A 72,089-nucleotide genomic window follows, 5' to 3' on the forward strand; every position below is an offset into this window, starting at 1 on the left:
GCAGAGTAGAGTCTCTAATGAAAATCACCACTGAAGACTTGACAATTTCAGGTATCCACTTCAGGTCTTTTAAACTACTGCAAGTCAGCAGTGACTTAGAGATTTAGCAGGAGGAAGAAAGTGACAGCTCAAAGGCCAGTCCTAAACATAAACATCATCAATTCATAAACTATATCTCTATGTTTCTCTTCTTTAACTACTTCCCACTTTTTCTTTCCATCAGTAAAACAGAACCTATTCCCATCAGTCAGGGTCCAACCAAGAAAACAGGGATGTGGGAATGTAATAGAGGGAATTTTGTTACACGGGTTGAAAGAAGGACTGAGAAGCAAAACTGGGGACTATAACCCAAGGGTTAACATAAGCAAGCAGCTGCCACCACCATAAACTAGAGAATCAAATATACAACTATAACTAAATAACTAGATTGATTAATTAATACCCATTCTCAATTGCATAATGGAATGCATGTAGCCATATTTGTTCATTTCATACATCATTCTTCCACATCACTCTCTGGTGAATAATATTTCACCATTTATAAAGGAAGATGAATTTGGATAGTGAATGATTTATGAAATGATAATACTCTGGCCTCAATGAACTAAAAAACTCTAGTCCATAAAACATAATTCCCCCAGAAGGGTGATGTGGCTATCATCTATGGTCTCTTTCTGAAGACTTAATAAGTCAAGCTGAGGAAATATGAAAAGTAACATGTACTTTCATTCACTTCCACTCAGTCAAGATACATAGGAATGGTTTATACATCTTCAATTTTTCTTAATATAGCTTCAGAAGTTTAGACCATCACCACAAGACTCTTTGACCTTGGGAAGAAATAATTTCAATCTCTAAATTAACTATGTTGGGTCCTTCTTCCAAGCTAGAGCTTATTATTCAGTTTGTTCTAATTCCATACCAAGAGCAATTACCTTGTCTCATTAATAGCACAATAGGGCCTATTAATCTTATAAATGTTACCACTCAACACTAAAAAGTATCAACACTCAGGACTGCTGAAGGAGAAGTTGGACAACCAAGACTAAAATTTTAGCATCCATTTTTAGTGTATAAATTAGAACTGTAATAGATTACTCCATTACAATGCAGTTGAATAGCATGATGTTTACAACTGGATTCTAGTGAACCCAACTGGGATTTCTGCATGGTCTCTGCCCTGGAAAACCAGCTTGAATTCCTACACTCAGGCCAGATTCCAAGAGACATCATAATTAGGTCCCAGAATACTGCAGCTGAAGAGGATATCCCCTGCAGAATTATATGGGAGAAAGGCTGGCTAAAGCAATGTTCACATTCATGTAATTATTCAGTTAATTGCACAAGGTGAATGGAGTGAGTAATTATGTCTAAGTTCATGTTAGGATTAGTCTAGTCCTAAAAGAAATAATGTATTTTGAGAAAGAAAGCATAATATTTGGGCAGGTTCTCCATCAACATAACATGTTTTATTTCCTTTTGCAACACTTCAGTGAAAGTTCATTGAAACAAAGGTTTTAGCAGATCTCAAAGCAAAATGGGAAACATGACCAAGTGTTGGATATGACATGGTTTGACCAACTGCACTATACTTCCTATTGGCCCTTATTTGAAAGACCGTTCATGGACATTCAATTACAACTACTTGTAATTAAGTCAGAGAACCAGGCCCTCTGTTGTCATGTTTACCAACAAACCTGAGGTTTTAAATAAAGGAACTCAACAGGTAATTCCTACAGCAAAATTATGAAGTGCAGAACACATGTGAGGCGGGGGGGAAGTGAACAAGAAACTCGCTTTTATTGTGTTTTCCCTTCATTGGGATTTGTGCCAGATGTTGTTGTTGTTGGTGGTGGTGGTGGTGGTGTGTATGTATGTGTGTGGTCTCATCTGTTACTTTCTTAATTTAAATTTTTAGCTCAACTAATAAAAACATTTGCTGACTGACTGTTGGAGTGCCAGACTTTGGGACACAGCAAACATTTAACTTAATAGAGATTATCAGTTAAAATTAAAAAGAGTAATAAATTTTAAATACCAGAAAGAAGCAAGTCCATATTCTTGTATACTTATTCACTCTTTCAACATCTTCTACAATAAACAGGATTTCAGCTACTAGGGTGAAAGGAAAATCTAATACTATTTTAATAGACTTGAAAATAATGCAGATTTCATTTTGTGAAGTAATAATTTGAAATTCCTCACTTCAAATGGACATCATAACCTTCATACTCAAACTTCAGTTTTTTCTTTGTATAATTAAACAATGTTGTATTTCATGCAACTATTGTTAAATTTATATAAGTATATAACAATTCCTAATAAGATCTTCAGCTTTTAAGGAAAAAAAATAGTATCATTTTATGCACAAGATACAATGTTTGGGGTATACAAGAAAGTAAAACACATAGGTCTTCCCTCCAGGAGATTACAATCATGAAGTTAAAAAGCTTAAACTACTGTATTTAACCTTAAAATTAAATTCAGCAAAATTTAATCATACTTTGATGATGGAGAAAGCACCTCAACATTTTATAGTGTCCCATAGTAAGTATTAGAAACAACTATTTTAAATGCAAAACAAAGAAGTACCAATCAACAGAAATTATTGGCTGATAAAAAGTCAGAAATCTAAGGGGCTATCATTGGTATTGGTGAATATCCTTACAGGGAAACCAAGTCAAAGGAATTTTAATAGGCTAGATCCCTTAGGCTTTGTAAAACAATTTTAGGGAGTATGAGAACTATCTCCAAAACCTGTTCAATAAAAATGCCAAACATATAACTTATTTTATTTTATAAGGTTGTAAACTCTTTCAACACAAGTAGCATGTTTCTTAATTTTTCTATATTTCCCCACAAAATTCAGCACACATATGGCAAAACAATAACTGAACAATAAATGCCAAGGAACAGTAGCTGAAAGAGATGATTAAAAAAGAAAGTGCTAAACTGATTTTAATCAGAATTTATTGGTTACATACCCAAAAAATACATTCTTATTTTTAGGGAAAAATACATTTTCCACAGTACAAATGAATCACTTTCTACATTTCTTCCAGAAATAGTTGCTTTTGAAAAATATGATTCTGAGAAATAGCTATAATTTGTCAATATTTTTACATCTCTGCCTCTATAATCCTAACAAAAATGACTAGGGCTGAAAATATAAATGATCTTGTTCTTGCAAATTATTATCAGCATTAGCCAAACAAATGTAATAGCACCATTTTAGATTTGTATAATGTTTTAATTTTTTAAAGAGTACAGATTTTACTTCACCCTTACTTTCAGTATTACCTTATAAAATAGGGAAGGCAGCATTATTCCCATTGTATAATCCTACTTGACTAGAGCACAAAGAGATTAAATAAAATCTCATGGTATCAGAGTAATTTGAAAAAGCCTGGATTTCAGTCCTAGATTTAGTTCTTATTTTTTAGTCAAAGCCAAAACTCATTCTAATGCCACAATAACAACAAAATTGATGCTTCCATCTCCCAAGAATATAGCTGTGCTGTGCTGTGCTCAATACTTGACATAAATATAGATAAGCTACAGGATTGGATTTCCTTACCTACAAATGATGTAACAATCAAATAAAAAGGGTAACATTTAGTGTGCACCTAATGAAACTCTTATTTTATAGTAATTTTATAGTAATATCAAAAATATGTACATGAGTTACAACATAGACAAGAGTATTTTCTTCAACTCACCCAACCTTTGAATACTGAGTGCTGTCGTAACACCATTACAGTCTAATTCAAGAATTGGTGGTTGATGAGTGACTGTGACAAGAAGCACCAAAGGATTTCTTATTCCTGATTCTCAGAAATAAGCTTTTTAAAAAAACTACATTTACTTCTTTTTTTTTAATTTTTATTTTTTTATTCTTATGTTAATCCCCATACATTATATCATTAGTTTTAGATGTAGTGTTCCATGATTCATTGTTTGTGCATAACACCCAGTGCTCCATGCAGAACGTGCCCTCCTCAATACCCATCACCAGGCTAATCCATCCTCCCACCCCCTCCCCTCTAGAACCCTCAGTTTGTTTTTCAGAGTCCATCGTCCCTCATGGTTCCTATACCCCTCCGATTTCCCCCCCTTCATTCTTCCCCTCCTGCTACCTTCTTCTTCTTCTTCTTCTTCTTTTTTTTTCTTAACATATATTGCATTATTTGTTTCAGAGGTACAGATCTGAGATTCAACAGTCTTGCACAATTCACAGCGCTTACCAGAGCACATACCCTCCCCAGTGTCTATCACCCAGTCACCCCATCCATCCCACCCCACCCCCCACTCCAGCAACCCTCAGTTTGTTTCCTGCAATTAAGAATTCCTCGTATCAGTGAGGTCATAAAACTACATTTACTTCTAAGCATATAATACAACAAAGAGGTCACAACTGTTCAAATCTGGCTCTAGATATTTCTTTTTTTTTTTTTTTGAAGATTTTATTTTATTTATTTATTTGAGAGAGAGAGTGAGCACAAGAGGGGGTAGGGTGAGAGGGAGAAGCAGACCCCCTGCCGAGCAGGGAGCCCAATGCGGGACTCGATCCCGGGACTCCGAGATTATGACCTGAGCCGAAGGCAGCTGCCCAACCAACTGAGCCACCCAGGTGCCCTGGCTCTAGATATTTCTTAATGAAAAAGAATTAACAAGCTATTGTGAGAACTTGCACACTATTAGGGGTTATGTAGGAATGGGATTTTTTTTTTTTTAAGAAACTTTAATCTCCTTCCCCATATTCATTTCCAGTTTCTTCTCTCTATAACCACCCAGATTTAATAAGAGGCCCATTTTAACTAAAAATGGTTAGATCTAGAACATAAATCCTTAGTCTCTCAATAAAACTTTAAAAACTGTTTCTCAAGCTCTTGTTCATGCCTATCAAAACCCATAGAAAATCACTGCAATATATCTAGTAAAACTATTATAGGATTAGTACTTGAATTATTTGATCCTAAACTTAAGTCTATGCTCTTCTCCTTAGTTAACCTTGGGTCCTACTTTTTTAACTGATTCAACCAGACAACTGCTTTGAATCTCCCCAAACCTCAGCTTTATACAATTCTAAGAAGAGACTGAAAAAATAGCAAAATATGACAACATGCATTAAAAAACTGAGTGGCACTTTAGTAAAAGATTTAGTATAAAAGCAATAATCAATGAAAGAAACATTCTTTTCAGCGGGTTGCATTATCTGATCTCTAGACATTTCCAGCTCTAGAGAACCATTAAATTAATCTCCAGGGTTACTGGGTAGCTCAGTCGGTTGAGAATCCAACTTTTGATTTCAGCCTAGCTCATGATCTCAGGGTCCTAGGATGGAACCCTGTGTCAGCCTCCCTACTCAGCAGGGAGTCTGCTTGAGGATTCTCTCTCTCTCCCTCTCTCCCCATCTCTCTCTCTCTCTCAAATATATAAATAAATCGGGGTACCTGGGTGGCTCAGTCGGTTAAGCAGATTAAGCATCTGCCTTCAACTCAGGTCGTGGCCCCGGGGTCTTGGGATGGAGCCCCATGTTGGGCTCCCTGCTCAGCGGGGAGTCTGCTTCTCCCTCTTCCTCTGCCCCCTCCTCCACTCATGCTCTCTCTCTCGCTTACTCTCTCTCTCTCAGGTAAATAAATAAAATCTTTAAAAAACACAATAAGATAAATAAATAAATCTTTTTAAAAAATTAATTAATCTCCAGAACATAATCCAGGAGAATGGGTTGTAATAATGCATAAGTCTGGAACAGCTGAGGATGAGGGATGAATTAAAATGCCCCTTCCACTAACTTCTGCATTCTGGACATAAATAAGGAACCATAACCTGAGCCCAGGGAGTCAAGAAGGAAGGTGCATCATTGGATATCTGTTTTAAGAAAGATCACAGTGTGGAGAATGGTTTAGTTATTGCACAATTTGGAGGACTATAGGCAAAGGAAAGAGATAATTTCAGAAATTTGGGCCCATCCAGAACGAATGTTATGCATCTAAATAGCCTGTAGCAGGAGACATGGAAATGAAAGGATTAACTAGAAAAATGTTAAAGAGGTAAAATTACAGGATACATTGACAATTGGAGCTAGGAGGGGAGTGACTGCTGTGTCCTGACTTGAACAATGATGGTACCTTGCATTGAGACAAGGCATGCTTTTCATTATTTGGAAGAATGATGTTGAATTCAATTTTAGACATGGCAAATTCCAAATGCCTACTGAACAAATTAAGATGTCTGAAAGCATTTAGATAATAATAATTAAAACATTGAGTAGCTACTGTATGCCTGCAGTTCCTTCTAAAGAATCACACAATATAAATCAAGCAGGGATTTGAATTTAGTAATTTTGTGTTGGGACCCACAAAGAGGCATTTTTAACAACCCTGTGGGGACTTTGATGTAGGGAGACCACACTTTAAGAAAGGCTACCATACCTGAATATCGCAAGAATAAGGATAGGAATGTGGAAGTTTTTTCCAGTTTTATGAAGTCCTTTTGAAAATAAAGGTCTGGAATTCATTTGCATTTGGCAAAGTGTAATTTTCTATTTTTAAGAACCACATGCTAGTAGGAAAGGTCTTTCTGGAGACTGAGTAGTTCTTAGACTTCAGCTTAATGAGATGTCTAAATGAATATGAAACACATAGAATAAAATATGTGGGCATTTTAAGTGAGGAAAGGAGCACTTTGCAAAACTGTATGGGAGATTTTAATGAAACTCAGGGCACTACAAGAAGTTTGATAAATCCAAACTGTGAAAGTCTTCCCTGTTTTCTAAAGGATATGTTTTCCCTCAAACCATATGGGTGTTACACTAAGAGAAGCAAGCATAAGTCAAGAAGCTTAATTTGATAGGCAGGGTGTTGGCCTTTCAAATTTGTTTGGACAGACATATTGTTCTTTAATGTACCTAGTGTTCTTTTCAAGGGTACAAAGAACAGTCACAAAACTCAAAAAAGTAAAAGGTATATATGCCAGTCAGATGTAAAATCCTAACTAGTGTGTTGTTTCTAGATGGTTCAGTGCAGAATAAATTACATATGTTGACCACCTATTACTACTTTGTCTCAGTGCCCTCTATAAGCTTTATGTCTTAAAGTTCAAGAACAATCTAGTTGCCCTTACCCAAAATTTCCCTAATAAAAACGCATTCTTTCTGCAACATCAGCTTCTCTGTAAAAAAAAAAATTTTTTTAAGATTTTACTTATTTATTTGAGAAAGAGACAGAGAGAGCACAAGCAGGAGGAGGAGCCGAGGAAGAGGGACAAGCAGACTTCCTGATGAGTGGGGAGACTGATGTGGGTTAGATCCCAGGAGTTCAAGTTCATGACCTGACCTGGTCAGACATTTAACCGACTGAGCCACCCAGAAGCCCCTCTGTAAAAATTAAAGACAGAAATTGACTTCTAAATGAGGGTGACCTGTAGGAAATGTTAACAGATGAGAAGCCGTCTGGTTTGCCATTCACTGTTTTTCAATTATATCCAGAAAAAAAAAACAACAAATAACAGAAAAAAAGGGGACAACAGATACCCTGTTGGTGTGAAAAGACTGTTTTATAATGATAAGTGATAATTGTAGCTTTCTCAAAAATAGAGATTATGACTTTTGTGTCCCATAAACATCCTTAACAGTATTTTATACATACTTCATTTTATGTAATTTATTTTTCCTAATGAATTCAGTATAAAAATTTACTTTTTAAAATGCACAAGAGGAGTTCCCTACTGAAGCAGAAGTTTGCTTTCTAAAGGGGAAAAAAAAAAACAAAAAGTACTATCAATACTTCTCTCCTAATTTATCTGATTTGCAAATTTGCCTTAATGTAGATCAGATTTTCTTAAAGTAGAACATCCCATTATTGTTACTTAATGCACATTAAACACCAAACATTTATTAATAATAAAAGGAAATTGTGAAACGGGTTAATTTCATTATCTTTATGGGCTATAAATTATAAATTAGCACCCCTCCTTTATGAATTCATAAACCGTGACTTTAGTCACACTTGAGGATCAGATAAATCAAAGTGGTTGAATCAAATGGAATTCATTGCTCTTGAAAAACATTCTGGTTGTGTTACCAGTGTCATCATCAGTGATTTCCTCTCATCCACAATATTAAGTTCAAGCTACTTTATATGAAATGAGATCACAGAGGGGTGATCTCACACAGGGAACTGTTTAACTTTAGGCCATAGCTCCCACACCACTGTCTCTTGGCCTTGTGCCATTGCAACCTTGTTCTGCCTGTAATGTATACACTTTCCGCTTTTATTACAGTGACTCATTCTTGCCTGGCTAGTCCCAAACCATTTATCACCACACTGGGGATGCATTTCCTAATCCTAAACCCTATCTAACCCTACCAGAGTGCATTGATGCTTTTGATACTGATATACTTACCAATTTATTTCACAATTAGTATCCATTTTTTAAAGGTGTCTGCCCTACTAGACTAAGCTCCTTGAGGACAAGGGCTAATTAAAGGCTTGAATGCTAAGTACTGAGCACGGTGCCTGGCAATGAGTTCTTACTAAACTTGTTGTGGAGAAAGGAAGGAAGGAAAGAACAAAGGAATTAAGGGAGGAAGGGCGGGAGGAAGAAAAGAAGGAGGGAGAGAATAAAGGAGTGAAGAGGAAAAGAGAGGAGGGGGAAAGGAAGGAAGGCAGAAGGAGGGTTTGAAGGGAAAGGGAAGAGTGAGGAGAAAGGATTAGGGAAGAAAGGAGAGAGGTATACAGTTCATAGCTTGGATCCTAATGAATCTGTCTATATTATGTTTAAGGTGAAGCACATGGACAAAGTTGATCAAGGCACTTCAGATAATTAATATTAAAATCAATAGTTCGTTAAAATTCACACCAGTTCACCTAACTGGTCCCCAAAGCAGCAGATTCAGAATATTGACATTGTTACCCCAAAACCAATAGGCAGGACTCAAACCATCAAAAACTAATATCCATCAAATTTGTTAATCTTAAAGTAAACAGCCTTGGTTGGTATGGAAATAAACTACTTCATATTATAAAGTTCTCTTCTTTTTTTTTTTTTTAAGATTTTATTTATTTATTTGCCAGAGAGAGAGAGAGGGAGACAGAGTGAGCACAAGCAGGGGGAGTGGCAGGCAGAGGGAGAAGCAGGCTCCCTGCTGAGCAAGGAGCCCTATGTGGGACTCGATCCCAGAATGAACCCTGGGATCATGACCTGAGCTGAAAGCAGACCCTTAACCAACTGAGCCACCCAGGCATCCCTAAAGTTGTGTTCTTATAAAGAGCAATAACTTATAGTCATATTTTAGACAGCCATCTAATCTGACCTCTTTATGTTGCTGATAAGATAAGTGAAGTCCAAAGAAATGACAGGATATCATCTAAATGGTAATAAATTTATAGAAAAATAAGGATATAAATATATAAATATAATATAAAATAAGAATATAAATATATAAATATAATGCTTAAAATTAGTTAAATCAAAAGATCTAATTATGAATCAGGAAATAACCACCAGACCCAGCCACACTAATTAACATTTTAAAAATAATCTATTTAAAGGCAAAGAACAGGTTTGTTTCACACAAAACTATAGTGGAATCAAAGAACCATTAAATTTCATTGTTGGAGAAAGCAAAAGTTCAACTGGCCAATTTCCGGTGAAAAGCTTAAAACTCAATCTGCTGCATCCTTCCTTACTAAATATTGGAATAGAGATATGTAAAACCAAAATATAAGCACCAACCAACTTTTGAAAATCAACAGTACTTTTGTTTAGGAATTTTTGGGACAAATAATCACTGAACAACTGCTATTTTCAAGGCACTAAACTAGGTATTGCATGGGACACAAATATGAATAAGAAATAGAATGCATTCTTAACGATATGTAATCTGATCGGAAACAATGTGCACAGATGCTCATATCTGTAGCATATAGCGGAGAAATATATTGGAACTCACCTACTCATGAGTCCACAATGGTGGAATGAAACTGGGCTTGAAGTTTGAATTCTAGCTCTCCTACTTAGTAACTAGATGATCTAGATTATTTCAGGTTAAAAATTACTTAACCTGCATCTTCATTTTTATAAAATCTGTGAAATAATAATGATGTAGGTTAAAACATATGAGTCTAGTACAGAATGTAGATACCTAGTAATAATGAGAATAATAACATCCAATAGTTATTAAGCACTTTCGTGCCAGGCATTCTACACATTTTAACTCAGTTAATCTTCAGATTAACTTCTATAGATTAACAATCTTCAGAACAACTCTATAACATAGGGTACTATTATTATCTTTTATATATATATATATATATATGGAAACTGAGACACAGAGCAGTTAAGTAATTTTCTAAAGGACATGCAGCTATGTGTTAAACTGGAATTCATATCCAGGCAGATTGACTCCAGAGCCTATGCTCAAAATTGTTAGTTGAATGCATTCAATCCCTAAAAGAGAAGAGTCACCAAACCTTTCATAAGAAAATAACTGTTCTTAGTACCCTTTTCAATTTAACATTAAGAACAAATTGGGAAGACATGACCATCATCAAACCTAAAACCAGGGGTGTTTCGGATACATTTCAGTCTGGTGAGATAGACTCTAGATACAAGACAACAAAGAAATGCTGTTTATTTTAAAAACTACTTCAACACCATGGCCCCTTTCCTTCACAAGCTCCAAGAGGGGCAGGGTGAGCCTGCCACCTGAGCCCTCTCCATCATTCTACCTCTGATGTTCTGGTGGAGGTGGGTGTCCTCTGCCAGGTTCAGCATATGATGTGAAGAAGGAATTAAATGCCCCAGTTTTTTGTTTGTTTGTTTGTTTTTTAAATTTTGTTTTATTATGTTATGTTAGTCACCATACATAACATCATTAGCTTTTGATGTAGTGTTCCATGATTCACTGTTTGCATATAACACCCAGTGCTCCATTCAATATGTGCCCTCCTTAATACCCATCACCCCGAGACACTTATTATGAAATAAGTATCTCAAAGAAGATTTCACAATTTAAAGCTATAAATTTACCTGTACCTGCCATATTCCTTTAGCTTTTAATAAACACAGAGATATTATTTGCTTCTCTTGAAGCAATTTTCAAGAAAGTATTGACAGTATGCATCTACCACAACAGAATTTTATAAACTGAAAGACCTAATAACTTTATCTTAAATTTACACAATTTATTTTTAGCTTCTCTGTTTTTCCACAAATGTGAAATGATTGATCTTTAACAGAGAAACTTGTGTACTGTTGATTAACAAAATGGAAAAAAAGAATAGTTTTATTTATGAATCCCAATTTGGTATCATAATTCCTCAAGCCAACTTAATTAAATAATATGATTCACCAAAGTTTGGAAACTCATGTGGAAAAAAAAGCATGTAGGAAGTATGCTGTGGTTCTATGCAATCAAGAGTCCAAGCAACTGCATCATAAGTTATCTGATCATGTCACAGAATCCCATCATGTTAGAGCGGAAATGAATTCTGAAGATGACTTTGTCTTATAGTCCCCTGGTTTGGTGGTATATTGGAATCACAGAGGAATTTCATTTTTTAAACTTTGAGGGTTTTTTTTGTTTTAGAGTTGGGGGGTAGAGAGACAGACAGACAGACAGAGAAAATCTCAAGCAGGTTCCATGCCCAGTGCAAAGCCCAACTTGGGGCTTGATCTCACAACCCTGAGATCATGACCTGAGCTGAAATCAAGAGACAGACATTAACCAACTGAGCCACCCAGGTGCCCCTAAACTTTTGAGTTTTTTATTTATTTTTATTTATTTTTGTTTTATTTATTTATTTATTTGAGAGAGCAAGAATGAGAGAGAGTACATGAGAGGGGAGAGGGTCAGAGGGAGAAGCAGGCTCCTCGCTGAGCAGGGAGCCCGATGCGGGACTCGATCCCGGGACTCCAGGATCATGACCCGAGCCGAAGGCGGTTGCTTAACCAACTGAGCCACCCAGGCGCCCAACTTTTGAGTTTTTTAAATAAAAAATTCAAACCTACAGAAAAATTGAGAACAGTATACCCTTCACCTGGTTTTACCAGTTATTTAGTATTTTGCCAATTTGAACTTTTTCTTTCCTGCTTTTCCACATTCTTGTTTTTATTTTTATTCTTACATCATATTTATTTGCTGAGTCATTTTAGAGTAAATTGCATATATTATGGCTGGAGTGGACACTGTGGTCTGACAACAAGGAAAATTTTGGTAACGAACAGCTTGCAACTGAGTCCCTTTCTGAAACTGTTCTTGGTTAAAGAGATCTGCCTTGACAAAGTTCACACTCTTTTCCCTGGGGCATCTTCTACCCAATAACTGGCTGATGCAAGGGTATAAAGTTCTGCCCTGCTTGCCTCAAATTCAAGACAGCCCCTTAAGGCCAGCCCAGCTTCAGAGCAACTTGTGTCACCAGCTGAGTTCTTTGTTATGACAGCATTGCAGTGCGTCTCCACCTAATTCTACTTTCTCACTTCCCACAAGTGGTAGCCTCTCATAAACTTTTTGGGGAACTCAACTGTACCTGTGATAACTCTTAAATAATTCAGTATAACTAGATTAGTTACAATATTCAAAAATATTATATAAATCGAATAAGCATAAGAGTAAGAAAATTTGGCAAATTTAACATTGATACCATATTATTATCAAAAAGTCCATACCAAATTTTCACCAATTATCCCAGTGCTATCCTTTATAGTAATTTTATTTTAATTTTTTCTAATTCAGGATTCAATCCAGAATCATACATTCTATTTAGTTGTCATGCCAGTTCAGTCTCCTTTAATCCTAAACAGTTTCTCAACTTTCCTTGCTTTTCCTCACACTGGTATATTTTAAGAGCAGTTATTTTGCAGAATGTCCCTCAATTAGGGTTGATTGTTTCCATAGAATTAGCTTTAGTGTTTGTTCTTCATTATTCATGAATTGGTACTAGAACTCTTCCTAATTCTGAAAATTATACAACTAATTTCAAAAGATCTGAAATTTTCTATTGTCTTTAAATGAATTACTTGGCATATGATAGGTGATCTTGTATTCCACAGTAACTATTTATGTCAAAGCTATGTCAAAGGATCATAATATAATCCTTTTGAAGACATTTAAAGCAATAATCAGATATCCAAATTTAAGTTTATGCTACTAGTACAAAGCATTTAACTGAAGCAACAAGTGGGTGAGTAGTTATATTCTCTGCATGACTAAGTCCACTCACATAGACATAAGGACTATGTTACACCTGACTTTCCTGTCTGAAGGATGACAGATTTTCTTTGACACTAAATATATGATACATCCTGAATTCAGAAATGTTAAAGTGTGAATATAACAATATGCATTTTATGGCTGCATCACATATGTTGGACATTATGCCAAATACTGCATGCATCCTATTTAATATTGTGTGTTATTTAATCTTCATAGCAACTTTATGAGCTAGTTATTAATAATAACCCCATTTTACTGATGAGAAAACTGAGGTTCAGAGAGGGTAAGTGACTTTTCTAAAATCACAAAGTGGGCAAACAGCAGAGTCAAGATTCAAACACAAATATTTTGTTCATTTTCCATCACATTATGCAATTTCCCCAGTGTAGCCTTTTCCTACTACAAGCTTCATAATTCAGATTCCACAGCTTTCATTCAAAAACTTGGGATAACTACACTACAGTGTGCCCATAAACAAATTTCTCAAGTACCAACTGGGGATCTGGAACTATGTTAAATATTCTGAAGAACAGAGAAAAACAAATGCCAGAAGCATACCAGCTTTCAAGAAATGCAATCTTTTTTTTTTTTAGAAAAGCAAAATCTTGAAAAGACATTTGTGAATGTGCAATGAAGAAAAAAAACCCACTCTAACTCATGACTAAAGTACTAAATTATACATCGCTGTCCTGAGGAAATCAGGGAAGGAAACATGACTGTAAGCTAAAATAATTAGTGAAGACTATAAGCAAATTATCCCAAACAAATTTTTAGTAATGTGCAGGCAGATATTTAATGACCTTGCTAATGAGGACAAGTGATGATGAGAGCAAGAAACCAGAAGTTCCTGTGAAAGGAGTCAGGTCTATTAAACTAAAATTGTCACCTTAGGGAAATTGGAGATATGGTGAGAAAGGGAAAAACATTTAGACTTTGCTATGGTTGAATTGTGTCCCCCCACTCCCCAAACTTTGTATGTTGAAACTCTAACCCCCAATACCTCAGAATGTGACCATATTTGGACATAGGGTCTCTAAGAAAGGTAATCAATTAATATGGGGTCATTAGAAGGAGCCCTAATCCAGTATGACTGGTGTCACTCTAAGAAGAGGAAGTTCAGACATACACACATACAGAGGTAAGACCTGCGAAGACACATGGAGAAGACAGTCATCTGCAAGCCAAGAGGAGAGGCTTGGACAGATTTTTTCCTCACTGCCCTCAGAAGGAACCAACCCTGCCTATACCCTGATCTAAAACATTTAGCTTCCAGAACTGTGAAACAAACGAAAAAAATCTGTTGTTTTAGCCACCCAGTCTGTGGCACTTTGTTAGGAAAGCCCTAGGAAACTAATATAAATTCCTCATCAAATTGAGTTTTTGCTGACTAAATTGTGTTTAGTTATATATAAGCAATGCTTATATAGTTATATATGTAAGCAATGCTGATATATTTAAGGATTTCCCCCCCAAGTAAATTCCAACTAGACAACAATGTCTAATATACTGTCTGGTGAATTGGAAAATCTCCTGAATGAAATCAGAGCATCTAATACCCAAAAGGGATAAAGTGAGTCACCACTACTGCCTGTGAATGAAAAATAACTTCTCTCAGAAAACACATGTGAAAAATGACACCATGTGGATTAAAAAGGGAAACACAAGTGTAAATAGAAAATTGGGTGCATAAATTACAATTATTCTATAATTACAAGATTATAAATCTTTACTCTTACCTTTTTCTTGATTGGAGTATCTCAGCTAGAATTTTTACCATCAAACATGATTTACTTTTTTCTTATGACTTCATATAGTGATCCAATTCTACCATTAAAAATAACCTTGGAAGGGGCACCTGAATGGTACAGTCAGTTAAGTATCCAACTCTTGGTTTTGCTCAGGTCGTGATCTCAGGGTTGTCAGATGGAGCCCCACGCCAGGCTTTGCATAGGTGTGGAGCCTGCTTAAGACTCTCTCTCCCTCTCCCTCTGCCCCTTCCTGACTCTCTCTCTCTAAAAATAAATAAATAAACCTTTAAAAATAACCTTGGGAAGCCCCCCTTTTTGCCAGAAAAAAGGGCTTAGCCCAACTGGATGATCTGTTATTTCAAGTATTATTTGATTATACATTCTGTTAAAACATCAGCTCACCCAATCTCATTCCCTCTAATCGTCCTCCATTGAGCTACCAAAGATATTTTTCTAGAATACAAATCTGATAGTTCCCTTTTCAGGTCTAAAAACCCACTATTGGTTTCCCACCGCCTACTGGCTGAAGCTCAAAATCCTTAATCTGGAAGAATCTTCAAAGCCTAGACTCAGTTCTGTATTTTCAGCCTGTTTATACTTGTCCCCCACCCCAGCACCATATACTTTATTTGCTAAAAATATCTGGTTATACTCCATTCTCCAAGTATTGTTTCCATAGCACTCTATGCATGCCACTATCTTTGTACATTATGTATACAATATGTAATATGTCTGACTCTGTCTTAGATTATAAACACCTTATGGTCAAAAACCAGGTTGTTCATATTTTCTTTCTATTTCCTGTGGCAGTGGCACAAGGATAGTAACATTCACTCATTACTCACCTTTTCAGAGAGGCCTTCACCAAATTCTCTAGCTAAGACAGCAATTCTCTCTCCCCAGCCTACACTCTATCCCTTGCCCTGCTTTATTTTTCTTCTTAGCACTTATTAACACAAGACATATTACATATTTAATTGTTTGTTATTATCTATCTCTTCCCACTTGAAAGTAAACTCCAAAAACCCAGAACTTTGGCTTATTCACTACTTTATCCCCAGTGCCTAGATATTTGGCACATTACTGACCCTCAATAAACATTTTTTAATACGTGAATTCATTCAGCAAATATATAGAGATAGCTTACTAAGTGCCATGAAATATTCTAGAAGCTAGGAATCCAGCAGTTGAAAAAAATGAAAATAGAACTTTCCCACTCTCATGGAACTCAGTACTCTCCAGAAGGAGGCAATAAAAAAGAAAAGAAAGATTTTGTTTTATATAATTTCAGACAGTGATAGTAGGTATTCAATTGCTATTTCTGAAATTGAATCAAACCTATACTGATTTCAAGATTCATAAATATCTTGTAAGAATCTTAAATTTGTACTGGGATAGCTAGCTATACTTTACCAAAATGTAATATATGAATTGGTTTATTTTGCAGATACTAAAGTCAATAAAAGAATGAACCATGTAAAAGAAAGTCATAATGGAATATCACTGTAGTAATGAAAAATTATGTTTTTAAAATTAAATTTTCAAATATGTTAGATAAAACAAGAGAAGCAAAGTAAAGTTTTATTGTAACCATAACATAAGGGGTGCTTTTATAAACCATATTACATCATAAACATTTATTAGAAAGCAGTTTTGACTAATACTTTTAACAGGACATTTATATAAAGGGACAAAAGTGGGAAAGAATTTTCATAATATGTACTCATTGCTTAATAAGAATGATAATTGGTTTATATGCTACTTGGCAACGCATTAATGTGAGTGATATTAAGGATTTGCATAATTATTTCTCTCTTAGAAAATCGAAGCTTACATGTGGCACTAATTTGGTACCTGATACGTCAACCCTTTTATTTGTTGTTGAATTGGAAATCTGGTCTTATATATGGCCAAAGGAGATTAAATTGTATTTTTAGATTAAAAAAAGAGTCATAACTATAGTTGGGAGAATTTTCAAACATGACCTATTCACTTGAAGGATTCCACTTCTGATCATCTTGGTCCAGAGGTAAAGCGGTATGGAAGAGCCACCTGAAAGCATGGCTTCTGGGAATGTGGATTAGTGACTCAGATCTGGACCTCATTAATAAGGGCCTGGGTTTCCTAGGAGGAAAAGAACTATTATCAGGGACTACTAGGGACGAGAAAGTCAGAGTATCTTTTTAATGAAATATGAAAGGTGAAGAAATTTAAGTAAATCCAAAATCAAACTGTAAGTATAGTAGCATAAACATTGAATTCGGATCATGTATAACTGAAATGCAGAGCATCTATAAATACTACGTTTCCAAAATTTTTGATGTTTCATATATTGATGTTAAGTTGATGTTATTTTTCATATTCTAAAATGCCAGGATTTTTAAATCTTAATTTTATTTCTATAGAAAAGAGGAAAGGAGATCTATGAAAAAATTGTTTTTAGTAAGTACCACCCCAATTATTAAAATTTGGCAGAGGGATACTACTACTACTTCCCTCAAGTTTTGTCATGAGAAAATCACAGAAGCAAGAAAGTAATTTTTTAAAGCAATTCAAGGCAATTAATCATTTGAAATACCAGAAGTCCATCTTAGCTCATGAAAAAACAAACCTCTATTGTTTACAAATGTCTTCCAAGTCAAAGATCTACGTTTTTCCCCTATAAGTGTACAAATAAATCTTTTAAAGTCAAATGAATATTTTGAAAATTTGAATGTAATACTTAGGATACCATTTTGATGTACCCATCATTTATCCCTTTTTTTCACCTCTCCCTACTTCCTTTCTGACAAATCAAAACATCTCATATTTCGCTAGTTTCACATGGAAGCTAAAAGACCAAATTCAGGACTATGTGTATAAAAAAGAATCACCTGGGATGAGAAAGTGAAACCCATGATTACTCCACTGGTCTCCCACATCTGGTTGCTGTCCATTATTTATTAATGTTATTTCTGCCACAAAAGTGCTCTGATCTAGTGTACCATACTGGCTCAACACTCTTCAACAGCCCCCACCACCACCACAAGCACCATAGGGGTCCAAAGAGTCTTACCCTTTCCAACCACCATAACCAAAAGAAAGATTCACAAACAGGAAATGACAAGAGCTTCATACCCTCTTTTTTTCTAGTCCTCCCCCAACATCTCCCACTGCCTCCATACATTCACACATCCCTAGCTAGAATTACAGTTGTTGCTATTTCAATGGGAAGAAATGATTCTGGGCAGGAAATGAGAATTCTGTTAGATGAGAAGAGCAGTAATTTCATCCCAATATTCAAGACATTCTTTTCTCATTTTCCTATGAATCATACTTCTTCCTTCCTGGCATCTTGTGTATGCATGGTGGTGGGCGTTGGAGGTGGGGCGGGGCACTCAGTGTTTTGACCAAAAAAAAGACTAATACAAAAAGCAACTGAAAATCTATGGGAAATGCAGGAAGGATAACAGGGCTGATGGTCCAAAAATCTAGAATTAGTTCAAACTGACACTTGGTAACTGAGCATCTTATGTAGCCTCAGTTAACAGAATTCACGTTTGTATTCTTTTTTTTTTTTTCAAAATTAATTCACGTTTGTATTCTGAAAATGAAGGATCCAGGAAATTTAACTTAAACTTACTAAACAACAGACTTCAAAAGTAAAGGCAAAATTGGCTGTTTCTGAACTAGTACTGTGGAGAATAATGTCTTAACATGAGTTTGTAATGGAAAAACAAGAACTAAACTATAAAAATTCGCTGACCTGACAAGATACTCTAATGAATAGATGATAGCCATGTATAGCCATGGTTGAAAAAAAAATTTTGACCAAAAAGAACATTTGTAGCAGGGAGCAGAGAATGGAATTTAATTTTGGAAAAGGGGAATTTATGATTTGGGAATCATCTAGTCATTCAAAAAATAGTTAACAAGCCCCTACCATGTACTAGATACCAACCCCCACACAAACTCTTACACAAACCCTTCATAAAGTCAAAAATCTTGTTCTCTTCTAAACCCATACTACTCTTTTCCTCCTCTGGGTTTCTACTAGTATTAGATTGCCTTCTTTATACAATACTAAATCCTATCCAAGTCTCAGAATCTACCTCAAATTCCACTTCCTCCCCAAAACATTTCCTGATAATTAGAAAGTACATTGCCCCTTCTTTTTACTTCTATACACTTAGTGTAATCAATCAATTGTGGGTCGGTCATATCTCCATCAAAGAACTTGGTATTTTGTTGGTTGTAGAAGTAAGGGCTAAGCATCCAATCCTGGTATAAATCCACAGAAAGGAAGATCTGTTTCCTATAGTTGCATGTCAACATTTCTTTAAGTTTTATTCTCTGGTTTATTCTTGCATTCCATATGTTAGCATATAAATATATTCCCTCATCGAACTTCCTGGAGAGAAAGTAGTATTTGTGAAATTAAAAGAGTTTAATTTATTAACATTTGTGCTACTCTTAAGAAGAAATTTATAAGGCAGTTTTTATTTTTAAAAAAATGAATAAGTATTACGAAGGAAATGCCATTCAAAGAGAGTGTGTGTGTAACAATGGAATCTGACTTAAATTTTATGGTCCAGGAAAATATTTCAAAAGTGGTTATATACAGTTACCTTCAGCAGCTAGGGTTCTCCACTCAAATCTTCAGAGAACTGGCATGTGTTACTGATAAGTAAATATTTGTTTCTCAAAATATATGAAAAATAGACAAAAGAAATATATACAAGTAAATATGAGATTATTTCATACTCCAAATGGATAATCACAATTTTCATGATGCCAATACCCAGATTTGTTTTAAGAAAGTCTAAGTGAATTCTTATTTTTGTTTAGTTTCAGATCTCTTCCAGAAATTTTCTGAACCACAGCAGACTAACTGGCTTTAACACAGCAAGGATGGGCCCATTGTTCCCATTATTTCAAAAGTCTCCTTGTGCAGAGTGCTGAAAAGTTAATACCTCTAGAGAAAACTAATCAGAAGCACAGCTGTTCAATAGGAATGAGAAGTTATGGAAAGCAGAGACCCAGGAATGACAGCAGCCAGAAAATTATAGATGATTTTGAGCACTGCTCAAAAATGAGGCCAAGAACATTTGGTATACTGGTCAAGTGAATGTCTCATGTCACTTATGACACTGGATCCCCATGATGATGTAACCACAGTGGTGAGGACTTAGGACTGGGTCTTTGAGGTACGAGTTTGTCACTGTGGAAATAAGTGTTGATAAAAAGTAGAGCTAGATGCCCTTATGTTTGATATCTATTATCTGTAAGGAACAAGTGACAGGGATCCTGGAGGCTTAACTAAGAGCAAAAATATAACACTAAAACATGAATCTTTAAGCTAACTAACAACATTTTCTGTTTTCTTCTCCCAGTCCAAATCACAGGTCTGTGGCCTGCACATAATCAGACATGATGGGGATGAGCCTACAAGAAAGACCCCATGGGACCATCTGGCCCAACACAGCTGCAAAAAAACAAGCCTCTCTGTCTGGAAAAAGTTGTGATGGACACAGAATTGGAAGGGCTTCCAAGAGAAATGGTGGATTCCTCCTAGGAACATTTGATATGGGCAGAGCACACAGCAGGGGCCTCTCCAACACAGGGCAGGGTATAACAGGCTTTTCCAGTGATGACTAATGCAGCTTATCCTTTAGGACTGCTCTCCCACAGTATAGTGAGGAAGGTGAGCCATCAGTCATATAATTATTTCCATAGATGTATCTCCATACATTTTTTTAATTAAGAAAATTAAGATTTTCTGACACAAAATTGGCCCCACACAGCTCTTGTGAATGTCAACACAATTCAAAGGCTGGAAAGTGAAGAGTAATCAGTGTAAGCCAGTTCTGCTGCTTAAATTCAGCCCTGTCCTCAGTTAACATCAGGTCAGCATCAAATGATCTCTAATTTTCTTTCCAGATCAACCATATAGTTTCCTTTTTTGCCAACTTCAAGTAGAGGTAAAAAATAAAGACCACTGGAGAAAAAAATGTCATCATCTCCCTAGCCGAGAGCAAGTGTGAGAAAGAGGATATAGTCACTCCAAAGTCTTCACAGGAAGACCCAAGTGTCTATTCCTTGTATTGGTGTTTCAAGAAATGAAGCCTGATAACAAAGACCATTTGCCAAGACAAGGCACAATTTTCTTTGTCTAGATTTTGTTTGGAGTGGAGAATACGGAGAGAGGAAAAAAAAAAAAAAAAACAGATGTGTGGGATAAGTTCTACATAAATGCATTTGAGAAGGAATCCTCTACTATGTGCAAAGGAGAGTCTTATTAGAGAGCAGGAGAGCTGAAGTTTAGGATCTGGGAGTGAAATTCTAACACAGAGTAACACTTGTAAAGGTACAATAGACTGGAATGAACTGAAATGCAGATTACAAAAGCAGAAAGTCCTAGCTAAGACTTTCATTCAAGAGAAGTTAAGAATACTTATATATAAATTCAATTCAATTCAATGATTGGCCATCTACTGTAAGTTTAGCATTATGCTAAAAACTGTTGAGAATACAAAGTTAATACATAGTACATCTCAAAATATTTGTAGTTCTCAGAAAGAAAAATTGTACAGTTTATCAGGTAAGAGGTCCTACTCACTTTTCACTTTAGTAGGGCCTTGGCCAAAATGGCATATTGAAAAGACAGAATTTGGAGTTACCAGACCTGGATTCAAATCCTGACTAAACAATTTATAAGTATAAATAGAGATGGTACTTTGCTTTGCCTACAGAGTGGGTTGAATGAGGGTGATGAGAACTGTAAAGCTTATACACACTGTTGTTCATAATTGTATCTCAATCTAACTACCTAACCATTCTAATTCTATTATGCCACTCCTCACAACCCCATAAACTAGAAAACATCGAAAGCTGCACCAGCCACTGCACAGATGAAAACTATGAGACTTTATTCTTACTACTGCTTAATGAGAAAGGCAATAAATTCAATGCAAAAACCAAACCGGTTTTCTCTTGTCAAAATCTCCTCAAAAATATGTGCAGAAAATATAGCTAAAATGCTTGTAGGCTGGCCTGGGGAGAAAAAATATATATATGTATTTGGATAATGTTCAAATATAGCACTGAACACACTTTTCTGAACACCTGGAGAGGCGAACCTGAGGAAACTGCCATGGTGGTGGCATCTCACTGGCCTTAAACATCAAGGAGAACTAAGAAAGGAAATAAAGTCTAAATACATGGCTGAAATACTATCTGGGTGTAAGGTCTGCAGTGGCCTCAGGAGACCTTGGCTGATATCAACTGATCTCCAGGGTTGAAAACTCAGGTGCTAATTATGAATTCACATGGGAGAGACCCTGGAGATCTAACCATGTCAAATATTTTCAAATTCCAACATATGGTAAGAAAATGAGGGGAGATGAATGAACTCCCAGCCAAATAAGACAAGTTATGTAGCTGCCTATCAGGTCAAAATGATTCCCCAAATGGAAAGGATTCCCCAAATCTCGTCAGACTTATACACTGGAGCCAGAAATTCTCCAATCTCATATTTTAGGCAGACAAGACATGGTCTTAAAAAGAAACAGCCAAAATCTCACTGCCACTTTCACCCGCTCTTGATTCTTCTTTGCCCACCAGATGACTGGTTTTGTGTTGTGTGCTACTCTTTTTGCTCAGTATATAGGTACAGTGCACAGCTATACAATCTGTGAAAACAAAAGACTCATGCTGGTGCCTCTCAGCAACAACTTTTCCCCCAAGAGGGACAGGGCTTGAGAAGAAAAATAAGTGTACACTTACTTTTCTATTTCTAAATCTGTTACTTTGATGAAGTAAAGTTTGATGAAAATGGACATACACACAGTGATGAATTTTAAAATGATGTAATAAAAGGGCAGTTTAAGAGTGAAATGAGAGAAATTCTGTCCCTTTTGGCATGAAACAATGAACCTGTGGATTATTTATGTTCACACAACTGTAGGTCTTTTGTGCATCTGCAGGCAGGATGACATCCCTATCACCTACCTCCTTGAGTCATTACCCTCCCACCAGTGCACAAAGAATAGAGAGGGAAATTTAGGGAAAATCTCTTCAATATCTAGAGATGGCTCTGATTATAGGACCCACAGACACTAATATGCTTCAATAAGAAACACGAATCTTGAAGCAAATACTAATGAAAACAATCTAGGATTCCAAGTTACAAATAAACATGTTTAAGCTTCAGTTATAATCACCATGGAGATTTTAATTCTCTATTGTAAATTAGCTTAGTTAGTGAGGTCCAGTGGGAATGAAAGTCATGCTTTTCAGCACTTTCTAAACCAAATTTGGATTTAATTAATTTCTTGACTGCAGATTATACTAGCAATTTCACAAATTGTACCAAGACAAAGGGCAAACTCATGTAGTTAATTCCCCATTATAGAAAACTGTCCAAAAAGCCTAGACATGTGGTCAGAAGCCTTAGGTTGAGATGCAGGTTTCTGGACCTTAGCTATGTGGCCTTGGACAAGTCACTTAATTTTTCTGAGGCTCAGCTGCCTCACCTGTGAAATGAATATTTAAAATATGTTTTGCAGTATTGTTATAAAGATCAAGGTGAGTCACATATATGAAAACACTTGGTAAAGTCTACTCTGCTATCCAATAACTGATATGTAAAAAGAACTGTTATTGAGGAACCAGCTCAATATTAATATTGATATTAATAATTAATATTAATTATCCCAAGATTGAAAAATATCACATCATAAATTGGTATAAAATACCACTCTATGTAAATATTTTTTTTAAAGATTTTATTTATTTATTTGAGAGAGAGAATGAGAGACAGCACAAGAGAGAAGAGGGTCAGAGGGAGAAGCAGGCCCCCCGCTGAGCAGGGAGCCTGATGCGGTACTCAATCCAGGGACTCCAGGATCATGACCTGAGCCGAAGGCAGTCGCTCAACCAACTGAGCCACCCAGGTGCCCCTGTAAATATTTGTTGAGTTAAAGAAAGAATATAGGAATAAAGTGATATTTCTGTACTTTTAAGCAGATTTCTTTGAAAGTCAACTTACTAGCCCAGTGGTTTCCAAGTGGTGTTTTTATAGAAGCCCAGAGATCTCTGAAGGGGAAGCTACACAGAGCAAATGAGAAGACATGCAGTTAGAGCTCCAAAATTCTCACCTAACTTCAAACAGAGCATCTTCTGGTATAAATAGAGTTTTTAAGGTTGTAAATGTCAAAGCAAACAAATTCAGCTCATTCAGAGTTGCTTTGTTTGTCTCTATACTTGGATCCTAACCAGTGGATTTCTGCCACATCCCAGCATTTCTTTGACATATCTCTTTTAAAATATAAGGGGAAATATCATTGATGTTATAATTCACCAAACATCCTAAATCTCAGACAAGTCTAAATCTGGTCATTGGTGTAAAGAATAAATACCCTGATGTTTCTAAAGACTTTACTTTGATTCAATGGTTGGAGTCAAATACTCTCCGACAGGCTCTGGAAAGACAAGTGAAAGGTCTTTAACTATTATTTCCTGCTTTTCTGGTACCTCCTGTGTGTGTGCACACATGGCCAGTGGGCTGTCTCAGGAGGCCAACTGGAATAGCGGGAAGAGTACTGAATTGGGAGTCAGGAGATTTAAGCTCAGTCATAGCTCTGGAACAAACTCATGATGCAGTCTTTGACAAATCTTTAGATCTCTAAATCTTTTTGAAAAATAGACTAAAGATCTCCTCAGGTCCTATAAATGCAGAAGTTCTATGATCTATGTATAAATGACATGCTTTAAGGGGGTTACTCTGGAATAAGCCCGTAGAGGAACATACCTGTTGTAAGATTTAATTTTGATTTATCTCATACACTGTACAGGATATAAAATATACTAAGACTTCATGAGCAATATAGAAATACTCTGATGACCGGCTCACAGGTTTATCATGATGGCTACAGCTTACTGTGCTGGAAGAACTTTCCTTGGAATATAAAACACAACAGCTTAACATCTTCTTATAGACTTGTTCAGAATGGTTTTGTTTCTTTAACAAAATCCTGGCTCCATTAAAAGAAATTATAGGGTAGTGGCTTGTTAACTACAGAAGTGGGGAGCTATAGAGACTCAAGAATACTATTTCTTTTTAAACTGATGTACAGGCTTTCATTAAAAATAAAACAGCATGGAAGATTTATGAAAATACACAGATTTACTTATTCTTCTCAAGGGCAATGAACCCAAACCAAATGCTATAATCATAAATGAAGATCCTGCTTTGCTCTGTGCTTTATCTTAGCCCTAAAGAAAACTTTCATCTATTTATATTCAGTCTGCTCCTATCATTTTGTTTATTTAGACTTACATGCAACAGTATTTTGCCTACTTATCACTACCAATGCTTACAACTCCTTTTTAAAAGCCAAATTGATGTCAGAAACCCAAATTTCATCCATTTGTTAATCTTTTGGTACCACATTCTGGGAGGTCAGTATCTGGTCATGGTCTTCAGTTTCATATGATATGCAATATTTGTATCTCGTGAATCTGATCTAAATAACCCAGTCTTGGAAATCAATCTAAAGAGGCCATTTGGCTTACAAAAATACTACTTGGCCTACAGAATATGCACTGGTCCAGCACACAGAACTACATTGCCCCTTATCCTCCCCGGTCTCACAGAGCTGCCCATGGAAGAAAGAAATAAGTAGCATTATCTATGAAATATGTTTGAGGGAGTGACATTTTACTACAAAAGAACTGCCTGTCACTATTCTCTATCTTGCATTCTTTGTGTCTTGAAGGTTTTAGGCTCTCCAAGAATTTCCCCTTAAAATTCAGTTGCGTGGAGACAGGGTTAAGGGTTGGGGGTGGGTGGATCATTGTAGCAACTCAAGAGTTGAACTGAAGAATCTGAGAAAAGAAAAACATATGCTGAAGGAAGATGTGTGAAATCACCAAAAATCAACATTGCCTATCTCATAATCTTGCCACCTCATATTATTTATCCCTGCAAAAAATGCAAACCCTTTTGCCTTCAGCAAACACTAGATTTCTAGTTTCAAAAAATAAGCAAAACATCTCCAAATGACAATAGTTGAAGACATGTCTTATTTTCTCCTACTGACTTAGCAATTTTCTGAGATATCAATGAAAAACCATTGTATTTGGCCATTTTGGGAGCTTTCCTCTACACTGGGACAATTAACAATAATTAAGAAAATGTGAATGGTGGCAGATTGTGATCATCCTTTTCCTGATTGTGTTTATCAGAGTGTTTCATTCAGCTCCCACAGTTGGTCCATTAATCCAGTCGTGTTCAAATGGCTTTACAGATAATTACATTCCCAAACTCTCAATTTCCATACATTCTGTTTAGTAAAACTGATCTGCCTGAGAATATGCCTGTAGTGCTCTGTCACAATCTCCTGCCTCTTTACAAACGACAGACAGAAGTTTTTATCCAGCCAGAATCTTTTACCAGCTCATGGTTCATGACCCACAAATGTCAAAACTTCTGGGACACCAAATGAAGAAACTTTTTCAAATATCTGCATCAGTACTAAGAAAATGAATTATTCTAATGACAGTGTAGCAAAACCTTTCGTAAATCGTGTAGTTGTAAATTCTTTGCTTTTGGCAAAATTGGAAGACCAAAATCAACTTGTCAGCTGATAGATCATTAAAATTAATCTTGATGAAAGTTCATCATGTGAATTTTGGCATTTACTACAGAAAAAAAAAATCAAAGAACTGAGTGAATATTTCTATAATTTCACACTAATACTGCTACAACAAACTTCTTCCATTCTCATATATTTATTTGTATGAACAAGATTTATCAGTATTTATGTATTTAAAAATAGAAATAGGGGCATCTGGGTGGCTCAGTGGGTTAAGCATCTGCCTTCAGCTCAGGTCATGATCCCAGGGTCCTGGGATCTAGCCCTGCATCAGGTTCCCTACTCAGCGGGGAGTTTGCTTATCCCTCTCCCTCTGCCGCTCCCCCCTGCTCATGCTCTCTCTCTCTCTCTTTCATTTGCTCTCTCTCAAATAAATAAATAAAATCTTGAAAAATACAAATAAAATTAATGTCAAATCCTGTTTCATCCAAGCAACAAACAGTGCCCATAGATACATGAACTGGGTGGGAAAAGACATGCCCTATGTATCATATTAGTAAGGGTATTTCTAATAAAAATTTGCTTTCTTTGTCAATAATTATCAACAATTTTAATATATATTATCTTCTTTTTATTAACCATGCACTGAGAATACTTGTAGTGATAATGCAATCCAGAATAATGTTTTTAAATACTTTGTGCCTTATGGTCACAGGAAATTAGTTTTTAACATTAATTTATTATCATATAATGAATACATATCTTTTTTAAAGGTATATAATAAGTGGTCCATAAACAACATTAAGAATAAGGCTAGTGACATTTTGAATTCCGAGAGAAAAATGGAATAAAAATTGAAGTTTTAGGAGAAAGAGATATAAAATTTCCAACTGTTAAGAAGAGCTTATTCCTGCATTTTTAAAACAGTTATTGCATTTTAGTAGAAAACTGCATTTATGTGCCATTGGACACATTCTAAAAAGTGATACAATAGTCTTAATTGTGTCAATGTTTACAATACAATGGCAATTACATCATTGTAACTATTTCTCTTATAATAACAATTTCGGATGTCAATTTAAAAATGTGCAAGGAGATTCATAGTTTTCAAAATTGTTAGAAGAGCAAAGTTGCTTGACACTACTGCACTTGCCAATAGTGAGGTAATTTTGTGGCACATTGAGCAGGTTATAAGCAAGTTTGGAAAGCACAATATGCCCTGAAGGCTCAGAAGGCCCACTGGAACCATCTGCTCTTCTACCATCCAAAATGCCCGCATATACTCAGTGGTCTCTCTGGTATCTGTAAATTGTATGTGATTTCTCTTCCAAATACTTAATTTACATTGTCACTCTGCTATCAAAGGATGGACAGTGTTTCACTAAATCTTACCTGAAATTAATTACTCATTTTAATTTTTAAGCAATGTCATCATCACTAACAATGTGTCATTTGGAGATGGGAGTTCTTAGATGGAACAGGACACTCTCCCAGGAGTCCCTAGTCCCAGTTTAGCCACTACCAGCTAAATGAATCTAGGCTATTCTGGTAAACTCTGCAATCTCAGTCTTTCAAACTGTAAAAGGAAGAAAATATTTGTTTTTCTACATCACTGGGTTTTTGTAAGAAAAGATGTGTTACTTCTTCCCAGTCTGCTAAAATCTATATAAAACTGAAGTTATTTTCATTATTATTATTATTTGACCAGAAATGATTACTGGTTATTTACTGTGCCTCTAGCACTATGCTAGACACTACTGGGAAATAGAATTTCCATCCTTAAAGAGCTTCCAAACTAGTTGGAGGACATGAGAGTGAGAAGGATGTTGGTATAATAAGAATAAAATAACATATGATAAAAAGCAATAGTGTTGGTTTGACATTCATCTTGCTCATTTTGTTATTCAATAAGAGAGGACATTCCCTGGCTACCACTGACCAACCACTAGAGAACACATCCCATGAACTTAAGACTATGTTTTCTGCTTTTCAGCATAAATATGAACTATAAGAAAAAGAGAGCTAGCTATGTGCTCTCTTATCATCTCAACTTCCCCCCAAATTAGAGGGACTTAAATATAAAGCAAAGGTTTTTTTTCAGTTTATGCATATATTTATATATTATTTGAAGCTTTGGGCTTTTACTTAAGAGAAAATTCAATGAAAATGTGACACTATTTACAGAAGGTGGTACCCTAAAATAAAAAACATAAAACACAATGAAATTTGCTCCGTTTATTGATTCAACACATCTTTAATGAACAGTGGAAAATACTGGAGAATATCACAGAGCAAGTCTCTACCCTCATGGAGTTAATATTCTAGTGGGACAGGAGAAACAAAACAAGTAAACAAAAAATAAGGTATTTCCATTTAGAGAGTGACATGGGAGTGGGTGAGATACAAAGGTCTAAGAAAAGAGTCAACAGGCATAGAGACCCAATATCAAGTTCAAAAGGCTTCAACCAGAAATATACTCAGTGTATCCAAATCATCGAGAAATGTGGCTGAAGCATAAGGACAGAACAGTGGGAAATGAGGTCATAGAAGAAGCTTGGGCCAGATCAAGTAGACTTTTGTAGGCTGAGGTATAGAGTTAGACTTTTATTCTAAGTGCACTGGGAAGCCATTGGAATATTTTAAGCAAGTAAATGATATTACTTGGCATGTGTTTTTAAAATACATTCTGGCAGATTTGTTGATATGGAAATGGGTGAGAATATTCTGATCAATATGTCCTAAAAAACAAACAAACAAAAAAAACAGCCTCAACAAAAGAGGTCAAGAGGAAAGATGGGAGAGAGGATGGAGTAAGGAATGAGACACCAAGAGAAATGACTGAGGTAGAATACAATGTCAGTCCAATCCACCGTGCCATTATAAAAGCAGTTTGTCCTTAGAAATGGATCTTCCTTTTCTTACTTCTTTCTCCCCCTTACTCTAGATTCCTTAGGTACTCCCAATGACCTTATTTGTCTTCTAGCTGTCCAAATGTCCCCACTACTCATATCTAATGTGCCAAATTAATCAACTATTTCTTCTCTGAGCCCCATAAAAAAAAAAAGTTTATTCTCTCAATGAAGTTTTCTTCAGCAAGGTGTTAAAAGGAAAGGACTCTGATTTTACTAACACTAAAATGACAGTCCTCTAACAACTCCAAGTATCTATGCATCTTAAAAGCTTGTTAAAATACACGAATAGCAATTGAGAAAGTTTACATAACTATGTAAGGGATTTTTTTTTTAAGATTTTCATTTATTTTTTTGAGAGAGTGAGAAGGCCGGCGGGGGGGGGGGGGGGCGGTCCGGGATGTGGGGGTGGGAAGCAGAGGCAGAGGGAGAAGCTGGCTCCCTGCTGAGCAAAGGGCCTGATGTGGGACTTGATGCCAGGACCCTGGGATTATGATCTGAGCCCAAGGCAGATGCTTAACTGACTGAGCCACCCAGGCGCCCCCATGTAATGAATTTTAGACAGTATGAAAGAATGGCAGTAATAGCAAGAATGTGATGAGGGGCACTCTCTCTCTATAATCCACCTCTATCTATTATAGTATCTAGCATAGGGCTTAATATATAGATATTTAGGAGAGAATGAATTAATACATTTTATACAATGTATTGATTTATTGAAGAATAAGAACACCTGTTCTCCTTATGTGATTATTTCAGTATATTTCTCTGCTTTTAGTTCCAGAAAACAGAAAAATGTAGTTAAAGAAATTACACTGTTCTACCAAAAAAGAAAGCTATTAATGCCTGACTACCTCACCTAAGGAAAAGTTCAACTAACACTATTCTATGCCATTGATAGCCGAACTTAGTGACTCAATAAATCATAAGTTTAAAATGTAAAGCAAATTATAATGCTAGTAATTTTTAAGACATGAAGAGATAAACAAGGAGAGGGAGTTAGGTTGAAAAAATTTTAAGTCAGCATAGTGATGTCTCAAGTGCAAAGTACTATGGGGAAAGGAAAAGATACTCCAAATTCATTTGGAGATTAACTGTATATTTAGACAGCCCTGATCATCTTGCAGTGACCTATTCAGCAGCACTTACATTCTGAGAGGCACATGGATTCACATAACTACTTATCAGCCAATTACTTTCATAATTATAGACTCAGACCAGACACTTGTTATTCCTACCAAGATGCTTTAAGTAATCACCTGGTGCAAATTAATAGGAGACATTAGCTCACATTCGGAAGTGTTTCCAAAATAATCACTCCTCATTTTTCAGTATCATCTGGGAAGAAAGAAAGCCACATAAATTTTGATACACCTGATACTTACATTTTAATGCTAAAACATGTTCTATTTATTTTCTAATATAGTAAAACATTTGACTGCTCTCCAACAGAGGACATGGTCATAAATGGAGCTTTTCTTGATTCAAATCATGACTACAAATATAATTCATTTTACTGTAACATCCTCAATGATGAAGTATGAAGTATGATTTCCTCCTGTACTCATTACCCCAAATACCTTTTCCTCTCATTTGACAGTAGCTATAAGGAGCAGACCTTCCTTTTTACCACCATCTAATTTGCTGTTTTTAGTTACCAATAAATTAGGAAATCATGTTATCACTGATCATTTTTATGAGAAAGTCATCATAAATTCAAACCAGTATTCTTCTTAAAAAAAATTCAAACCAGTATTTCCAATTCAAATATATAACTACAGAGCTTTTTTACTTCTTTGATTTTATGTTTTTATCACTTTATCTTATACTAAAAATACTGATTTAGTAATGACATTAACGTATTTATTAGTGTTATCTTACTATATATTATACACACGTACACACACATATATAAAGGTTGGTTCAAAATAACAGTACTCGGGCGCCTGGGTGGCTCAGTCAGTTAAGCATCTGCCTTAGGCTCAGGCCATGATCCAGGGGTCCTGGGATCGAGCCCTGGGTCAGGCTCCCTGCTAAGCAGGGAATCTACTTCTCCCTCTGCCCCTCCCCCCCACTTTTGCTCTCTCTCTCTCTCTCTCTCAAATAAATAAATAAAATCTTTTAAAACGCAGTTTAAATTTTTTTTTGCAGTTTGTTTTGGCCATAGGACATATCCCACTAGCAGTGCGTAGTCAAATTATTGTTTTAAAATTACTTGAAATCAATGTGACTAAGCCAGCAATGCAAAAGTAGGTACAGTATGTTTCATTTTACTTGTGATTTTAGGGACTTTTTTCTTTAATTCTGTCTTATAATTACATACAACATTTCAGTGGTTAGGCTGAGTTCGATCTATGAAACCATGTATGTTCGGAGGTTTCTAGTTTCTATCCTTACTATCTCTAATCTCTTCCTTCCTTCCCACTAAACATTTTTATTAATTTCTGGTTTATCCTTCCATTTTTCTTTATTCTTTTCTTAAACTTTATTTTCAAATAATTTTCAGTTTTCAGAAAAGTTGCAAAGATAGCAGAGAGAGGTCTATATGCCCTTCATCGAGCTTTCCCCAATGTTGACATCTCACATAACCATGCATTTGTCAAAAATGAGAAATTAACACTGGCACAACACTAACAACTAAATTACAGACTTTTACTCATATTTCACTAGTTTTTCCATTAACATCCTCTTTCTGTTCCAGGACCTAATCGAGGATATCTCATTTCATTTAGGTCATTTTTATAAAAGTAAGGTAGCTAGAATATATTTTTATTATACATTTATTTATATACCTCTTTCTTAGATAAAAGGGAATACTACACACATTTGTCCTCTTTTTTTTTTCTTTGATTTTTTTTTAAGATTTTATTTATTTATTTGACAGAGAGAGACACAGCGAGAGAGGGAACACAAGCAGGGGGAGTGGGAGAGGGAGAAGCAGGCTTCCCGCTGAGCAGGGAGCCCGATGTGGGGCTCGATCCCAGGACCCTGGGATCATGACCTGAGCCGAAGGCAGACGCTTAACGACTGAGTCACCCAGGCGCCCCCTTTTTTTTTTTAAGATTTTATTTATTTATTTGACAGAGAGAGACACAGTAAGAGAGGGAACACAAGCAGGGGGAGTGGGAAAGGGAGAAGCAGGCTTCCCACCGAGCAGGGAGCCCGATGCGGGACTTGATCCCAGGACCCTGGGATCGTGACCTGAGCCGAAGGCAGACGCTTAACGAGTAAGCCACCCAGGTGCCCTTTCTTTTTCTTTTTTAAATTAACAGTATATCCTGAAAGTTATTCCACAGTAGTATATATAACTATTCTTCATTCCTTTTTATACTAGTTTGTATTCTATTGTATAGATATGCTATAGTTTAATGTCATCTATACACAAAGATTTTAGCTGTTCAATAATAAACTTAATCACTGTGGTGAATTTTTTGAATAAAATGGTAAATTACTAAAAAAAAGTCATGTCCAGAGCCTAATGATTAAAAACCCTAAGTGTAAGTGATCACATGACTAAACCTTACAAAAGAAGTTGATACAACAAACATCACTATTGAATAAGTACAAATAACATGTTTTAACTTTTTTCTTTTACTGCACATGGATCTCTTCTTAGAATAATGTTTCTAAATCCATAAAATAAAATGCATAAAGTTAAAAATAAAACCAATTATAATGAAATACACTTTTCAAATCACTAAATTTGTGAAATAGTAATATGTGTGCATCTTTTTTTTTCCAGGTTTTAGAACTTTTTATTGCATATTAAAAAAATTGTGCATTCCAATAATTAAAATCATTTTAACAAAAAAAAGGACACTCTGATTAAACCGCATTTTACAGCCTGCAGGACACCCCGGACCAGCTTGGTTTTTACTCTCGATTTCACTGTCGTCCCACCCAGCTTCTTCCTTCACCAACATGCAAGTTCTTTTCCTTCCCTGCCAGCCAGACAGGCAGATGGGAGAGGCAGGCGCCTTCGTTGTCAGTAGTTCTCGATTCTTTGATGTGAAAAGGGGCAGCATAGTCATTTAAACTTGATCCAACCACTTTGCATCTTACAAAGTTAAACAGCTAAAAGAAGGAAAATAAGAAGGCAATGCTTGTGAATCACTACGATTCGCCTGCTTGCTTCTCCTGTTCAATCGTTTCTTTTGAAGGCAGTGGATTTCTCTCTTGCGTTTCTGACTTCTTCAATTTTGACTTATCGAATTTCTCAATCTCAGCTGTATCAGGTTTGTCAAACATGGTTGCAGAGGAAGCGGAGCGAGGTGTGTGTGCAAGTTAAGTCCGGTCTGTTCAGTGGCTGCTGCCGAATCTATGTGTGCGTCTTTATTGATGCATTCAATAACAAGATCTAGTAGCAGTTTAATAACTATCAATTCAAAGTAATCATGAATATAAATCATGTTTCAAACTTTCTGTAAATTTTATAATGTGACATGAAAATATTGTTATTCCTATTGTTGATGAAGTCTCATATTGGTATTGCCATTATTGCTGTGGTTTGTAGCTTACATTTTTAATTGAAGGAAACATAAAATTTCAGCTAAAGGTTAATGCAAATAAAGACATAATTGTTCCTCATTCAAGTTCACAGAACCTCGTTTTCTCCCCATAGACCCCAAGTTACAAACCTCTGCCTTAATGTCAAGAAAGAGCAGGGAAAGAAAATACTACCTAGGTATTTTGCTAGTTTGCTAGTTTAAGAAAAGCAGGAAATTACTGTTTATTGAACATCCATTATTTTTTAGGAAAGATAGATGAGGGTTTATATATATATAGGTACGGCCATTAATTTCTGTTATATATATGTGTATATATGTATGTATATGTATATGTATGTGTATGTATATATGTATGTATAAACATATATATAATAAAGTTGAATCCCCACAAAACCCAATGAGTCTAAAAGAAGTTTAGTAACTTTTCCATTAGTAAGGACAGAGTCAGAAATCAAGGTTTATATGATGTCCACTATCTCATGAAGCCTTATATAGCAACATACCAGGAGTATTTGCCCTTTAACAGAGAAAGCTACAGGAAACTGTTAGAAAGAAAAGGAGGAGAGGGAGAAAGAATTGCTCTAGTGGTAAAATTTCAGATATGAGAAATGATCCAGAAAGGATATTCTTCTGGGTTCATTCCTTTCTTAAAATCCTTCAGATCACTTTGCTATTTTATATATGTGTGAGATCAGCCTCACACACTATCTTTGATTATCTTCCATCAGAGTGCCTTCTCTATTGCCAACACTCTCTGAATATTTTAATTAAAGGAATGAAATACATATAGAACAATAAGGTAGCTTTTAAAGATCTCTCTTAGTAATCACTGCCGTGTTTTAGTCACATTAGGTTGTTCCTTACCACCATGTTAGAGTAAGGTTGTATATTTAGAGCTCAGAGATCCCAAATGGCGAAACTTGAAAAGCTGGCATTCTGTAAGACAGGACTGGATACACAGTGAGTATTGGAATGCAGGCAGGTGATTAATCTCTCCTGGCTATAGCTGATTCAGCACACACTCGATCTCATAGGCACAGTCACATATCTACTCACGGCTCATGTTCCAGAAGTGAATGCCTGACATGCACATCTCACCTGAGATATCCAACTGGTGCAGTACTGGATGATACAGCATCAGCGTTATCAAGAAATATCCACATATCCTCTTTAAAGCTAGTTTACTAAACTAACGCTACTAATCCATTAGGTTATAAGCACCAAAAATTCTGAAAAACCCTATAGTCTTCATTTTTTTATGACTTACAACACTATTTTAGCAGCCAAAATGTTTGCATAATAGGTGTTTTGCAGACAGCTTCATTTCATATTTGATTTTTTTAAGTCCATGAGGTGCTTAGCATGGGAAAAAAATTTTTCTGTCCCAGGCTGATTATGTATCCAAACTGAACTATAGCCTGTTGACTTCAGCCTTTGCTTACAAAAGGGATAAAACTCTAGGGGAAAAAGCCAAGTTCTGTCCACTGGCCAAGTCAAAACGAGTAGTCTCCAGAGCTAGTCATCACAGAAAGTCTGCCTGCCAAATGCTTCACACTGTTTTCTTTGGCTGCTGTTCATAGCTTGAGTTTGTTCCAGGACACATGGCCTCATGTCAGTAGCTCACCCTACCACTCACTAACCTTCTGCACAAATCACCTCCTCTACTTCATCAGCATTATACTTCCTTGTCCCCTGCGGTAGATTGTTTGCAGGAATGACCACAATTCCTCCCATCTCATATGCCCTTTTGTAGTGTAACTTTGCCCCTCTTCCCATCAAGAGATGGAATCTATTTCCCTTCTGCTTGAATCTAGGCTGGCCCTGTGACTTGCTTTGACCAGCAGAATGCAGTAGAAGTAATACCATGTGACTTCAAAGACAAGGCCTTCAGAGGCCTTACAGTTTTCATATTTCTCTCTCTTGGAACACTGAGACTACCATACATTAAAGAAGTCCAATCTCACCAAATGGAGGACAAGAGGTCACTTGAAGGAGGACCCAGGTGCCCCAGCTTATTGCTAACATCAATTGCCAGAGGTATTAGGGAGGAGATCTTGGGCCTCCAGCCCCAGTCAAGTCATCATAAAAAGGCAATCATGTGATCCCAGTCAAGACCAGCAGAAAAACCATCCAGATTACAAATCCAGAGAATTTTGAGAAATAATTAATAGTTGTGGTTTTAAACTACTAAGTTTTGGGGTGGTGTGTTCACAGCAATAAATAACTGAAAAACTCTCTTTAGCAATCCTTCCTCAGCAACAGTCATCCAGCATCAATCTTTTGTTCAACAGGAAGAAAATCTCAGTCCTTATCAATACTTTTTTTTCACATAATGGTTGCTTTTCATGCCAAGTTATGGACAATCCAAAGATAGGGTTATGGCCTATGTGATTAGGAAATTCCTCAAATAGCTAGCTGGAAATAAATAAATGACAGAAAACACTGTTTAAGATAGAAATAAGAAATATAGGTATTAAAGTAAAGAAGACCTAGATTGGAATAGCAACTCCACCATTTTTAAGGACTGCATTAAGAGGAATTAACAGAAGTTCCTTCCAGCACATACAAGTCATCTTTCTACCTAAGCTGACAAAATGGAGTTTTGTAGAGCTTGGCTATGAGGACTACCAGCCTGTCATAGAAAGAGTCTTGAGTCCTTTATTTCCTAAACATTTTTTTTCCTTTTCCATTCTTGGTCTTTTGTCAACTTCACAACTCACATTACCAATACATAAGATAGAGATTATTTACCAGGCCCTATATGCTATTTATGAACCTCATAAATGGTAAGCAAAATTTGGGGGCAGAAGGTATAATGTTTTAATCAGATTCTCAAACAAGTCTTTTGACACCTCCCCCAACCCCTCCAAAAAAGAATAAGAAACACTGATTTAGAAAGTAAAATGCCACTTAAAAACAAAGGTTTTTTTAAAAATAGCATCTATTTAAATGTTTCACTTGAAAAGTAGTAACTCATTTATTTCAGGAAAATTCAATAATTTTTCAAGGGATAAACCAACACGAAAGGGCACCTTTCACACAAATAACAAGCATACAAATTATGCAATCAGAACATCTGGAATCCGGAAGACCTAATGCTTAAAAATAAATTCTTACGAGGACTTCCCTTCAAGGAAGGTGGAGTATATGCACTTTTCCCTGTCTATTCCTCTCACTAAATACAATACAAAACCTTTAATATTATATATAAAACAAACATAAGACTGAAAGGTGAAGAGAAGAAGGTAGATGGGCTAGGAACCTCAGGACACAAGTAACAACATGGTGGTGGGTTCCTACGTTTTCTTTTTGCCTCATAATATCCCAGACTTGGAGCTGAAAAAGTCAGCAACCCAGAAACACCGATGAATAAAACAGACCTAAACAACAATAGCAGCCTGCTGTTTAGCCAAAGGTCCAGGAAAGGAGCAGTCTAACAAGACAAAAAATGTTTAGTATATGTGCTGCCGAAGCGAGCACAAGACAAAAAATGTTTAAAAAATAAACATACAAAATAAGAACCACAGAAGAAACTGACCCCACCCACCCTCACCCCCAACCCCACCAGCAAAGGACAAGTGAGGACCGTAGACTTCTACCAGGCTGGAATACACCAGGCTGGAATAAGGCATCCTAATACTCACCACCCAGTTACTTATCAGAGAAGTAAGTAGCGAACTGGAACATTTATCCCTGTGGGCAGTAATGAGCCACCCTCTCATGCACACATTCCCATGGTGTCAGTGGAGACCACATGGGGAGCATGGACTTCAAGCGCCACCCACCAGGAATAGGATACCCCTCTCTCTTCCTACTAGAGTGATATCCTAGAGGAAAGTAAGGATTTACACTACTTTCCAGGAGAAATGAGGCCACCCCGCTCTCTCTGTGTTGTCAGTGGTGGTCAGATAGAGAGTAGTAAGGAGGCTTCCCATCCAGGAAGATATCAGTGATGATCGATAGAGAGCTGGAACTTCCATTCCTGCTCAGTAGTAATAAGGAGTATTCTCCCTTGAGTACCAAAGGAGCCAGAGTAAAGAACCTAGATGGACTTCTACCCCACCTGGCATGAAAGAGGTGGCACCCCTCCTTCCCTTGGTGTCTGAGAAAACCACGTGAGATTTAAATAAGATCTAGAATCTCTTAACATACCAAATATCCAGGTTTCAACTGACAATCAGTTATCATACCAAGAACCAGGAAAATCTAAAACGGACTAAAAAAGTATACTCAACAGATGGCAATATGAAGATGATAGCAATCTTAGAATTATCTAACAAAAAACAGCCATAATAAAAAATGTTTCAATGAGCAATCACAAATACACTCAAAACAAAATAGAAAGTCCTAACAAAGAGAAAGTCTTAGCAAAGAATAGAAGATATAAATAAGAACCAAATGGATGGTTGAGTAATATTCCATTGTATATATATATTTAAAAATTGAGTTAATTGTCTTTTTGTTGTTGAGTTGTAAGAGTTCTTGATATACTCTGGATAATAAACTCTTATCAGATAAAAAAACAGATGGAATAAATTTGAGTCTATAAAATTAAAAAACAAAGGAATGATAAAAGAAGGAACCTTGGCACATCAGGAAGGAAAAAAGAACCCAGTAAGCAAAAACATGAATAAATACACTCTTCCTCTTAGGTTTCCTAAATTATGTTTGATAGTTGAAGCAAAATGTATAGCACTATCTGATGTGACTCAAAATGTATGTACAGGAAATATTTAAGACAATTATATTGCAAATGAGGGAAGGTAATTATATTGTAAATGAAGGAGGTAAGGTTTCTATACTTCATTCAAACTGGTAAAATGATGGCACCAGTAGACTGTGATGACCAGTGTATATGTAATATAATATCTAAATTATTAAAAAAGCTAAACAAAGAGATACACTCAAAAATACTATAAGACATAATAAAAAGGAACAAATTATTGATAAATGCAACAAGCTGGGCAGATGTCCAGAGAATTATGCTGAGTGAAAAAAAAAGCTGATCTCTAAATGTTATACACTGTATTATTCCATTCACAGAACATTAGATATATAACAAAATTACAGAAATGGAGAACAGATTAGTGGTTGCCAGAGGTTAAGGAGACGTAAAGGGCAGGAAGATATGGCTATTATATGGCTATTAAAAAGGACAACATCAGAAAATTTTATGGTGATGGTAATGTTCTATGTCTTCACTGTATCAGTGTCAATATCCTGATTGCGATACTGAATGCTAGTTTTCTAAGATGTTACCATTGAGGGGAATAGGGTAAAAAGTACATAAGATCTCCCTATATTATTTGCAACTACTGCATGTGGATCTACAATTATTTCAGAATAAAAGTTTAACTTTAAAATTCCACAAAGGTGAACAAAAATAAATAAATAAATTTTTCTTGAAGAATTACTATGGTCTTTTGGTTTACTTCTCTTTTTGAGCCAAATTCAGTATCAACATTGACTGAAATCTTATGAAAAGTCCTCAGCTCCATATAAAACTAGGCATACTTGGCTAAAGTAAGAACAAGACAGGAGTGAGCAAATTTTAAAACCTCAAACTAAATTCTGTCTCTTCAACTCTTATTGAAATTTATTTATTTATTTTTATTTAATTAACATATAATGTATTATTTGTTTCGGGATACAGGTTTGTGATTTATCAGGCTTGTATAATACCCACTGCTCATTACAACACACACCCTCCCCACTGTCCATCACTCAGTTTCCCTATCCCCCCCACCCCCCTCCCCTCCAGCAACCCTCAGTTGCTTCCCTCTCTGGTTTCATCTTGTTTCATTTTTTCCTCTCTTCCCCTATGATCCTCTGCCTTGTTTCTTAAATTCCACATATCAGTCAGATCATATGATAATTGTCTTACTCCACTTGAATTATTTCGCTTAGCATACTACCCTCTAGTTCCATCTACATTGTTGCAAATGGCAAGATTTCATTTTTTGATGGCTGCATAATATTCCTCTGTGTGTGTGTGTGTGTGTGTGTGTATCACATCTTCTTTATCCATTTGTCTGTCGATGGACATCTGGGCTCCTTCCATAGTTTGGTTATTGTGGACATTGCGGCTATAAACATTGGGGTGCAGGTGCCCCTTCAGATCACTACATTTGTATCTTTGGGGTATATACCCGGTAGTGCAATTGCTTGGTTGTAGGGTAGCTCTATTTTCAACTTTTTTTTAAAGATTTTATTTGTTGCGGTGCCTGGGTGGCTCAGTCATTAAACGTCTGCCTTCAGCTCAGGTCATGATCCCAGGGTCTTGGGATCGAGCCCCACATCGGGCTCCCTGCCCAGCAGGAAGCCTGCTTCTCCCTCTCCCACTCCCCCTGCTTGTGTTCCCTCTCTTGCTGTGTCTCTCTCTGTCAAATGAATAAATAAAATCTTTAAGAAAATGAAAAAAAAAGATTTTATTTGCTTATTTGAGAGAGACAGGGATAACAACAGAGAGCACAAGCAGGGAAGAGAGGGAGAAGCAGGTTCCCTGCTGAGCAGGGAGCCCGATGTGGGACTCGATCCTAGGACCCTAGGATCATGACCTGAGCCAAAGACAGATGCTTAATGGACTGAGCCACCCAGGTGCCCTATTTTCAACTTTTTGAGGAACCTCCATACTGTTTTCCAGAGGCTACATCAGTTTGCATTCCCACCAACAGTGTAGGAGGCTTCCTCTTTCTCCACATCCTCGCCAACATCTGTCATTTCCTGACTTGTTAATTTTAGCCATTCTGCCTGGTGTGAGGTGGTATCTCATTGTGGTTTTGATTTGTATTTCCCTGATGCCAAGTGATGTGGAGCATTTTTTCATGTGTCTGTTGGCCATTTGTTGTCTTCTTTGGAGAAATGTCTGTTCATGTCCTCTGCCCATTTCTTGACTGGATTATTTGATTTTTTGGGCATTGGGTTTGATAAGTTCTTTATATATTTTGGATACTAGCCCTTTATCTGATAAGACATTTGCAAATATCTTCTCCCATTCCATAGGTTGTCTTTTAGTTTTGTCGACTGTTTCCTTTGCTGTGCAAAAGTCTGTATCTTGATGAAGTTCCAATAGTTCATTTTTGCTTTTGTTTCCCTTGCCTTTGAAGACATGTCTAGCAAGAAGTTGCTGCAGCCGAGGTCAAAGAATTTGCTGCCTTTGTTCTCCTCTAGGATTTTGATGGATTCCTGTCTCACATTTAGGTCTTTCATCCATTTGGAGTTTATTTTTGTATATGGTGTAAGAAAGTGGTCCAGTTTCATTCTTCTGCATGTGGCTGTCCAATTTTCCTAACACCATTTGTTGAAGAGACTTTCTTTTTTCCATTGGATATTCTTTCCTGCTTTGTCGAAGATTAGTTGACCATAAAGTTGAGGGTCCATTTCTGGGCTCTCTATTCTGTTCCATGGATCTACGTGTCTGTTTTTGTGCCAGTACCATACTGTCTTGATGATGACAGCTTTGTAATAGAGCTGGAAGTCCGGAATTTTGATGCCACCAGTTTTGGTTTTCTTTTTCAACATTACCTTGGCTATTCAGGGTCTTGTCTGGTTCCATACAAATTTTAGGATTATTTGTTCCAGTTCTGTGAAAAAAGTTGATGGTATTTTGATAGGAATTGCATTGAATGTGTAGATTGCTTTAGGTAGCATAGACATTTTAACAATATTTGTTCTTCTAATCCATGAGCATGGAACATTTTTCCATTTCTTTGTGTCTCCCTCAATTTCTTTCATGGTTATTCTATAGTTTTCTGAATACAGATCCTTTGCTTCTTTGGTTAGGTTTATTCTTAGGTATCGTATTTAAAAACAAATACTAGAAGTTCCACCATGGAAAGCAGTCTAGAGCACTGTTTTGAGAGTCCTAAGCAGGACTCTCCTTGCTTATGTGCTATCATAGTTTATGTCTGGAAACAATAATAGCAGTAGAATTCTACCAGGTAAGCTACACCTGCCATTACAACTCTTAATTGCAAACCAGTTCTACCTCCATAGGGTGGGCCCAAAGTCGTTAGGTGAATCTCTACCCTTAAACTCAGCCACTGGACTTGCAAATACCATTTTCATCCATCATCCACCTAAAACTTTCAATAGCTTTCTTCTTCCTATAGGAAAAAGTGCAAACTTCTTAGTCTAGTTCACAAGGCCACCATTTAGCCCCCACCCACTTCTCTAACTGCTCTTCTACTTGTCCCCACAAAAAAAGCCATTCACCTTAGCCAGAATGGTCTGTTCATTTATCCCAAATTTCTGCTCATTTTCCTGCCTCTCTTTTTATCACACTACTTCTCCTACCTAGAAAGCTTCCCACTCCTCCTCTCTACTTCACTAAATTCTACTCTTCTTTCAAGACCCACCTCCACTCTGAAGCCTTAGAGATGTCTCTGTCCACTAAACCTCTTTTCTTTCTGCCATTAAGTCATTTTTCCACATTTTATTTTCCAACATATGTATTTTTTATTATTTATGGTTTTTGTGCCTAAATCCTCTCTCCCTACTTAGCCTGCAAAATACTCAAATGGTCTTTTATCTCTATAGATCTCTGAAAAAAAGAAAAAAACACACACACACACATATGTTTATGCTGATGATGGTAAAGATTTTAATATTAGATCTTGTGTGGAAATAACTTGCTCTCCTTCTGGACTTCAAATTCTTCAAAAGCAAAATGAGGAAGGTGAATTAGACCAGTAGTTCTTAATCAGGGGTATACATTAAACTCATCTGGGACTATCTTTGAAAACAAACATGTCCAAGTTCACCTGTCCCCAAAAGATACAGATTTAGTATGTCTGTGGTGGTCTTGGATTCTGAATTTTAATACTCACCCCAATAGCTCCCCACTCTACTTGAGAACCACTGTATTGGATGATCTCTAAAATCTCTTCCAGGTAATATTATGTTGACTTTGTGTTTTCATTAAAATACATTTTTGTTCCAGTAGCTTTAAATTGGTAGTTTAGCTGATTGTGTATTTGATAAAGGCATGAGAATCAGAATTATCTATAGGTATAAAACATTAAACTCTCAACTGAAAAACATTCTAATTCAGTGAAGTGTTATGGTTAGTGTCAAGCTCTGGAGTTCCTTCTACTAGGGCTCAGATCTCAGATCTGCCACTTATTAGCTATGTGACCTTAAAAAAATGACTTAAACCCTCTCAGTTTCTCTCTACATTTATAAAATGCAGACAATGTTAATACCAACCTTATAGGGCTACTATGAGGAATAAGTTAGTTAATACATGTAAGGCAATCTTATTTAGTTCCTGGAACATATTAAGCTCCAAATGTACTTTAACTGCTGCTGAATATAAATCTTTACAATTCCATTCACTTGTAGATATCCTACAACAATGGCTCCCAACTAACAGTTTGGGGGAAACCCCAGAGAAACTGCATCTAAATCCCTAAGTGCAGTTAGTGCTGTCTCTTAATACATAATATATTTTGCTCATAGAAGTGCTTCTATTTTTCAAATATATGTGTGTTTTATGACTAATAAAATACTAACTCAAGTAAACAGTGCAACTGAATTTAGAGTTGTTTTTTGTCATTATATATTTTCATAGTGAACACACATTAGAAATATAACTATTATCATGCAAAGTTTCTTCAATTTATTTTCTCCATTTAAAGGTTTCAAACAGACCAGGAAACACTACTCACAGAATATCAAATTACTATCATCATCACTTCCTAAAACTATTCACCATTCTGTCTCAGAGTTTAGGTAAAGTGACTTACAGTCACAACAATGATACACAGGAAAAAAGGTTTACCAATAAAACCATAAAAGATAATATATAAACTGCTAAACATTTTTATTTTGAAAGGGACAGATTTGAAGAAAGAAAGGAAAAATATGACTATTGTATAATGTGCTATCCAATAAAACTCTTACAGTCTTTCAAGCAGATTTTAGTGACTCCTTGGAATTCACAGTTCAATAACTAAACACTTGAAGAAAGAAAATCCAAAGAAATTAGCATTATGTTGCCATACCATTACTTCCATAATTTTTGTGCAGGCATCTCAGGACATAGACAAAGCTGAATGCACAACTCTTTCTTGTTTAAGTGAACAAAGGGCAAGGTGAGGAGGTACATAGCTCTCTGTTAAGTATGTTCTGGCATCTTGCAAATGGAAAAATTATAAATAACCAAGACATAAATTTAGAAGAAGAAAAATTAACTTTTTTTTTTAAAGATTTTATTTATTTATTTGAGAGAGAGAATGAGAGACAGAGAGCACGAGAGGGAAGAGGGTCAGAGGGAGAAGCAGACCCCCCGCTGAGCAGGGAGCCCGATGTGGGACTCGATCCCGGGACTCCAGGATCATGACCTGAGCCGAAGGCAGTCACTTAACCAACTGAGCCACCCAGGTGCCCGAAAAATTAACTTTTTTTGACAGAAAAAAATGATGAGTAAGCTGGATTTCTAGAAAATTGTTTTAGAAAACCAGATTTTTACTCCATTTTCTACTTAATTTTCACATATTTTTTTTCAGTGCAATATTGTAAGACAGGCAAAATATCACTTAAATCCATTTTTAAGAAATGAAGAACTTCATTTACAGAGAGTTTGATTACACACGATTGTCCAGTTGCCCAATGCACCCTTGCTCTAGAGCTTAATGGTGAAAAGGGAGTTCACACTAGTCTAAATATTCCATCCTGCTTATGAGAATCTCTTTTATTTGCTTGTTTGTTTGGTTGGTTGGTTAGCTATTTGGTAAATGCAAAATGATCCTGCAAACTCTCTTTTAGTTTTGATACCCAAGGCAGACCATCTAAGTTTATTAAAACAAAACAAACAGTAGAAAAACAAGGGATGGGAGTCTGAAGACTATTCTGGTGGTAAACTTGAACAAATCACTTAATCTCCCCGGGCCTCATGTACTTGATTGTAAAATGCAGAAGTTGGCTTGCTCAGGGATTGCTAAAATCTATGACTCAACAATCAACAAAGCATAGCTTGTAACTGCAGGTCTCTTCCCCTGGATCTGGAGATGTGGCAAAGACAGAACCTTCCTAACTAAATACAACCCTCCTCACATAACTATGCTTTCTCAGGCTAGGCCTGTCAGCATGTCATTTGGGGTACATAGAAAAAACTCTGATGAAACTAGGGCAACTAAGACCCAAGAAATGATTACAATATAGTGATTCTATCCCTTATAAAAGGTTGGCTTTTGGTTTTCTCAGACTTCAGGTTGATCTATGATGAGCCTTCTATGAAGAGATCCATAATGTCTCAAAGCAACATAGCTACATTCCCTTTAATCCTTAAGTCCTACCTTTTGACAAAAGCCATCATGGAAGGAAAGAAGTACAGCACATTCAGCACCAGCTGCAATTAAATTCAAATTATTAAACAAATGTTAGAGACAGTGGTGCCATCTAGCTGCTAGAACGGCAAGATGCTACTTTTTTTTTTTAAGATGTTACTTATTTTTATGAACTCCTATAAGAAAGCAAATATTGTGAACATTTTATGTAGGCAGTGAAAGACATAATCTTTCTTTCTTATGTTATATCTCCATATACATGTAAGGAAACAGAGGCACAGAAAGGGCAAACAGTTTTACCTAAAGTCAGTCAGCTAATCACTAGCAGAACTAGAATGAGATCATAGTTCTTTTTTTTAATTTTTATTTATTTCTTTAAATTTTATTTATTTTTTATTATGTTATGTTAATCACCATACATTACATCATTAGTTTTTGATGTAGTGTTCCATGACTCATTGTTTGCGTATAACACCCAGTGCTCTGTTCAGTACGTGCCCTCTTTAGTACCCATCACCAGGCTAACCCACCCCCCCACCCCCCTCCCCTCTAGAACCCTCAGTTTGTTTCTCAGAGTTCATAGTCTCATGGTTTGTCTCCCCCTTCGATTTCCCCCCCTTCATTTTTCCCTTCCTGTTATCTTCTTCTTTTTTATTTAACATACAATGTATTATTTGTTTCGGAGGTACAGGTCTGTGATTCAACAGTCTTACACAATGCACAGTGCTCACCATAGCACATACCCTCCGCAGTGTCTATCACCCAGCCACTCCATCCCTCCCACCCCGCATAATTCTTTTGATTTCTAGACTTTAGCTCTTTCCACAGCCTCACTGCTAATGAAAGAGAGGTCCCTAGGCTTCAAAGCATGTCCCCTTTTACCAGACACCTCTCTCCACATCAAATAAGTAATTGTATTACAAAAGTACTCTCCCTTTCTTACACATGTGAGAAAAATATCCACTAATCAACTCTCTGAGAACCTATTTCTATGAAGATCCCACAGAAAAGAAGCTAGAGTAACTAAAATGAGTGACCAGACAGATCTTGTTTCCCACTTGAAAATCCCTAGAACCAGGTTCCAAAACCACCAAAAAACTTGGCTGTGCCATATCAGTATTACAGAATTTCCCTCTTCTAACACTTGAGAAGGTTCTCTGCACTGGAGTAGGAGCATTCCATTCCGTTTTTCTTCTAGTCACCCTAACACTGCTGCCATCAAAGCCACTGGCAGGAGAAATGGAGGACAATCTTGTTCATTGTCATAACTCCTGACATCCTCTCCCCAGCTTCACATCCATGGAGAAGCCATTCTCCCGGAACAGAGCAATAGTTTTAACAAAGTTCCCCAACAAATAAACACCTGCACTCATATACATGTATCACTACTATTTTCCCTGAGGCTCAAGAGATATAGATATAGATATAGATATATAGATATATATTGAATACCAGAGCAATATTTGTTTTTTGTAACTATTCAAACAATATAGAAGTGTTTAAAGTGTTTAAGTATTTTCTAACTCCCTTATCCAATCCCATTCTCTTGACAAAATCAGTGTTAACAGCTTGATATACAGATTCTTTTTATGCTTGTATAAGTATACATAAAATATACATATTTATAGTGTTTTCTTTTTTATGTACATGAAATTATACTGACCATTTTACTCTGATACTTGTTTTTTTAAATTTATCAACATATTCTGGATATCTTTCCATGTGGATACATATAGCTTTAACTAATTTATTATAATATAGCAAAGTAAGTCCATAATAGAACTTTAAAATTTTTTTATCTTGGTAAAATACATATAACATAAAATTTACCATCTTAACCATTTTTACTATACAGGTCAGTGGTATGGAATACATCTAATGTGCAACCATCACCACCACCTATTTCCGTAACTCTTTTCATCTTGTAAAACTGAAGCTATACCCATTAAACAATAACTCCCCATTCCCTCCCAGCCCCTGGGAACCACAATTTTACTTTCTGTCTCTATGGTTTTGGCTATACTAAGTATGTCATATAAGTGGAATCATACAGTATTTGTCTTTTTGTGGCTGGCCTATTTCATTTAGCATAACAACCTTAAGGTTCATCCATATTATAGCCTGTGTCTGAATCTCCTTCCTTTTTTAAGGCTGAATTATATTCACTTGTATGTATAAACCACATTTTGCTTATTCATTCATCTACTGATGGACACTTGGGTTGCTTCTATTTTTTAGCTACTATGAATGGTGTTGCTTGAACATGGGTGTACAAATATCTTTGAGATCCTGATTTCAATTCTTTGGGGTATATCTATCCAGAAGTGGAATGCTGGATCATATGGTAATTCTGTTTTTAATTTTTTGATAAATCTCCACACTGTTATCTACAGCAGCTATACCATTTTACACTCCCACCAACAGTGCACAGGGTTCCAATTTCTCCATATCCTCACCAACATTTGTTGTTCTGTTTTTTGATAAAAGCCATCCCAATTAAGTATGAGGTAGTATCCCATTGTAGTTTTCACTTGCACCTCCCTAATGATTAGTGATGTTGGGCATCTTTTAGTGTACTTATTGGCCATTTGTATATCTTCTTTGGAGAAATGTCCATTCAAGCCCTTTGCCCATTTTCAAATTAAGTTGTTTATTTTGTTGTTGTTGAATTTAAGGAATTTTCTATATACTATGGATATTAGTCACTTATCAGATATTTGTTTTGCAAATATTTTTTCTCATTCTGAATAATGGCTTTTTATTCTGTTGAGAGTGTCTTTTGGTGCACAAAATTTAAAATTTTCATGAAGTCCAATTTGTCTATCTTGCCTTTCTTTTATTGCTATGTCTTTGGTGTCATAGCCAAGAAATCATTGCCAAGTTCAATGTCGTGCAACTTTTGCCCTATGCTTTCTTTTAAGAGTTTTATAGTTTTAGGTCTTACATTTGTCTTTAATCCATTGTGGGTTAATGTTTGTATATGTTAGATAAGTGTCCACCTTCATTCTTATGCATGTGGATATCTAGCTTTCCCAGCACCATTTGTTGAGAAAATTATCCTTTCTCCCAATGAATAATCTTGACAGCCTTGTCAAAAATCATTGACCATATAAATGAGGATTAATTTCTGGGATCTCTTTAGTCTATTCCATTGGTCTACATGTCTATCTTTATGCCAGTACCACACTATTTTAATTACTGTAGGTTTGTAATAAGTTTGGAAGTCAGGGGTCCTCCAGCTTTGTTTTTTGGGTTTTTTTTTTTCAAGATTATTTTGACTACTTGGGTTCCCTTGAAATTCCATATGAACTTTAGGATGGTTTTCCTATATTGGCAAAAAATGTCATTAGGATTTTTTTAAATTTAAATTCAATTAGCCAACATATAGTATGTGATTAATTTTTGATATAATGTTCAATGATTCATTAGTTGCGTTTAACACTCAGTGCTCATCACATCACATGCCCTCCTTATTGCCCATCACCAAGTTACCCCATCCTCCCACCCACCTTGGAAAACAGTATGGAGGTTCCTCAAGACTTTAAAAATAGAGCTACCCTATGACCCAGCAATTGCACTCCTGGGCATTTACTACAAATATACAGATTTGTCTTTGGGATTTTGATAGGGATTGCACTGAATCTGCAGATCACTTTGGGTAGTATTGACATTTTAACAATATGAAGTCTTCCAATCTATGAACATGAGATATGTTTCCATTTATTAAGTCTTTAACGTCTTTCAGCAAAGTTTTGTAAATTTCATTATATAAGACTTCCCCCTCCTTGGTTAACTCCTAAGTATTTTATTCTTTTTCATACTACTCTTAATGGAATTGTTTCTGTAATTTCCTTTTCAGATTGTTATTAGTGTATAAAATGCAATTGATTATTATGTGTCATACAATAAAGCTGTCTTTAACCACAATGTATTCATTTTGTTTCTATTAATTTTGTTTCTAGTTTATTTTTTTTCTTTCCTGCTCTTTTTTTTTTTTTTTTGGACTATAATAAAGAACAATGCTAGATCCCTGTATTCATCTATTTTTGTGTTCTGTTGTTCTTATTTCTATAAAATAGATTCACGAAAAGTGGTGTTTCAGTTACCAATTTTATATAATGAACTACCCCAAAACTGCTCATAAATTTAAAATTTGGGCAGGACTCAGCAGAACAATTCATGCAGCTTCACCTGGGGTAGCTCCAACGGGGCCAAAGGATTCATTTCCAAACAGCCATTAGTTGGCAAGTTGTTACTAGATGTTAGCTGGGGGCTCAGATGGGACTGTTAATCAAAAATTTCAATTCCTTTCTACCTGGACTCTCTGTGGACTGCTGAGGCTTCCTCACAGCATGGTGACTAGTTGTAAGAAAAATTTCCCAGAGACAGGAAACAGGAACTGCTAATTTCTTCAGGCTTGATTCTGGAAGCTGGCAGTGTCCCTTCAACCATATTCTATTGGTCAATCAGTCATAGAGCCTATAACCAGATTCAAGGGAAGGGAACATAAACTTCACCTCTCAAATGGGAGGACTAGCAAAATAATATGCAACAAACTTTAATTTACAAGTAAGATTGGTAAGAGAAACAATAGAAACAGTTTTATTATGAATAAATACTGCTGGACTCTTTTCCAAAAGGGTTCATTCATGGATTTAACAAATATTTGAGGGATGTTACTTGGCAGGAACTGTGCTAGATATAGAATAAGACAGTGATCAAAGCAGACAAAAAAACTTTGCCCTGATAGAGATTAATTTTAGTGGTAGATAGACAACCAATCAGTCAATGAACAGTATGTGATGAGCACTGGGTGTTATATGCAACTGATGAATTATTGAACACTACATCTGAAACTAATGATGTACTGTATGTTGGCTAATTGAATTTAAATTTTAAAAAATTTAAAAAACAGTATGTCAGGTGGTGATAAATGCCATGAAAAAAATAAAGCAGGGAAAGAAACTAGGGAGTATCTGAGAAGAGAAGGTAAAATTTTAAATGGGTTGGTCAGGGAAGGTTTCAATCTCAATTTAATAGAAAATAGCAGGTGCAAATGGCAAGATTTCATTCCTTTTGATGGCTGCATAATATATATATGACTATGGACTCTGAGAAACAAACTGAGGGTTCTAGAGGGGAGGGAGGTGGGGGGATGGGTTAGCCTGGTGATGGGTATTAAAGAGGGCACGTACTGAACGGAGCACTGGGTGTTATATGCAAACAATGAATCATGGAACACTACATCAAAAACTAATGATGTAATGTATGGTGATTAACATAACATGATAAAAAAATAAAATAAACGTCTTTGGGTTTTATATAGTAAATCCTTTTTTGCTAAAGTCTATAACTTAGAAAACATTTGCTTTGGGAAAAAGTCTACAATAAACCATCTTGGGTCAAAAGCTTTGTCTAGTATTCTTCTAAACGAAATCCAATGAAAGTATATTAGTGAGTTTCACAGTTTATCTGTGGCTTGCCAGCAGGTTTCAGGAAAATGGCATTCACATCCTTTAACTGGTTTCACGATAATTTCTCATTTGATAATATTTCAACTTCTAACATCTTCAGACCCCTGAAGTTGAAGTCAAAATGCTTTAAACAAAATAGCATTAATTCAACTCATCAAGAGACTTAATAGCTTTTTTCTCCTAAGACAGGAATATTAGTGGATTATTTCCCAACTTCTCTCCTTAGCATATTGTAAACTGCAGCTTGTAAAAGACCTGCTGGTTAAATATCTTTAACTGGACTTTTCTATCAGGCCTTTATCAGGAAGTTCTTTGAAAAAATTTGTAAATCAAGAGCTTAAGAACTCTCGCACCATCTTTATTGGTCAGAAAGAAGTAAAAGATGCATCATAGTTTCCTATAGAGAGAACCACTTCCTAGGAATATTATAGGCATTCACATAAGCAGAATTCACACAATTCACTCAATAAAATACTTTTATTCTACCTGAGCTATAAATGTGAGCCTACAAGCTTTAAAACTGGGAAAGTATGTTTTTGTAACCCCCATTCCCCACCCTGCAACCATGTACACACATATGCACTCACATACTTTTCTAGCAGAGCACTCTATACTTTGTTGAAATTCAGTAATCATTGTTCTTGTCCTATTTACTATCTTTTATCAATAATCTGGTTAGACTTAAGACATATCTATATCTATATCATTGTTTTTGTCCTATTTACTATCTTTTATCAATAATCTGGTTAGACTTAGAAGGCATATCCATATCTATATCTATGGATAGAAGAGTTTGATTATAGGACCTGTACAAGATTTGGTGAATCATGAGCTAAAACTAATAATAAGGTAACATTAAATACAGCTGAATGTAAAACCTGTATTTACATCTAAAAAATCAATTGCAAATTCCAGTTTCCAGTTCTGTATGTAAGGAGCTTGGAAATTGCCATTCCATCCTAACAACAAGTAATAAGCTGAACAAACTGAAAAATCAACAACTCTTCTGGATCTGCAAGAGAGAAGAGGACAGAGAGCAAACCATTGCCCCCAAGAGTGGAGAGACTGACAGGCAAATATAGGAAGCCAGAGGTTCCTGCAATGAAAAAAAAACAGTATCAGGGTGGGAAAACCTGAACTATAAATGATGAATTGCTGGAGGCTCAAAGCAGACAAATCAGAATTAAAAACTCCATATGATATTCTGGAAAAAGCAAAACTATAGAGACAATAAAAAGATCAGAGTTGTTGGATGGGGGGATTTGGGAAGAGGGGATGAATAGGCAGAGCTCGGAGGATTTTTAGGGCAGTGAAAACACTGTGATGATATCATGTCATTACATATTTGTCCAAATTCACAGAATGTACAACACCAAGAGTGAACCCTAATGTAAAGCAGGGACTTTGGGTGACTATGATGTGTCAATGCAGGTTTATCCTTGGCAAAAAATGTCCCATTCTTTCTTTCATCATTCTGGTGACTGACGTTGGTAAGGTAAGGTTATACAGGTGTAGAGGGCAAGAAGTATATGGAAAACTTTGTACCTCCCTCTCCACTTTACTATAAACCTAAAAATTCTATAAAAATTAGTCTTTATTTTTTTTAATGGATTTAAGGATTTAATGAACACCTGTGATTTAGGGGAAGGATGTTACACATGAGAAAGAACTCTATGAATTACATAACCTAGTTCCCAACACTGCAATCTTTATCCTGAGCTACCTTTAAAGTAATTTTTGCTGTTAGCCCAATTAATCGCATGGTAGTCAACATTAAGGCAATTATTTTCAATGTATTGCATTTAAACAAAATTAGTCTTTAAAAAGAATCGACTGCAAATATGGGGAAGAAAGACCTTGTTTAACATAGTTCTTATGAAATGTACATGTAGGTTTTAGTTAATTATGGACTTCCTGTATGAAAAAATGTGATGTGATTACCAAAATGAGAAATAAATTCTTAGGCTTCATATTTAATATGGAAGAATAGTATCCTGATCCAAGGAAGTAATTTTCTCATTTTTCTCTGATCAGAACACATTTATAGCATTTTGCCAATATAAATTTTGTGCCATATAAATAAGATGTTGAAAACAATCACCTACTCAGTTACTGAAATATATAGATCAGTGGTTCTTAAACTTTGCTGCACAATTAGATCCCTTACTTAGCTTTTAAAATTCCTGATGCTCAGGCTGCCTCCCACACCAATTAATCTCAAGGGGTGGACTGCAGACAACAATGTTTTTTCTAAAACTCCCCAGGTGATTCTAATGTCAAGTTTGAAAATCAGGACGGTAGATACCATTCTCTTCTATCCACTGACCATCTCCCTTCCTCCCTCCATCCCTCCTTTCCTTTCTTCCTTTCTTTCTTTCCTTCTGTGTTTCTGTCTTTCTTTCTTCCTTCCTTCCTTTTCTTTCTCCTTTCTCCCTTCCCCCACCCCGACCCTTTTCTTTCTTAAGTTCAGGCCCCCCAAAGTTTTTCCTGAATTACTGTAGTAGCCTAAATAGGCTCCTAGATTCTAGGTTTGCTTTAGTTTAACCCACTCTCCCTTCACCTGTGCCAGGGTGATCTGACTAAAAAGCAGACATAATCAAGTTGCTTCCCTGCCTAAGATACTTCAATGGCTACTCACAGTACTTAGTATAAAGTTCAAACTCCATTAAGCACACAAGATTCTTTATGGTCTGGGCCCTGTCTATAATCTATAAATCCTTCTCTGGTCTTCTCTCCCATCACTACACCACATGCTGTTTTCATTCTTGCCATATTTCACTCGAATGTGTCATACTGTTTTTATATCTCTATGCTTTTGCTATTGTTCAGTTCAAATATTTCTCTTCCTTCAAGTCCCAATTTAGATGACCTTTTAAGAAAATGAAATGTCTTTGATACATCTGCTATGTATTCTATAGTATCTAGTATATACTTTTATTTAGTGTTAATGATGCTAAAACATCTTTTCCATTGTAGCCTAAACTTTTTGAGTTTAGTGTTTAATTCTTATCTGCCTTTGTACCTTCAATGAGAAATACAATACTCAGCACAAAATAACTCAAAAACTTTTGTGGATTGAAGGAATGAATGAATAATGATACCCCCCAAATTATGTTGTATAAATTGACTATGATGTTTGCTCTGTAAGAAAGAAATCTTTGTGGGACATAGTAACCAATTTTAAATGTGTAAAAGAAAGAGTTGTTCCATTTGGTTACAGAAGACTGTCTAGAATAAATGAGTAGAAACTATAGAAAGCATATTTCTACTCAATGTATAATTAGATCTTTTATAAATAGGATGGTTCACTTTCAATAAAATGTTCATTTTCAGGGCTCCTGGGTGGCTCAGTTGGTTAAGCTTCTGACTCTTGATTTCAGTTCAGGTCATGATCTCAGGGTCCTGAGATGGAGCCCCCGCAGAATGCTTGCACTCAGCATGGAGTGTGCTTGTCCCACTCCTTCCCCTCTGTCCCCCACCTCTAAAATAAATAAATAAATAAATAGGGGCGCCTGGGTGGCTCAGTTGGTTAAGCAACTGCCTTCGGCTCAGGTCATGATCCTGGAGTCCCGGGATCGAGTCCCGCATCGGGCTCCCTATTCGGCGGGGGGTCTGCTGCTCCCTCTGACCCTCCCCCCTCGCATGTGCTCTCTCTCTCCTTCTCTCTCTCTCAAATGAATAAATAAAATCTTTAAAAAAATAAAATTAAATAAATAAATAAATAAATAAATAAATACAATATTTGAAAAATAAAAAATGAAGTGTTCACTTTCAATATAACTGTTCAAGCAGAGTTTGAATATATTTTTCACCAAATGGAAGAATGATAAAGAATTTCTAAGATTCCTTCCAAATCTAAGATTTTTTTTTATTTTTAAATGAGCATTTGATAAATAAATCATAAAACATTTTTTAGTTAGAGGAACTATTTTCCAAGATGAATGAAGGCTAAAGTAGAAAAAACCTGGTCATTACAAAAGCATCCTTTATTGTATATCTAGCATTAAGATAAGAGCACCAAGGTACTTAGAAAAAGTTCCACTGCTATTCCAAGCTGTTGCTGAAGTTCCATAAATCTAGTAAAATTCTGAGAGCAAGTGGATCAGAGAAAACAAATAACCATATTTATATCAACCTCCTACCCTAAACCTTAAAAGCTTTATGCATTGACAATGGCTAATTAAGAGAATTAAAATATAAATCAAATAATTTATATTCTAACTCTTTTACCGTCCAAGAATAGCCATCTCTTCTGATGAAAGAAAACCCAATAAATTACATTTAGAAAGAACAACTCAATCACCCAAGCAGCTCCTGGCTGCCACCAAAAAGATCAGAGGAAGTTATTATTAGAAACTTGGGAAAGACATATTGGAAACCACAGCAAAGACCTTGAATATTTAAAAACTCAAATAGTTTCCATCTGGTTTTAAAATCCTAACCAAATCTGCCCAGACACTGAATACATGAGGAAAAAAGATAAATCAGATACAAGATTAGTAACTAAGAGGTATACAGAAAAGGAAACCCTTACAAAATGTTGATGTAGATACTGAGAAACTGAAAATGGGGAATACAGAGAGCATTTTTGCTAGGGAAAATTACACAGTTCACTTTTTCTGACCTATAGTGTCCTGCATTTCAAAAAAAAACTTTCCGGGGCGCCTGGGTGGCTCAGTCGTTAAGCGTCTGCCTTCGGCTCAGGTCATGATCCCAGGGTCCTGGGATCGAGCCCCACATTGGGCTCCCTGCTCCTTGGGAAGCCTGCTTCTCCCTCTCCCACTCCCACTGCTTGTGTTTCCTCTCTTGCTGTATCTCTCACTGTCAAATAAATAAAATCTTTAAAAAAAAAAAAAAACTTTCCTAGCAAATCAAGTAAGAAAAATGCTTTACTTCACCATAAATATTTATATGTTAAAACACACTCTAAGCCCCATAACAAAAGATTTTAAAACAGCCAGGCCCTAAAAGAAATCTGTATTTAGCTCCTCCCTAAAACTCAAAAAGGACATCTCAAATAAGCATATTATTAAAATATCCCCAAAGAACCATAGAACACTTGTCAGAGGCCTCTAGATGAGACTATAGCTCTCCATATAGTGGCTTACCTTGCCTTCATTTACATGGATTTTTTATGAAGCCCCAGAAGCTCTCTTCTAGGAAAGCTTCTCCCCTACAGGTCAAGACCCCTACCCTCTTCTGAGAAGTGTAGCGTTCTTGCACATTCACCAAAAGTGCCTATAGTAAGCTTAGCACATAGTCTGTTCTCAATAAAAGCTTGTAGAATAAATGAATGAAAAAAATCAACTGAGATAAATGGATGTAATCAGGCCCCAGTGCCCTTTCCTTTTACGCAAATTTAAAACTTTTAGATACAAATGTTTTAAAACTCAAATCAGTATCCTCTAGCACAATACAACTGTAATACAATCCCTAGAATATCTCCCTTAGCACATCTTTGAAAAATTACCTTTTGAAATCATTAATTATTCAAATACAGAAATTCTACTATGTCTTCAAAATTATTCCCGAAATTGGGGTGCCTGGGTGGCTCAGTTGGTTAAGCGTCTGCTTTCGCCTCAGGTCATGATCCTAGGATCCTGGGATCGAGTCCTGCATCGGGCTCCCTGTTCAGCAGGGGGCCTGCTTCTCCCTCTACCCCTACCCTCTGCTCTCTCTCTCTCTCTCTCGAATAAATAAATAAAATCTTAAAAAAAAATTATTCCTGAAATGTGTTACTCAGCCTCCTAAAATTTAAGACAATGCTAGTGAACCTGAAAAACCTGCACATGCATGTTTTTTCAAGTTCTTTTTCCTCTTGTAGACACTATGAATTTTCAGTAATCCATCCAAACACTTCCCCCAGTCTGGGCTCCTCCTGGGATCAATAAGAGTACTTTTTATCTGGCCTTTCATTAAGGTTGTCGTCATGACAATGAATGTACTTTTCCTCTAGCTGATAGAACTAAGCTTTACAGAGTGTCGAATATTTTTTGAAGTAAACAAATAGATTTCGAAACTCAGTTCCTCCTGTAGTTGAAGCATACCATTAGATAAAGTGATTCTCTTTACATATACTGAGTTTCCCTCTCCTATACCAATCACAGGTACACCTTAATAAACTTCCATTAAAACCATGGCTACAAGGAAAGATGAGTAAGACAGAGCACATGAAATTCTTTTTAGGTTTATGGTGTGTTTTCCATTATCTTCACATAGCTTTCTTTTAGGGCCTGGCTGTTTAAAATCTTTTGTTATGGGGTTTGGAGGGTGTCTTAAAATATAAATATTTGTGGTAAAGGAAAACAAAGTCATACAGTTTTATACTCAAAACTCCTCCCTGGACATTATAAGCTTATTTATTGCAGAGTTCTCCTCAGTGTAAGGAAAGAAGCAAGGGCATAAGGTATATCACTAAAATACCAAAGGATAAATAGCCCAGCTTACATTATATTCACAGCCCCTAACATTGCTGCTCAGGGACACCTAATTCCCCACAGGCAGTTTGCTAATGATTTTCCTATCTTACCTTTTTCAAAGCTCTATAAGCCCCCAAACTACAGTAAGATCCCACATTAGTTGAGGATAAGATAGAAATTATGAGCAACTGAACTACAACTGAACTCCAGGGCATCAGTTCCTTTACTCCATCCCTCTTTAAGACATTCTTTAACCACTGCCTTTGGCCACTGCCAAAGCTATTAACTTAAACTTACACCATCCAGACAACCTTGTTCCCCAAGCAACCAGTTTGGACAATTGTGGCCTGTTCTGCCTCAGCAACCTCAGCTCCCAGCATAACTTGCTAGCCATTAAATTGTTCCTCTAATACCTCTCCAGGGGCCAAGTCCAGGCTGCAAGCAATGTAAAGCCAGTCTACTGGAAAGAGTTGAATACAACAGAAGGCAAACTGGCTCAAGGTAAAAAAAAAAAAAGAACAGAAAACAAGGGCTACAAAAGACAATGATTACATTCATATGTCATTTTTGTAGTTCTTTTCAGTCTTTGTTCTCAAAATTGTAAAAAATTATATTTTAAAAACTATCCAGACCATGGCCCCCTTATTATTTCGTTTATTCGGCAACTACAACATGGTTATGAAACACAAGGTATGTATAATGTATATATTATATGTATTCCAAACCCATTTTAAGAGATCCAGAGGCAAACAACATACTGAATTGTACCATGTATGTTAAGACAGAGAAATCTCTATGATGGAGTTTGTCAATTAAGTAAATTATTGACTTATCCTAAGCCAAAGCTAAACACAAGTTCTAATACACTGGAAATATCAGTGTTTTCCTCTTATCAAAAAGATATGGGTACAATCCTATCCAGCAATAGCAATGACATTCAAATATATAATTATGCTTGAAGAATAGAGAGAACTAAAAACCCCAGATACCTGACAGAAATGTCTAGACTATTAACTGAATTTCTCATCCTATTCTTTCCTCTCATTCATCATTTTTCGCTCATCACCATTAAACCCTCCTCAAAGAAGCAATTATCCTACCTGACTAGCCTGTGTGTGATTCCCAGTTTATGCTATAAACTTTTCAGATATTTTCTCTTAGAGAAGAATTGTTTTGTGAACAATGTGTTTATCCAATGCCCCACATATGAGTTAGAATTAATTTTTTAAAATTTATTTTAAAAGAACTTGAGTAAGATGTTAATAAGGAAGAAAACTAGGTAAGGAGTACATGAGAACTCACTGTACTATCTTTGCACCTTTTATGTAAGTCTAAAATTATTCCAAAATACAAAGGATATTTAAGAAGAGACAGTGAGAGAGAGACCTTCTCAGCCACAAATGCTGGTCCACTTTCATCAGGCTGCAACAGAGGTAGATTACTTTTATTTTCTTTAACTGTTTTTATCTTATTTTGACATTAAGGAATATCAATCTCATAAAAGGAATTATGAAACATTGCCTTTTCTTTGTTATTAAACAATCTGTAATAACATATTTATTACAAGCATGTATTAACGATTTTCAAAATCTGATGAAGTATTATTATATAATAATGTAAAGTATACATTATAGTAAATTGTGTTATGAGAATATATTTAGTGGTCTTAACTAACCTGTCTAGACCCTCATCAAAACCAGAGCAACAAGTACTGACAAATAATTTTATTGAACAAAAAAAAAACCTTTGTGTCCTAATAAAGAACACTAGAATTAATATTTCTACCACCAAACCATTTATTATTCCATCCAGACAGACACAGTTACCTAACTGCAAGCATGAGAAGCTGACAGAAGTTAGATGCCTCTTCAGATGTTTAGTTGATACCACACTAATTCTCCAGACCACAATGGTAGCTCTCCAGTTTCCTTCCCTATTAAATGCAGGGGTTGGGTCAGATTATCTCTAAGGTCCCCGTATGCAATAACATCCTATGGCAATGCCTGTGTGCCCTGGGCTCTCTCTGTCACAGTCCAAGTTTGCCAGGACTCTTGGCTTCACCTACCTCATGCTCTCAGAGCTAGAGGTCATCTTAAACAATCTGCTTTGGCCAGGACAAATCATCTCAGTGATTGAAGAAAAGCAATGAAGTGAGTTAGGCCACTACGTGGAACAAAATTTTCTTAATGTTAGGGAATAGCAGTTTTGCCACTAACTTATTTTAGCTTCTATTTGGTAAGAGTGTACTCAATGCCTACTCATCCTTCAAATCTTAGCTACAGCATCATTTTTTTAAACAAAGTGTCTTCTTCCCTCCATGAGTAAGTTAAATCTCTCTTACATTTAAGTTCTCATGGTTCGGTACCTCTCCTACATACTATTTATCAATCACAGTCACAATTTCACATTTATTTGCATGACTATTCAATCGATGTGTCTTTCTCTCTCCAAGCTCTAAACTCCATGAAAGCAAATACTGTGCTTATCTTTTCTAACCATCATCAGTTATAATTAAATTTAAAATCTTAAAATCTTCGGTCTTTAAAATAATGTTAACTATTTCTATGCTAAGAAAAACTTTATGATTTTTCACTCAAAGCAAACAAAAAAGCAGAGCTAACAATTATGGAGTGACACATACATATCTTTATTGGAGCTTGGTGTAAAGAAACCTAGAGAAGAATTACAAACTTGGGTTCAGGTTGCAGTTCCACCATTAACTAGCAGTATCTATGGGTAAGTACTGGAAAGTTTAAGGCTTTAGTGTCAGATAGAACTGGTTTTAAATCCTGACTCTGACAAATTAGTTGAGTGACTTTTAACAAATCACTCAACCTCTTTGAGGCTCAGATTTCTTCTCTAGAAAGGGGGCAAGTAAAAATGGTAACAGTTAGGGGCGCCTGGGTGGCTCAGTTGGTTAAGCGACTGCCTTCGGCTCAGGTCATGATCCTGGAGTCCCTGGATCGAGTCCCGCATCGGGCTCCCTGCTCGGCAGGGAGTCTGCTTCTCCCTCTGACCCTCCCAACCCTCCCCCCTCTCATGTGCTCTCTCTCTCAGTCTCTCCCTCTCAAATAAATAAATAAAATCTTAAAAAAAAAATGGTAACAGTTACAATAACAGCAGGAAAGGAAGGGAACATCCAAACTGGGTAAATAAGGAGAATTTAATGAAGGGATTATTAACAAAGGTGTGGGCAAGGGAAGGTATGTGAATAAGCACTGGTGGAACATCCCAAATCTACCAAAGCAGAGAGCCATAACTGCCTCTGCCCTCCTCCTTCCCTGACCCCAGATTGGCTGGAAGAAGAAAAAAGTTACCTGATGCCAGAGAATTATAGGTAATGCTGTAGCTATAGCAGAGGGCCTTCAAAAGAGCAACACAGCCATGGCCAACACATGGCCTGGCAAATAAGGAGCAAGGAGAATAAAGACCACTTCCTTTCTCACCTACCACTCTCTGATCTCTGACCTATGTGTTCCATTGGCAAAGGAGTCTAGTTAATGAGGTACACAGAGATAAGCCTCCCAGTGTACAGAAGATGAAAAAGAGTGAAGAGCAAACTTGAAGGACAAACAGAGAGACCTAGCACAAGTCCCTGTCAATACTTCACAAATTGAAGAGCTAATGAAAAAAGACCATATGCACGAAGGTGTCCAGCACAATGCCAGCCACACAGAAAGCACTCAATTAATGTGAATTCCCATTCCAACATAGTTTAGTTGGGCCTTCATGTCACCAAAAGTCAAATGAAGAAACTGTAATCACAGAGAACTCCATGGTTCCTTCAAACTCTAATTGCTGTTAACTATGTTCCAAGTCCTCTTACTTTTATAAAATAGAATCCTCATTTCAGGCAAGTTCTTCCTTGTGGTTAAACAGAAGTCTTCATTTGGCTGTTTAACAATATTTGAGAAACCATCCAGCAAAGGAGCCTTCCATACCTAACAGAAAGCTTTCCTTTAGAAATCAAGAGTGGAAAATGAAGACTGTGGTAGATAGATAGACAATTTGGCAAAGTTATCTTAGCTAGAAGAAATTACTTGTAAAATATTTTCCCTATTTTCATCAAAGCCTGCTCCTCCCTTAGCAACACGCTTTTTGATTCTAATGCCTTAACAGAAGCTGAGTTAACACAATGACTGAACCAGAATGACTCATCTTAATTGCATGGATATCTAGAATAACATGATTGGATTTATCCTATTCAAATAATTTGAGATCAGGAAATTAAAAGAGAAAGTAAGTCCAAATGTTCTTGGGTAGAATGGAGAGCAGAAGACACAAAGAGAAAAGGAGTATGTCTTATCCTGAGCTTTGATCAGGAGAGATTTTACCCCAGTAAAAACTAGTTTTTTCCTCCTCTGTATATTTGTACTTTGTTCTGAAACTGTTTTGAATTGTCTCTTGAAACAGGATGTTTGCTCTCACAGTTTACTACATCAAGCAAGCATACCCCTTTGCAATTGCTGTTCCCTCTAGGGAATGCTCTCTTCAACAACCCACCCCGACACTCCCAAAAATATCCACAAATCCATCTCCCTCAATTTTTCACATCTCTGTTCAAATGTCACCTTATCAGATAGGTCTTTCCTGACCATCTTATCCAGATAGCAGCTCCATCCTATCACTTTCTCTCTGACCTTAATTTTTCTCCACATTACTTATTGCCCCAATATATATTTTATTTGTCTGTCTCTACCTATTTAACTGCCATGAAATCAGGGACCGTGTCTGTTTTGTTCCCAGGGCCTATAACTGTCCCAGTAGATAATGAATAATCAAAAAGTTATTTGTTCTTGGCTGTAGAAAGGCAAAGTATACCAAGGAAAAGGGATTCTGTACTTTTTGTTGCAGTATACAAAATATGACTATAAGATACATGATTGATTTTTCACACACACACACACACACACACACACATCAATACCTACACATACAAATGTATATTGTCTTGTTTAAGGTTTTCAACTTGGGTAGCTATACATATATTTACACTAAGTTGCCATTACTTAAAATTTGTCAGAGTTTCATTTTATCACAGACATCAGATCAGATTCTTTTGAATAGTGTCAACTGTAGCAAAAATTCATTCTCTAAAAGTGAATTTTAGGGCACCTGGGTGGCTCAGTCGTTAAGCGTCTGCCTTCGGCTCAGGTCACGGTCCCAGGGTCCTGGGATCGAGCCCCGCTTCAGGCTCCCTGCTCAGCGGGAAGCCTGCTTCTCCCTCTCCCACTCCCCCTGCTTGTGTTCCTTCTCTTGCTGTCTCTCTCTCTCTCTTTCAAATAAATAAATAAATAAAATCTTTAAAGAAAAAAAAAAGTGAATTTTATTTTCTTACATAATCCAAAATGACTCAAAGTAAGGGATGGCAAGTGAAGTTGATAAGCAGGTTGGGTGATACTAGTTGTGGACATTAAGGGTTACTTTAGGACATTACTTTAGGACACTAAGGATTATATTAAACATTAAGGATGACTATGAAATAGTAAGAGCTTGATTTTTCAGAAGTTGAATCTGAAGACAATTACCCCATAAAAGGAGCTACAAACATTTTTATACAGTGGCCATATCATCAGAATCAGTGCATTATCCTTCAGAGTAACCACTCTGAGGGAAAACTGCCACTTTAATGAAAATATGCCTACTTTAATTTCAAAAATTATCTCATTGTCCCCTCTCCATAGATGAATCTCAGATTTTCTTCCCTAAAGAGTTAAATGGGAGTTTAAAATAAACAGTTTCCATGAATTTCACTCCCCATGAACTCTTAGAAGACATATTTTAAGGTACACATCCTCATACTGTGTTTTCAATTTATGGGACATTATTTTCCTTCTCCCTAGCAATCTAAAGCTGTGTCAGAGGACTCATGATTAGGTCCTGCAGTGAGAACTATCAGAGAAGAGTCAGTCTGATAAAATGATCTCTTGTGTTTATAGATATTCACAGTTTATACCAGAACTTGTAAAATGAACCAAAAGAAACAGTTCATTTTACAACCCTAAAACGTTCCTGGGAAGTATTAGCACTTAGAATGAACCAAGCCAAACTAGGACATCCCAGCTAGTCACAAATATATACCATGTTGATTACAAAGCTGAGACAAAGCCTTGGATAGCCCAAAACTTGAAAAGCCCATAAGCTAATGGTATCCAAAATTCTTGGCTTGGTTATTAAATACAGCATGAATATCCAACTAGTTTCTAGCTAGTAGACCCATGAGATTAAGTGATCACTTGTTTTTTTTTTCCTAAAACTTACTATCAAACATAAACAATTTATGGTAGGTGTGCCCCTAAAGACATCAGGAAATGCTTTTTAAAAATAGGCCTTTTGGGGGCACCTGGGTGGTTCAGTTGGTTAAGCGACTGCCTTCGGCTCAGGTCATGATCCTGGAGTCCCGGGATCGAGTCCCGCATCGGGCTCCCTGCTCGGCAGGGAGTCTGCTTCTCCCTCTGACCCTCCCCCTCTCATGCTCTCTCTCTCTCATTCTCTCTCTCAAATAAATAAATAAAATCTTAAAAAAAAAAAATAGGCCTTTTGGATTTGTGGTAAGTCAAATAATGCCCTCCCCTCAAAGATATTAGGCTTTATTTATTTATTTTTTTAATTTTATTATGTTATATTAATCACCATACATTACATCATTAGTTTTTGATGTAGTGTTCCATGAGTCATTGTTTGCGTATAACACCCACTGCTCCGTTCAGTATGTGCCCTCTTTAATACCCATCACCAGGCTAACCCATCCCCCCACCCCCCTCCCCTCTAGAACAATCTCTGGACCCTGTAAATGCTACCTCATAAGGATAAAGGGTCTTTATAAATGTAGGATCTTGAGATGTAGAGCTTATTCTGGATTATTCTGGTAGGCCCTAAATGCAATCACATATATCATTATAAGAGAGAGCAGACACAAACATACAGACACATAGGAGAGAAGGAAGCAATGTGACCACAGAGGCAGAGATTGGAGTGATAGAATCACAAGCCAAGGAATGCCAGCAGCCACCAAAAGTTAGAAGGGGCAAAAAAGGAATTTTCTCCCAGAGCCTCTGGAGGGAGCACAGCACCTGCCAACACCTTAATTTCAGCCCAGTGAAACTAAATTTTGGACTTCTGGCCTCCAAAACTGCAAGAGAATAAATCTTTGTTGTTTTAAGCCACCTAGTCTGTGCTAATTTGTTACAGGAGCCGTAGGAAACAGCTTTATTGAGATACAATTCACACAGTATATAATTCATCCATAAAGTGTACAAGTCATTGGTTTTTAGAATATTCACAGAATTGAATATTCTAAACCATCACCACAATCAATTTTAGAACACTGTCATCACCTCAAAAAAGAAACCCCACACCCACTAGTCACTAACTATTTCTCCACAACAAACTGGGAATCAACAAGTTTTCTTGGATCTATCAGTGAATTAAGATCACACAACAAACCACTGGCCCCAAATTCTGAGAAACAGACAGGCAGATACAGAGAATCGTAACTTACCGGAGCAAGAACCCAAGAGCAGAAACTTCCATGGAAACCAGTATCAGGGTAGAAAAATCTAGACTATACTTGATCAATTACTAGAAACTCAGTGTGGACAAACTTAAGAGCTAAAAATTCCTGGGAGGGACAGTCTTACGGGAAGAGAGATCTCCTTCTCTTTTGTGAGTATTCCCTCCAGGAGCCCCATAAGGTTTTCACAGAGATGATTAGAGAAAAATCCCCTCATGCTTCCATCAGGGGGAGAAGAAAAGTATTCATTTTGAAACAAGCCCAAGCACTCTGTTCTTAACAAAATAATCTATTTCACTAGAGCCTAAGAGACATGGAGGATGGGAAATATCCCAGCTCCAATCCCCTCTAGCCTTTGATGTGGAGGAAGGGAAATATATAACTGCAGCCTCTTCTAGTCTTCCTGTTCCACCTAAGTGTATGTGTGTTTGTGGAGAAGGGATGGGGGAGAGACATGAGAAGCACTTTTAAAGGTCACAGCCCAGGGGCACAGGCTCACTAAAAATCTAAGACATAATCATAGGACTACAGAATGCTTCCCCTTCCCCCACACCTTACCACCACATAAATAAGGCCTATATACTGAAGTTCCTTTTACCCCATATATTATATCCAGTTTTCAACAAAAAAATTACAAGGCATATTAAAAGGCAAAAAACACAGTTTAAAAAGACAGGGCAATCATCAGAACCACACTCAGATATACCAGGGATGTTGGAATTATCATCAGAGACTGGGAATTTAAAATAACTATTGTTAATATGCTAAGGGATCAAGAAAATGAGAAGACAAGCCACAGACCTGGAGAAAACATTTGTAAATATGTATCTGACAGAGGACTGATAGACGAAATGTATAAAGACCTTTACACTATAACCAAGTGGGATTTATCCCTGGGATGCAAGGTTGGTTTACATACGCAGATCAACCAATGTGATGTACCACATTAACAGACTGAAAAATAAAAACCACATGATCATCTGAATAGAAGCAGAAAAAGCATTTGACAAAATTCAACATCCATTCATGATAAAAAATTTCTCAACAAAATAGGTATAAAAGGAAATTTCCTTAACACAATAAAGGCCACTTATGAAAAGCCCACAGCTAAAATTACAATCAGTAGGGGAAAAATATGAAAGCTTTTCCTCTAAGATCCAGTATAAGGCAAAGCTGTCCACTCTCACCACTTTCATTCAACATAGTACTGAAGTACTAGCAAGGGCAATCAGACAAGAAATAGAAGTAAAGGCATCCAAATTAGAAAGGAAAAAGTTAAATTATCTGTTTGCAGATGACATAATCATGAAAGAAAAAAAATCCAAACAATGAATAAATATATATTAATGTGTTCAAACTCATGTCTAATCAGACAAATACAAGTCAAAACCAAAATGAGATTCCACTATACTCCAAACAAATTAAGAAAATTTTAAAAGTCTGAAAATACCATGTGTTGAGTGAGGAAATGGAGCAAATGGAAACTCTCATACTATACTGCTGGGAATACAGATTGGTACAACTACTCTGGGAAAGCAAGTGGATGGACATTATCTACTAAAACTGAATATATACATATCTATGATCCACAAGTTCTGCCCCTGGGTACACTGCCTAGAGAAACTCTTACATATCTGCATTAAAATACATATACAAGAACGTTGGCAGCAGTCTGTCCTTAACAATCCAAAACTGGAAATTTGGAAACAACAAGGTGTCCATCAACAGTAGAATGAATAAATTTTAGTATATATCAACAATGCAATACTACACAGCAATAAAAATGAATAAAAACCTTAACAAGATGGTTGGCTGTTAAGAACAAAATATTAAGCAAAAGAAACAGAGATGACAATAAGATAAATAAAATATGAATCTATTTTCATGACGTTTAAAAATGTGCAATACTAAAATTATTACTATTTTTTAGCAATATACATCATTCAAGTAAACTTTTCAGACTATTTGGTTTTAAGCGGGTATCAAAGACTTTTTTCTCTTACATTTTACACACAAGGGAAAAGCTACCTACAGACCTATTCAAATATTTTTTCTTTGTAGGTACATTTTGTAGAAAAAGAGAATGATTAGGTAGTCATTTAGTCTAGATAGATAAAGATGACAGTCTGGCTAAAGGTAGTAGATTTTTGACTGACAGTCAAATGAGAACCAAACTGATGGGTAATTAATTTCTGAAACAAACTTTAATCTCAATAAAGTCCATAGAAAATTGTTCAAGGGCTCTATCAGGAACACTAATCTGCCAAGAAAGTTGTTGTAAAATACATCATACAGAAAGGTTCTATTCCAGACCAGAGTTGGGAAATTTTTCTTTTATAGTACATAATGTACAAAACTAAAAGAAAAGCAAGGAAATCATTGCCATAAAATGCAGGACAGCAGTTACCTCAAGCCAGAGTGAGGGAGTGGTACTTGAGTAGAGACACGTAGGACATCTAGAGCACTGCTGGTTGCAATTACTTGCATGGCTTTCTCTTCTTTTCTTTGTTCATTAAATTGTCTTTCATTATTAAACTGGAGTACTTTTCTATATACGCATTATATATCTCAATTTCAAAGAAAATAATAAAATAAAGGGTAGATGAATATCTGAGACACAGAGTGATTATAAGTGATTTGCATATTTCACACCCACATGAAATACGTTACATGAGTACCAAACCTTATATAATAGAGTCTTAGCATAAAACTGCCTTCTCTAGTCCTTCTAAAAAGCCTTCACATTCTTTCCATCCCACAGTGATTATTTCATCATCTGTTCTCACAGAACTCATTGTTTAAACATCTCACTGGCAATTAACTATGAAGTGTCTCACAACCATTTCTATACTATTAGGGTTAGGGCCTTTCACATTGTATGCTGTGTCTTCTAGTTTATGACTTGGCACACCGTACCCTCTTGATATATACTTATTTATAAGAAGCAATACAGAGTCTAAGTGTGTATCCCACATCAGAACAGATCATGTTAAAGCAGTGTCCCGGTATTTATCATCATCATTTCTAAAACACTTTTCTTGAATCCAGCTCTGAGTGTTAGAAATGAAGGCTCATGCCCTTCTTCCATCAGTCAGAAAACACTCTTACTCTTTCTACAAACCCAAAGAATGGTGGCCACATGAAAGCATTTGTTATCCAATTATATGGCAGCTCCTCTAGGGATTCATTAAGGTCTTTGAGGCTTAAAAATTGATGAACAATTTCTGTGCAGGGGGAAAAAAAAGCAATACCTTGGAGTCTGATGTAGAATGAGGACACAATTACTTTATTCACACTATCCTTATGAGGGGTGTACTTCATTCTGATCATGAACTTCTTTACTAATATGAATTTACTTTGCAGTTTCCATTCAAAGCACAAAGCTCATTCTTTCAACAAATACTTAAGTATCTACTACATGTATGTCACCAAGCCAAGACATGATGACATGACATCCTGAATGCTCTTTTTCTCCTTGCCAAACATATTCTCATTTATTGATAGTCATTATCAAGGGAGAAACACAATTCATATGTTAGCAAATAGTCCTTTTCTTTGTAACATGATATTGCAAGCAAGGTATTAAAATATAATAGCTATAACATTTCAGGGTGAAGTGCTAGACCAAGATGCAAATTTTAAAAGGTGGTATTTTTAAAAAATGGTTATAAAACTCTGGAATCCCTCACTTGCATCTAGGGCATTAAAAAATGGGGGAAGAACAGGGCTTGGGGAGAAAGATTTCCCCAAAGGATACCCAACCTCTTTTCCTCCATGAAAGAGATGTGGGAGAAGTCCTAGCCCCTAAAACAAAGTCTGATGACAGGGGCTTCAAGGATATTTATTACTCAGAGAGAATTTCTTAAGAAGATTCCTGTGGAGAAAATTCTTGGCATTTTATGAATCCATCCTCTTCCAAGGGGAAAGTGAATTCCTCCCTCTTGACTCCAGTCAAGAGAGATAGAGGACAAAGAGAGCACTCAGAGAATTATCACTAATCTCCTTCTGTTAGAGAGGAAACCAGTGAGCTGGTGTCTGACTGGAAATTCTAAAGAGCAACAGAAAGGTAGGCTTGCAGCATTGGCAAAGGGAAAGTAGTTGCTGCTGCATTTACTGTGTTTCCTGGGACAAAGATGATGGAGGGATTCCTATAATCTAGATATGGGACATATACAAGTTAATAGTCCGCAATTTAGGTCTGGACAAAAAGAGCTACCTGGAAGAAACTGAAAACAAACAAGCTTCAGATTCCCAAGTAGTTAATTAATTCATCTCTCTGCTTCTGCCCTTGCCCCAGTCAGTATATTTTACCACAGGTCAATGTTTCTGTTAAAACGTAAGTCAGATCATGTCACCCCTCTGCTCAAAATCCTCCAATGGCTTCCATGTCACATGAAGTAGAAGCCCAAGCCCTCACTAATCTCTGAGGTTCTACACAATCAGACTGCATGGCCCATGCCCTTATTTCCTCCTCTGTCCTCAGCTCTCTGCAAAGTAGGCACATTGACCTCTTCCTGTTCCTCATGGTCATCAGGTCCTCTGCACTTGCCAGGCCCTCTGCCTGGAATGTTTCCATGCCTTAGAGTCTTTACATTTTTCACAAAGCCTTCCCTGAGACCCCCACTTAAAATTTCAATGCTTCCCCTAACACTATTTCCCTTTCCCTATTTTATTTTTAACTCTCATCACTGCCTAATTTACTATGTGTATGTATGTGTTTATATACCTTGTGTATAGATAGATATAGATATTTTTATAGATATATTTTTATAGATATTTATATAGATATTTTTATATATATGTATACTATATATGCAGATTATGTATATTATATATGCCATGCATATATTAGGCATAGATGTATATATACATATTATATGTATATATACATATATATGTATAATACATACATACATATATTATGTATATATAGGAAATAATACCTACAGTATAATTATATTTGTGTGCGTGTATGTGTGTGTGTGTAAAATTATGTCTCCCACTATAACCACAATTTCCATAAAGGCACGGATTTTGTCTGTTTTTTCTCATTGTTATGTACCCCTGTTATGTACCAGGGCTTAGAGCAGTGCCTAGCATAAAGTAGTTGCTTAATAAGTATATGTTGACTGAATGAATGCATTTTAATAAAATTTGGGCGAATGAAATATTTCTAGCTTGTTGTTCCAAGAAGAGGCCAAAAGGGAAAAAAAAAAATCAGAACACCCCAGAGGAGGAAGTCACCAAACCCACATACAAATTTGCTGGAAGCAGTAGGCTTGAGCCTTTTGCTCCTTCCTCTTTCATAAGCCCAGTGTATAGATTTCAGTCAGCAATGGTTATGATCTGTGATTTTCCCCTGCTGGGCTGGATGAAAACTTAAACAAGCCAGGAAATGTCTGTACAGACATAAAAGCGAAAGTAAAAATCTAGGGCATGAATCATGTGGGACTGCTAAATATAATAACTACCATGATTTCTAAGTAGAGTTAAGAATATATATTTTTCTTTGACTCCAAAATTTTCTAGAAATGTGTTCCTACCTTTAAAAATCCTGAGTCCATGGGGCACCTGGGTGGCTCAGTCGGTTAAGCTTCTGCCTTCGGCTCAGGTCATGATCCCAGGGTTCTGGGATCGAGCCCTGCATCCGGCTCCCCGCTCAGCTCCCTGCTCTGCTTCTCCCTCCCCCTCTACCTGTTGCTCTCCCTGCTGGTGCTCTCTCTCCCTCTCTCTCCTTGTCAAATAAATAAATAAATAAATAAGAAAATAAAAGTCCTGAGTCCAGAATTCAAGTGTTAAAAAGAGGCAAAGTTACAGGTGGCAGAGGAGTGAAGAGCAGAAAGACTGCAACATTAAAGTGGCCTTCTTACCTCCCCTTCAACATGACTTCTATAGTTCCTTTCAACATAACCAAGAAAACTTCCAAGGTTTTAAGAGAAATGGAGCAGAGTATATTAAAATTAGCTGAATAATATATAAACAATATCTCAGATCTAAATAAACTGCTTAAAACTTAAACACTTATGCACACATATGAACACACATTTGCACATGCTCACGAGCACACCGACAAGCATATTCTGAGGACCCCTCATTCTAACAGGTCGCAAGGAACCACAGCCTTAAACTTAAACTTCTCAGGCTCTCCCAAACGTCAAGGCCCCTTTACACAGAAGTTCATTCACTCTACCATGCACCCTATTTCAACCCATTTCTGCAGAGAGAGGACAGCAGCAAATTGAAGTTACCAATGAATATGCTGGAGGTTTACCCAAAGCCAGAGAAAGTCTCAATTATACTTCAAAAACAGTAGTAACAGTAGTAGTGGCAGCAGCAATAGTAATTACAATAGTAAGAGGAGGAATAGAACAATAACTATCCCTCTTGAGCATTAGTGCAGATAAATGGTTTTTTGTTTTTTTTGTTTTTTTTTAAGATTTTATTCATTTGCGAGAGAGAGAATGAGAGACAGAGGGCATGAGAGGGAGGAGGGTCAGAGGGAGAAGCAGACTCCCTGCCAAGCAGGGAGCCCGATGCGGGACTCGATCCCAGGACTCCAGGATCATGACCTGAGCCGAAGGCAGTCGCTTAACCAACTGAGCCACCCAGGCGCCCCCAGATAAATGGTTCTAATGCATGATGTCATTTGAATCCTCACATTCCCTTAAAGTAGATTATGGGACTCAAAATATGTATTTCATAAGAAACCACTGTCCAGTGTGGTTTTAAATCATGAGCTGTAACAATTCAGCAAATCAGAGAAATAAAAAGAAGATAAAAAGAAATACTTTTAATGCAATTACAATTTTTTATTATTTTAATGAAGTACTAAACCTTCCTTGCATATCAATGAGAATAAACAGTCTGAATATACAAAGACCTCACTGCAAATTGTTAGCAGTGAATTAGGAAAAAGGTTACAATGTCCCTGGACACATTTACCTACACAGTGTAGGCCATCAATAAGTATTTGATGAATGCATAAATGAGTGAACAAATAAATGAGTGAATGAAAAAACAAACCAAAAAAACAGCACTCCTCTTTGACTTCTTGGTTCCCTAAAAAACATAAGACTCTTTATTCCTCTTGAGTAATTTCTCTTGCTAGGTCTGTCGGTCTCTATACACAGCAAACTCTCCAGTGTTTTCTGGATAATAACAGACACTCCAGAGTCCTCTGATGTTCAGAAAGAGCCAGTCATCCCTTCCATTCTGTTCCTGTTGCCACTACCCTCATTCAAATTCAAATCCATATCACAAAGTCATCCACTTTCACCCTACACTCCAATCCATCTTCCACACTGTCCCAGATTAAGCTGTCTTTTATATCACTTTGCTTACATCATAACTCCTCAAATGACTCTCCATTGCCTATACAAAGGACAGCCTCTCTACTCTGACATTCAAAACTTTCAATAATCTGACATATACCCAC

At 36.4% G+C, this 72,089-nt stretch overlaps 1 protein-coding gene and 1 long non-coding RNA gene across 3 annotated transcripts; both read right to left on the bottom strand.

Moving 5' to 3' along the window:
- Window positions 1-23,227: 23,227 nt before the first annotated feature.
- Window positions 23,228-35,334, bottom strand: LOC118006258. Of its 2 annotated transcripts, XR_004678028.1 has the most exons (4): window positions 35,059-35,334; window positions 30,712-30,790; window positions 23,996-24,054; window positions 23,228-23,906 (listed from the first exon to the last, which is right to left on the bottom strand). It is a non-coding gene; the product is annotated as an uncharacterized LOC118006258 (long non-coding RNA). The 2 variants fall into 2 exon arrangements; XR_004678027.1 differs by lacking the exon at window positions 23,228-23,906 and having other exon boundaries at window positions 23,921-25,833.
- On the bottom strand, window positions 33,336-34,195 carry LOC118006256 (thymosin beta-4-like). Its single transcript, XM_034998844.1, has one exon. It carries the CDS (start codon window positions 33,698-33,700, stop codon window positions 33,566-33,568), a length of 135 nt encoding a protein of 44 aa, XP_034854735.1. The 5' UTR covers window positions 33,701-34,195; the 3' UTR covers window positions 33,336-33,565.
- Window positions 35,335-72,089: the final 36,755 nt, after the last annotated feature.

The sequence above is a fragment of the Mirounga leonina genome, unplaced genomic scaffold (assembly GCF_011800145.1).
Source record: "Mirounga leonina isolate KUSES-001 unplaced genomic scaffold, KU_Mleo_1.0 Mir_95, whole genome shotgun sequence".
NCBI lineage: Eukaryota > Metazoa > Chordata > Mammalia > Carnivora > Phocidae > Mirounga > Mirounga leonina.

What these genes read in the sequence shown, in the direction of transcription:
- LOC118006256 (XM_034998844.1), bottom strand. Translation starts at nt 33,700, where the DNA reads ATGTTTGACAAACCTGATACAGCTGAGATTGAGAAATTCGATAAGTCA.